Source organism: Myotis lucifugus, unplaced genomic scaffold, assembly GCF_000147115.1.
Source record: "Myotis lucifugus unplaced genomic scaffold, Myoluc2.0 scaffold_81, whole genome shotgun sequence".
NCBI lineage: Eukaryota > Metazoa > Chordata > Mammalia > Chiroptera > Vespertilionidae > Myotis > Myotis lucifugus.
In genome coordinates this window covers 4,587,573-4,659,661 of record NW_005871129.1, presented here as the reverse complement: position 1 = coordinate 4,659,661, position 72,089 = coordinate 4,587,573, and the positions used below count along the sequence as shown (strand labels likewise).

General features: G+C 40.7%; 2 pseudogenes; one reads left to right on the top strand and one right to left on the bottom strand.

Moving 5' to 3' along the window:
* Positions 1-21,102: 21,102 nt before the first annotated feature.
* Positions 21,103-21,936, bottom strand: LOC102425870 (annotated as a pseudogene).
* A 40,606-nt stretch (positions 21,937-62,542) lies between these two features.
* The window catches only part of LOC106697542, a 10,878-nt pseudogene continuing 1,331 nt past the window's right edge, over positions 62,543-72,089 (top strand).

Below are 72,089 nucleotides of genomic sequence, written 5' to 3'. Positions count from 1 at the left end.
AATCTCCTAATTGCTTCTAGCATAATTTATTAAATTGCACTAAAATTTACAAGGGTTCAATTAAAAAATATCTTAATTCTAAATGATATAATAGAAAATATATAATAGTGCAGTTACAAGCACTTATCTGAAAATACAAATTTAAAGAAGTGAATTTAAAGAAGGGATTAGCCAAAGAAAATATATGCACAACCCATGGACACAGACAACAATATGGTGATGGCCAGAGAGAAGTGGGGGGCAAGAGCTGGGTAGAGGGGGCAAAAGGGGGGAAATAGGGACATCCTATATCCTATCTAATAAAAGAGAAACATGGTAATTAGCTATACGGCCATTACCCTTCCCATTGGCTAATCAGTGAGATATGCAAATTAACTGCCAACCAAGATGGCGGCCAGAAGCCAGGCAGCTGAAGCGAACAGGGAGGCTTGCTTGCTTCAGTGACGGAGGAAGCCAAGCTTCCCCGCCTGCCTTGCCGGCCTCTCAGCTGCACTCTAAGCAACATTGTAACAAATATAGAAGCTAAACAAAACCCCGGGCTTCAGCCAGCAGGATCGCAACATTGTTTCAAATACAGAAGGTAAACAAAGGCCAGAAACCTGCTTTCAGCAGCAGAGGTTTCAAAGCTGGAGCCGAGCCTCAGAGCTAAAGCTGGCCCAGAATTAAAAAAAAGGAAAAAAGAACAGGTTGGGAGCTTCAGTCACCCGCCAGCCTGAAAACAGCCCTCAGCCCCTCACCCAGGCTGGCCAGGCACACCAGTGGGGACCCCCACCCTAAAGGGGGTGTGACCAGATGCAAACAGCCATCATCCCCTCACCCAGGCTGGCCAGGCACCCAAGTGGGACCCCCACCCTGAAGGGGGTGTGACCAGATGCAAACAGCCATCATCCCCTCACCCAGGCTGGCCAGGCACCCAAGCGGGACCCCCACCCTGATCCAGGACACCCTCAGGGCAAACCAGCCAGCCCCCACCCGTGCACCGGGCTTCTATCCTATATAGTAAAAGGGTAATATGCCTCCCAGCACCAGGATCAGCGGAGCAGTGAGGCCTCCCGGCACAGGGATCAGCGTGACAGGGGGCAGCGACCAAACCCCCTGATCGCCCTGCGGCTCTGTGTGTGACAGGGGGCGGGGCCACAACCTCTCTATCCACCCTGCTCTGTTCGTGACGGGGGGAGCTCCTCAACCCCCTGATCGGCCCTGCTCTGTGTGTGACGGGGGGGAGCTCCCCAACCCCCTGATTGCCCTGCGGCTCTGTATGTGACAGGGTGTGGTGCCCCAACGCCCCTCCCCCCATCGGCCCTGCCCTGAGTGTGACAGTGGCGGCGCCCCAACCCCCTGATCCGCCCTGCTCTGTGTGTGACAGGGGGGAGCTCCTCAACCCCCTGATCAGCCCTGCTCTGTGCATGACAGGGGGGAGCTCCCCAACACCCTGATGAGCCCTGCTCTGTGCGTGACAGGGGGGGAGCTCCTCAACCCCCTGATGGGCCCTGGTCTGTGTGTGACAGGGTACGGAGCCCCAACCCCCCTGATGGGCCCTGCTCTGTGCGTGATAGGGGGCAGCGCCCCAACCCCCTGATCAGCCCTGTTCTGTGCGTGACGGGGTGGTGCTGCAACCTCCCTATCGACCCTGCCTTGAGTGTGACAGGGGGCGGTGCCCCAACCACCCAATTGGCCCTACGCTGAGCATGACTAGGGGTGGCATCACAACCTCCTGATCCGCCCTGCTCTGTGCATGACAGGGGGTGGCGCCCCAACTCCCGAATCGGCCCTGCTCTGAGCCCGACCAGGGCTGCACCTAAGGATTGGGCCTGCCCTCTGCCACCCGGGAGCAGGCCTAGGCCAGCAGGTCATTATCTCCGGGGTCCCAGACTGCGAGAGGGCACAGGCCGGGCTGAGAGACCCCCTCTCCTCCCCCCCCCCCCGAGGGCACAAATTTTTGTGCACCCGGGCCTCTAGTAATAATAATAAAAGGCTAATATGCACATTGACTGAATGGCAGAATGACTGGTTGCTATGATGCGCACTGGCCACCAGGGCCATATGTTCAATGCAGGAGCTGCCCCCTGGTGGTCAGTGCGCTTCCATATGGGTAGTGCCACTCAGCCAGAAGCTGGCTCATGGCTGGCCAGCACAGTGGTGTGCCAGGAGCCTCTCCCACCTCCATGGCAGCACTAAGAATGTCCAACTAACGCTTTAGACCTGATCCCTTGGGGGCCTAAGCCTTTAGTCGGACATCCCCAAGGGCTCCTTGGCTGCTAGAAGGATGTCTGACTGCAAGCTTAGGCCTGATCCCCTGGGGAGTGTGCCTAAGTCTACAGGTGGACATCTCCAAGGGGTCCTGGACTGTGAATGGGCATGGGCTGGGCTGCACCAGGCCTCTAGTACTATATAATAAAAGGCTAATATGCAAATTACCCCCTCAGGAGTTTGACCACTCGCTATGATGTGCGTTGACCACCAGGGGGTGGTGCGGAACAAAGGAAGGCCCCGGCCGGCAGCTGGGAGGCCCTAATCAGCTCTGATTGCTGGCCAGGCCTAGGGACCCTACCCGTGCACGAATTTCGTGCATTAGGCCTCTGGGTTTAGAACAAAAGCCATAATGAATACATTCTGATGACTGGAAGAAAAACGAGACTATAGTAAGTGGTGAAAGTTTGGAAACCAACTAAAAGGGTGTTGGCTTTGCCCATTTTTTTCTTTTTTTAAAAAATTTTAAATTCTTTATTGTTTAAAGTATTACATAAGTCTCCTTTTCCCCCCATTGACCACTCCATGGCCACTCCTAACCCCCTAGCACATGCCCTCCCCCCTTCCCTTTTGTCTGTGTCCATTGGTTATGCTCATATGCATGCATATAAGTCTTTTGGTTGATCTCTTACCTCCTCACCCCACCTGCCTTCCCTCATAGGTTGGACAGTGTTCAATGTTTCTATGACTCTGGTTCTATTTTTGTTCATCAGTTGATGTTATTCATTATATTCCACAAATGAGTGAGATCATGTGATATTTATCTTTCTCTGACTGACTTATTTCGCTTAGCATAATGCTCTTCAGGTCCATCCATGCTGTTGCAAATGGTAAAAATTCCTTCTTTTTTACAGCAGCGTAGTATTCCATTGTGTAAATGTACCACAGTTTTATAATTCACTCATCTGCTGATGGGCACTTAGGCTGTTTCCAAATCTTAGCTATTGTAAATTGTGCTGCTATGAACATAGGGATGCATATATCCTTTCTAATTGGTGTTTCTGGTTTCTTGGGATATATTCCTAGAAGTGGGATCACTGGGTCAAATGGGAGTTCCATTTTTAGTTTTTTGAGGAAACTCCATACTGTTTTCCACAGTGGATGCACCAGTCTGCATTCCCACCAGCAGTGCAAGAGGATTCCTTTTTCTTCGCATCCTTGCCAACACTTGTCATTTGTTGATCTGTTCATGATAGCCATTCTGACAGGTGTGAGATGGTACCTCATTGCTTTGATTTGCATCTCTCAAATGATTAGTGACTTTGAGCATGTTTTCATATGTCTCTTGGCCTTCTGCATGTCCTCTTTCGAAAAGTGTCTATTAACGTCCTTTGCCCATTTTTGATTGGATTGTTTACCTATAGAAGTTGTATGAGTTCCCTATAAATTTTGGAGATTAAACCCTTATTGGAGATAACATTGGCAAATATGTTTTCCCATGCAGTGGGCTTTCTTGTTGTTTTGTTGATGGTTTCTTTTGATGTGCAGAAGTTTTATATTTTGATGAAGTCCAATTTGTTTATTTGCCAGGGCTGACCGGCAGACCTTGAGTGATGGATGAATAAATTGCTTTGACATATGTTTCTGTGAAAGAGAAGGCTAAGGGACTCTTTTACTTTAGTTATCCTCCTTATAGACATTCCAACCAAGTTCCCTGCTTCCCCACACCTCTCCCTGTTTTGTTTTGCTGGCTGCAGAAGACAGAGGGAGGCAGCGAATATTCTGCTTTGGAAGGTTGGGGTCTGTGAAATGTGTTCATTGTTTGAGTTCTGATTTTGTAGACTATAAGAAAAACAAAGAGAATTATAATGACAGCAATGGTTAGTCTAATTAAGAAGACAGGGTGTTTATAAGTATTAAATCTTGCCTTCTAGCAAGGTGTAGAGGACAGGGTTATAAAGGGGAAGGGGCTGGGGTGAGGAATGTAGTTACGTGCAGGCCTGGGGTCTGTAGACATTAGTTGTTGTCAGGCGGTGAGATGATGTTGACGAGATAATGTTGATTCTGGTGGGTCGGTCTGACCATGTTTATTAGTTTTGCTTGTTGGATTTACAGCTGAGTTATCTTTTTAATTATGTCGTATAGGCCTTGAAAAGAAAATTTTAAGAAAAACTTAACCCCTTATTCATATATAAGTATATATGTTCTAAGATTTAAAATATGATTATTTTTCAGATTAACTCAGGTGTTTTATTTATTAGATTTATTATTTAGTATATTTATAATTTTTAAAAGATTTTTCTTTATAAATTTAAACATTTTTATAATTATTTTTATTTAAAAATTTTTATGTATTTTTTATAATTTTAATTTTTTAAATTTTAGTTTTTTTATTTGTATAGCCTTTTTGTAATTTATATATATATATTTTACAATTTATATATACTTTTTGTAATTTATGTGTATTTTTGTAATTTATATATATTTTCTGTAATTTATATATATTTTTTCAGTTTGTCTATTTTATTTTATTTTTTAATATATTTTTATTATATGAAAATTATAATTTTTTAAATTAATTATCATTATAGCCTAGTTCTATACAGGTTTCTTTATTTCTAGTTTTAGAGTAGGCCAATTGTTTTTGTTTTGTTCATGTTTGTCTAATTGTCTATTATATTTCTCTTAAGGATCTTGGCTTTGAATTCTTTCAGGGAAAGGGGATGTTGGATGTTTTTAGTAATTATTTCCTGCTGAGGAGGGTCGAAGGTTTCTTTTAGAGCCGAGATCCTTGGTCTCTGTCAGAGGGACTATGAGGCCTGGGTACAGGAGGAGGTGGTGATGGTGCCTAGAGGTGCTATTCCCCTAGGTATAAGTAGGGCTTGTAATCTGGTGGAGAGAAACTGTGTTATAAAATTTAGTATTATTGGGCAAAAGTTAGAACAGTTTCTAATAATTTCCTGTTGAAATAATCTTTCTTCCTAAAATTATTCTCATTTTTATTAAAGATTAATTTATTTATTGCATTAAGTCTAGCTATAATTTGGTCTGACTGTATAAACACAACAAGAATAACAGTTGATTATATAGGCTATTAAAAAATATGCTTTGCTGGAATTTCATGAGAAAGTTTTCTCCCAGGGCCAAGAAGCCAAGACATACAGTTGCTATCAGGCTTTGCCTGCAATACCTACAGAAATGGATGCATTCTTCAAGTTGAGGTCCCCACAGGTGTCTTGAGGTTTCTTTCATGCCATCTCTCAGGAAAGCAGCCTTCGTTCCTTACCTGTAAAGACTGTCATGAACCATGCAAGCAAGGTACCAGGCTATTTATCCAAGGGGCTTATCAGCTTTAAAGTTTTATTTCTTAGAATTTTTTGGTGACATCCAGAGTCCTGGCATGTCTCTTTTTCAGATATGACATTCCAGTAAAGTTTTGGTTAATGAAACTGCAATTGGAAACTGACTTATGTCCTGTTATGAAGAAATCAGATTTTTATTGGATCCATGCAAACAAACATATTGCCAGGAGAACAATCATTACGAAAACTATAATTATTTCTAGTTTATTTAGTCCTATAATTAAATTCTTTTTCTTCTGATTTTTCTTGCCAGTATTTCTATAAATTCAGATACTCTATAGAGTAATATAAATGACATGGAATCTTGTTCTTTTTGCAAAACACAATATTCCACAATATTATAACTTATAACCAGTAGTTATAAATAAAAGCATATCAGAATCTATTTAATATACATTTATAAGTAAAATAGAATTATTATTTCCTTAATTGACAGAGCTTCTTCCCATATACCTTAAGTATAAACTTTTCTTCATAAGGAGAGAAAGCAATTCTTAAAATTCAAACCATGGGAAGGTAGTCAAATATATTATATTATTATATACTAGAGGCCCGATGCATGAAATTCATGAAGGGGGGGGGGCGGTGTCCATCAGCCCAGCCTGCACCCTCTTCAATCTGGGACCCCTTGAGGGATGTCCGACTGCCCGTTTAGGCCTGATCCCACCAGGCCTAAATGGGCAGTTGGACATCCCTCTCACAATCCAGGACTGCTGGCTCCCAACTGCTCGCCTGACTGCCTGCCTGATTGCCCCTAACTGCTTCTGCCTGCCAGCCTGATCACCCCCTAACCACTCCCCTGTCAGCCTGATCAATGCGTAACTGCTCCCCTGCTGGCCCGATTGCCCCTAACTGCCCTCCCCTGCTGGCCTGGTCAACCCCAACTGCCCTCCATTGCAGGCCATCTGTGGCGGCCATCTTGTGTCCACATGGGGGCGGCCATCTTTGATCACATGGGGTGGCCATCTTGTGTGTTGGAGTGATGGTCAATTTGCATATTACCGCTTTTTTATATAGGACTAGAGGCCCAGTGCACAAAAATTTGTGCACTTGGGGGGGGGGTCCCTCAGCCTGGCCTGTGTCCTCTCGCAGTCTGGGACCCCTTGGAGGATGGCCACCTGCTGGCTTAGGCCCACTCCCTGGGGGATTGGGCCTAAGCTGGCAGTCAGACATCCCTCTGGCTGCGCGGGAGCCCTCAGGGGATGTCCACTTGCCAGCGGGGAGCAGGCCTAAGCTGCAGTCGGACATCCTTAGCACTGCTGAGGAGGTGGGAGAGGCTCCCACCACCACCACTGTACTGGCAGCTGTCAGCCTGGCTTGTGGCTGAGCAGAGCTCCCCCTGTGGGAGTGCACTGACCACCAGGGGGCAGCTCCTGCATTAAGCCTCTGCCCCCCTGGTGGTCAGTGTGTGTCATAGTGATCAGTAATTCCCAGTCATTCTACTGTTAGGGTCAATTTGCATATTACCTTTTTATTACATAGGATAGAGGCCTGGTGCTTGGGTGGGGCTGGCTGGTTTGCCCTGAAGGGTGTCCTGGATCAGGGTGTGGGTCCCACTGGGGTGCCTGGATAGCCTGGGTGAGGGGCTGATGGCTGTTTGCAGCTGGCCACACCCCCTTCAGGGTGGGGGTCCCCACTGGAGTACCTGGCCAGTCTGGGTGAGGGGCTGATGGCTGTTTGCAGGCTGGCCAAGTCCCCCAGTGGGGACCCTGACCCCATGAGTGTGTGGCCATCCTGGGTGAGGGGCTGATGGCTGTTTACAGGCTGGCCCCGGCCCCCAGCCACCCAAGCTCCCAGTGGACGCTGGCGGGAAGCAGGTATCTGGGACTTATTTATCTTCTATAATTGAAACTTTGTTGCCTTGAGTGGAGGCTACAGCCGGCCAGAGCAGGCGGGAAGCTTGGCTTCCTCCATCGCCGGGGCAACCAAGCCTCCTGCTTGCTCCAGCTCCATGGCTGCCGGCCGCCATCTTGGTTGGTTTAATTTGTATATAGTCGCTCTGATTGGCTGGTGGGCATAGCTTGTGGGCATGGCTTGTGAGTGTAGTGGAGGTATGGTCAATTTGCATGTTTCACTTTAATTAGATAAGACTAGAGTCCTGGTGCACTAAATTTGTGTACGGGAGTTGGGGCCCCTCGGCCCAGCCTGCACCCTCTCCAATCTGAGACTTCTTGGGGGATGTCCGACTGCCCGCAGGGATCGGGCCTAAACCGGGAGTTGGACATCCCTCTTACAATCCGGAACCGCTGGCTCCTAACTGCTTGCCTGATTGCCCCTAACTGCTTCTGCCTGCTAGCCTGATTGCCCCCTAACTGCTCCCCTGTCAGCCTGATCGCCCCCAACTGCCCTCCCCTGCCGCAACCTGCCTCCTCCGCCAGGACCCACCTCCTTCGCGTGAGGTGGCAGAGATGCCTGGACTGGCTGCCTCCACGCTGTGCAGAGCTGTGGGACTTCTAGGTCTTACTGCACAGAGCGGCTGCCGGGCCCTGCCTCCACTGTGCATGCAGCCATCTTGTGGTGGCCATCTTTGTGGCAGCCATCTTGTGGCAACCATCTTGTGGTGGCCATCTTGTGATGACATCACGTGTTAGGACCATCTAGGCTTATATTAGTATAGATTATTATTATTATGAAATAGTATTAAGTAATCTATTCATTTAAAGTAATCAAGTTCCTGATTAACATAACATAATTATTTTAATAGTATATATAAAATCTTTGCTTCCTAGGCAAATAAAGGAAAAACCTTTTTTTTCCTTACTTTCAGAAATAGGCTTATTTTTCTAATGGAAAACATAACCATATTCTTATCCTATATAATAAAAGGCTAATATGCAAATAGACTGAATGGCAGAACAACTGGTCACTATGACGTGTGCTGACCACCAGGGGGCACACCTGAAACATGTTGGGCATTGGCAGCAGGCAGCAGAGCATGGAACATGGTGGGCATCGGCCGCGGTGGGATGGTGGAGCAGGTGAGTGAGGGTGCCAGACCAAGGCAGGGCGCCAGTCACTGTCATCGGGGCAAACCTCTGGTGGTTACTGAAAATTCTTTGCTCCCATGCACTGCGGCTCTGCCTGGCTCTTGCACCTACTGTCGGCACTGACCCTGCTCCCACCCACTGCCGGCACCGGAGCCGCTGCTCACACTGCTGGCAGCACCCACCCGCTGCCGGCACCCGGCGCCGGCCCTGATCACTCGGTGCTGCCAGCGGGTGCAAGCGGCAGCTGCCAGCCCCGATTGCCCCTCAGGCTTCTCCACCTCTCCCTGCTCCTGAGGGGCGATTGGGGCCGGCAGCTGCCGCTCGCACTCACTGCTGGCAATGGCTCCACTGGCACCTGCAGCCGGTACCTGGCGCCATCAGTGGGTGTGAGCGGCGGCTGCCAGCCCAGATCACCCCTGAGGGCTTCCCCACCTCCCGCTGCTCCTCAGGGGCAATTGGGGCTGCAACATCCGCTTGCACCCACTGACAGTGCCAGCCCTGCTTGCACCCGCTGCTGGCGCCAGCCCCAATCGCTCCATGCTGTCAGTGGGTGCAAGTGGGGCTGGTGCTGTCAGTGTGTGGGCTGCTGGCAGACAGGGCACCAGGGCTGCCACAGGAGGGGCTAGGTGGGGGTGTGAAGGATGGGCTGAGACCTGCCCCTGTGCCCACCTCAGTTTCATGGCCCACAGTTCCTTTCAAGGTGTATGAATTTGTGCCGTGGGCCCCTAGTTAAGTTTAACAGAGATAGTGAATTCTTTAGCTGAGAAACAATTCCCTCAAACTTGGAAATCCCAAGCTGGCTCCAATGACTTACTGCACAGTTCCTTTCATTTTCTTACTGTTAGTTTTCAAGGGTTCCATCACTTTTCGTTGCATTCCTGGTTTCTCCTCACATGAGGCACCACTTCTTCGGGGCTGACAGGCAGACCCTGAGCAACAGATGAACAGATTGCTCTGAAACATGTTTCTGTGAAGGAGAGGGCTAAGGGACTCCTTTACTTTAGAAGTAAAAAGCAGTCCTGTTTGTCTGCTTCTTAGGCTTTTATTGTCACAACAGCTGGAACTAAAATTAGCGATTAGACACAATCAGTAGGGTAAGTATTCTTGAGAAAGTATATGCTTCTATAAGGTTGGGTCTTTAAAGACTAAACATAGAGATTCTAGCAAAACACTCTGGGGGATTAGACTTGTTTGGAAAAGTGAAGGTAGGGGTTGCCGCCTTTGGCAAGGTCCCCTCAGAGGCCCCTGACCTTACGGAGAATTCTCCTTACAGACATTCCAACCAAGCCCCATGCTTCCCCACATTTATTTTCTCCTTAGTTTCGATTGCCCTAGGAGCTGTATCAGAAAAGATATTGCTACGACAAATGTCTGCTATTTTGCTGCCTATGGATTCTTCTAATATTTTTATCATTTCCTGTCTTAGGCTTAAGTCCTTTATGCATTTTGAGTTTATTTTTGTGTATGGTGTAAGCTGGTGGTCTAGTTTCAATTTTTTGCATGTATCTGTCCAATTTTACCAATACCATTTATTGAAGAGACTATCTTGACTCCATTGTATAGTCTTGCCTCCTTTGTCAAATATTAATTAAGCATAATGGCTTGGGTCGATTTCTGGGTTCTCTGTTCAGTTCCATTAGTCTATATGTCTGTTCTTGTATCAGTACCAGGCAATTTTGAGAACAGTGGCTTTGTAGTATAGCTTGATAACTGATATTGTGATCCTCCAACTTTGTTCTTCTTTCTTAAGATTGCTGCAGCTATTTGGGGTATTTTTTATTCCAGATGAAGTTTTAGAGAGTTTATTCTAGGTCAGTGACGGTGAACCTTTTGAGCTCGGTGTGTCAGCATTTTGAAAAACCCTAACTTAACTTTGGTGCCGTGTCACATATAGAAATTTTTTGATATTTGCAACCATAATAAAACAAAGACTTATATTTTTGATATTTATTTTATATATTTAAATGCCATATAACAAAGAAAAATCAACCAAAAAAATGAGTTCGCGTGTCACCTCTGACACGTGTGTCATAGGTTCGCCATCACTGTTCTAGGTCTTTGAAGTATGCTGTTGGTATTTTAATGGGGATTTCACTGGTGGACACTTTAATGGTGTTGGTTCTACCAATCCATGAACACAGTATAGTTTTCCATTTGTTTATGTTTTCCTCTATCTCTTTTTTCAGTGTCCTGTAATTTTCTGACTACAGGTGCTTTACCTCCTTAGTTAAGTTTATTCCTAGGTATCTTATTTTTTGTTTTGTTTTGTTGCAATGGTAAATGGGATTTTTTTTTAATTTCTCTTTCTGTGAGTTCATTATTGGTGTAGAAAAAAGCCATAAATTTCTGGGGGTTAATTTTGTATCCTGCTACATTGCTGAATTCATTTATTAGTTCTAGTAGGTTTTTTGATGGGGTCTTTAGGATTTTCTATTTAAAATATCATGTCATCTGCAAATTATGACAATTTTACTTTTTCTTTTCCAATTTGGATGCCTTTTATTTCTTTTTCTTGTCTGATCGCTATGGCTAGCACTTCCAGTACTATGTCAAACAGGAGTAGTGAAAGTGGGCATCCCTGTCTTGTTCCTGTTCTTAGGGGAAATGGTTTTAGGTTTTGCCCATTGAGTATGATGTTGGCTGTAGGTTTGTCATATAAGGCTTTTATTATGTTGAGGTATGATCCCTCAATTCCCACTTTGCTGAAAGTTTTTTTCAGGAAAGTGTGTTGGATTTTGTCAAATGTCTTTTCTGCATCAATTGGTATGATTATGTGATTTTTGTCTCTCGGTTTGTTTATGTGATATATCACGTTCATTGATTTGTGGATATTGTACCAACCTTTCATCTCTGGAATAAATCCCACTTGATCATGGTGTATGATCTTTCTAATGTATTGCTGGATCTGATTTGCTAGAATTTTGTTGAGGATTTTAGCATCTATGTTCATCAGGGATATTGGCTTGTAATTCTCTTTCTTTGTGGTGTCCTTATCTGGTTTTGGGATTAGAGTAATGCTGGCTTCATAGAAAGAGCTTGGAAGTGTGCCTTCCTCTTGAATTTTTTGGAATAGTTTGAGAAGGATAGGTTTTAGTTCTTCTTTGAATATTTGGTAAAATGCCCCTGTCTGGCTCCTGGCTTTTGTTTGTTGAAAGTTTTTTGATGACTGCTTCAATTTCCTCCTTGGTTATCAGCCTGTTGTGATTTTTTGACTCTGCTTGTTTGAGTTTTGGAAGGTCCTATTTTTCTAGGAATATGTCCATTTCCTGTAGGTTGTTTAGTTTGTTGGAATAGAGTTGTTCATGGTATTTTTTTTTTTACAATGCTTTGTATTTCTGTGGGGTCTGTTGTTATTTTGCCTCTTTCATTTTTTATTTTGTTTTTTTTGGGGGGTCCTCTCTCTTTGCTTCTTGGTGAGCCTGGCTAGAGGCTCATCAATCTTGTTTATCCTTTCAAAGAACCAGCTCTTGATTTCATTAATCTTTTGTATTGTTTTTTTTTTAATCTCTATGTCATTTATTTCTTCTCTGATCTTTATTATCTCCTTTCTTCTGCTCACTGTGGGCTTCTCTGGTTGCTCTCTTTCTAATTCTTTAAGCTGTAGAGTTGGACAATTTATTACCATTTTTTCTTGTTTTTTGAGGTAGGCTTGTTATGCTATGAGCTTCCCTCTCACGACTGGTTTCACTGTGTCCCATAGGTTTTGGATTGTTGTGTTTTCATTGCCATTCATTTCCAGGATGTTTTTAATTTCTCCTTTGATCTCTTCATTAACCAATCATTGTTTAATAGCATTCTATTCAGCCTCCAAGTGTTTGAGTTTTTTGGATTGTTTTTATTGTAGTTTATTTCTAATATTATGCCGTTGTGGTCTGAGGAGATACTTGATATGATTTCAGTCTTCTGGAGAGACTTTGACTGTGACCTGATATATGATCTGTCTTTGAAAATGTTCCATGTGCATTTGAGAAGAATGTATATTCTGTAGCTTTGGGGTGAAATATTCTGAAGATGTCAATTAAGTCCATCTTTTCTAGTGAGTCATTTAGGATTGCTGTTTCTTTGCTGATTTTTTTTTGTCTAGAGGATGTCAGTGGAGTATTAAAGTCACCTACTATGATCATATTGGTATTAATATTTCCATTGATATCTTCCAGAATTTTTTTTTATATTTGGGTTCTCCTGCATTGGGTGCATAGATGTTTACCAGGATTATATTCTCTTGTTGTATTGATCTCTTTAGTATTATGAAGTGGCCTTCCTTATCTCTTGTTATGGCCTTCACTTTGAGGTTTATTTTGTCAGATATAAGTATTGCTACCCCATCCAGTTTTTTTTTCATTTCCTTTTGCCTGAAAGATATTTTTCCATTTCTTCACTTTCAGTCTGTATGGGTCTCTTGTAGACAGAATATATATGGGTCATATTTTCTTATCCATTCAGCCACTCAATGTCTTTTGATTGGGGCATTTAGTCCATTTACATTTAAAGTTATTATTGATAGGTACTTGTTTGTAGTCATTTATATTTTTGGTGCCTGTGTTCCTTCTCCCCCACCTTCCCTTCTTTTTTTTTCTTCTTACAGAAGTCCTTTTAGCATTTCTTGCATTGCTGGCTTGGTAGTGATAAACTCCCTTAGCCCTTTTTTGTCTGTGAAGCTCCTGATTGCCCCTTCAATTTTGAATGATAGCCTTGCTGGATAGAGTATTCTTAGATTCAGTCCCTTGCTTTGCATCCCGTTGTATACTTCATTCCATTCCCTCTGGCCTGATGTGTTTTTGTTGAGAAATCATTTGATAATCTAATGGGAGATCCTTTGTAGGTTACTCTCTGTCTCTCTTGTAGCCTTTAAGATTCTCTCTTTATTGTTAACATTTGCCATTGTGATTATGAAATGTCTTGGGGTGTGTCTTTTGGGGTTCATCTTGTTTGGTACTCTCTGTGCTTGGGTGACTTTTTTCTTCCCCATATCAGGGAAGTTTTCTGTTATTATTTCTTCAAATTAGTTCTCTAATCCTTGCTTCTCTTTTTGTCCTTCTGGCACCCCTATTATATGTATGTTACTTCATTTCAGGTTGTCCCAAAGCTCCCTTAGGATCTCCTCCTGCTTTCTATTTTTTTTCTCCAGTTGCTGTTCAGATTGGGCTTGTTTTTCTGCCCTATTTTCTAGTTCACTAATTCTTATTCTACTGTTGAAGCCTTCCATCGTGTTTCTTGTTGTAGCTATATCACTTTTGATTTCTTCTTGGTTCTTACATAGGTTGTTGATTTTCTCATCCATCTGGTTTATGAACTGCATGCCTCTGTTTCATTTAGTTCTGTTTTCTGGGCGGGGGTGGGGGTGGCTGATTCCTCCTTTTCTTTCATTTGGGTGTTGCTTTTTTGTCTCCCCATTTCAGCTGTTGTTGAAGGGTCCAGGCGCCCAGTTGCGTGGGGCCTGAGCGGCGGGCTTGGTGGAAGCGTTGTGCACACTGATAGTCAGGTGGCTGGCTGGGTGCCTGGGAGATGTGATGGCTGTGGTCAGGGTGTGGTCTGCGCATGCTGACAGTCAGGGTTTTGGCTTTGGTGTCCAGGAGATGTGGCCACTGCGGTCCAGGTGGGGTCCGTGTGTGCCAACAGTCAGGGGTTGGCTTGGGATGCATGGGACCTGTGCTGCTAGGGCACATAGGCAGGAGGGGAACACACTCTGGGACTCACATGAGCCTGAGACCAGTATGGGTGGAGTCAGTGCCTGTGAGTCTACAGCTGTGGTAGCAGGTCTTTGTCCAGATTGGCTGTAGGGTCTTAGTTTTCATTGAGGCCTGTTTGGGTGGTGGTGAGGCTGGGATCCTAGTCATAGCAGTTCTGCCCTTCAAGATGGCTTAGTTTCTGTGCCAGCACCGGCCACCCGGGAGTGCCTGCAGTGGTATCAGGAGTTCCCTGTCCAAGATAGCCCAGTCTGCCAGCCCCTGAGAGTCTTGCAGGATCTTACTGTCCCTCGCTCACACACACACGCACACCACACATGTCCACACACTCCCCTTTCACTCCCTCACTTCCAGCCGCCATCTTCTGAGACATCTTTGCCTATTCTTTCACACAGCCCTTGAGTGTTAGGCAAATTGGAAATGGGGAAATATATGATTAATAATTTAGGACATTTGGTAAGACTTCTTAAAACAGAGATTATTATTTATTCAATGCATTATTTATAAGGTACTTATTATTTGCAGAGAATTATAACATGTATGCATGATTTTTGCTATCAAGAAACTTACAACCAGCAGGACAGATGGATTCCATTTCCACATGTATAGTTAAGTTTGGTATGTGCAAAGCACCATGGCAGATATAGTCTGAGTGATGTGGCCATTCAGTGGAGAAAGAATTCATCTCTGGCTCTGTTGACCTGGAAATTTCATAGAGGAGGGGGCATTGAACTGGGAATTGGAGGATGGATAGGTTTGAATAGATGAAGGAAGCCAGTCCAGACAAAGGTGACAGCATTAGTAGAGTATAAGATGAGAAAGAGTGAGAGGTATGTTTAGGAAATGGGTAGTAGCTAAAGTCAGTTTTATTGTAATGTCTATATAAGGACGATGTGGAGGATGAAATGAGCCAGATGTGGGAAACCTTAACTTCCACATGTAAGAATCTGTCTTTAATTTAGTAGTCATCACCTGGGTTTCCAACTGGTTTGGATCATGACAAAAATGGCCTTTAATAAGGACAAGTCTGTACTTGCTTTTTGTCCCAAGTCTGGCTTGGTCATGAAGAGAGTGAAAAGTAGTTTGTAAAAAATATTGAATTACTCATTGATTTACTCTAAATAAAAGTACATTAAGTTTGATTAAACATTTAACTCTGAAATGGTATTCTTTTCACTCACAGCATTTTGTATGCTTTCTGGAGGGAAATGTTTCAAAATCTGGGATTAACCCAATGTCTATCACTGATTGTGTGGCTGGAAGAGCAAGGGAGATGAGTATTGTCTTAGAATATGTCTTCCTCTAAAGATCTGAGAGATTTATTTCAGAGCATTCCAACTGATCCTTAGATTTAGATAAATGGTCAGTAGTTCAAAATCTAAGATAGTGGACAAGGAAGCAGAATACAGGCTCACTAATTTCCAAATCATTGAATGAAATGAAACTTTAAAAAATATTTCCTATGATGTTAAAACCTTATTTAAAAAAACCAGTTGTTTAACTGTGGTTCTGAAATTGAACATGAAGAAGTGGGAAAATCCCATTGGTTCTTCTTGTGTTAAGGAGGATATTAATGACAAAATCTTGTGTGTGTGTGTGTGTGTGTGTGTGTGTGTGTGTGTATGGAATTATACTAGAGGGTACTAGACCTGGTTCTTTTCTAGAGAATTTGAAATGATAGGGTCATGGACTGCCTGTTTTATTCATTCATCTGTCAGGTAATAATCACTGGTGTGATTTCAGAATTTCTCTAACTCCTTCAGAATATGTTTATATAATAACTTGCTTGGTTACTGGATGTCTTATAATTTTCACATAGATTCTTTTTGCTGAGAGAGTAAGTGCTATCACACACCTCCTATCCATGCCATTTAACGCATACTTAAAGGACATTTTTGATTAAAGAATAAGAAGGATCAGAAACCTCTTATAGGGAAAAATATTTTTTGAGAATCTATAACTATTACGTGCCCAACAGCTCACTGAGCACTTTCCATCCTAAGCATTATTTCATTTAATTTTCACCCCAAACTATAAGAGAGAGATCAGACCCTTTCTTTGGCTGAGGAAATTGAAGCTCACCCTGTGGCAGTGATTTTCCCAAGAACATACAATAGTGAGTCGGCACCAGAATTAAATCCAGGCATATCTGAGATCAGCTTCTTTTTCCCCCACCATGGTGTCTTTTGAGGTTTTAAAACCTATGAAAACTCTATATTTTCTGACTACAGACAATCTGCTAAGAATCTTAGAAATGAGTTGACAAGCTGCCCTTTAGTTCCCAAACCCAGTGATTAAGTTTTATTCCATCTTTCTTTCTTTATCATTTATGTCTCACTGGCCTGTCCATGGCCATTTTCCCCCTCAGTGGTTCCAAATGTAGGAAAATAGGGAATAATGAAGATCACCACAGGCCAGGAGTATACTTACATGTGTGTACTTGTATAGACTAGAAGTTTCTTAGCAACAGAAGGGTGTTTTAGGAAAATCTTCTGACCACAGTGCCAATTCTTATACAATTGGGAGTTTCTCAAAAAGGAAGTACCTTTTTTTTTTTCAATCCTCACTTGAAGACATGCTTGGAGAGAGGAGGGAAGAGGAGAGAGACAGAGAGAGAGAACATTGATTGCTTTCTGTAAGTGTCCTAACCAGGGATTGAACCCACAACCCAGGTATATGCCCTGACCAGGAATCAAACTGGCAACCTTTTGGTGAATGGGACAATGCTTCAACCAAATGAGCTACTCTTTTGATGACAAACAATCACCTCATAATATTTAGTTTCCTTCCCCACTGTGGGTATTATGTTTGGCTTTAGCTATAGGCAGACCTTTTGTGGATAGCTATAACTATGCATGTGTCAATGCTGATTTTATGGTGGGTCTGACATTTACAGAGGCATGATCACAGAGAATGGAGGATGGAGGTGAGGCTTCTGCCTTGACTCTTACTTTACTGTCATAACCAGATTGTTCAGAGTTGTTCATATATTCTGCCTGAATTTTCTGACTCAGTTGTCCCCACCACTCCATTGAAACTGCTCTTACAAAGTTGTCTTGTTTATAAGCCCAGTGTACAATTCTTAGTGATTATCTTACTCGATTTTTTATGAGCTTTTCACATAGTCCCCACTCATTTCTTTCTAGAACAAACTCTTGTTTTCCCTGTCCTGTTGCTGTTCTCTATTTTTGTCTTCTGACTTCCCTGAACACTTCTCTGTCACCTTGGGGTTTTCTTCACTACTCAGTCTTTATGTGAAGATTCTCAGGATTCATCCCTTGATTATTTCCACAGGTGATTTCACTTGTTCCTGAGGCTTCAGATTTTCCTGCCAAAGTCCCCTAAAGTTAAACTTTTAGCTTAAATCTATTTCCAGGTCCAACTCTAAATGATATTCCTTCTTGGATATATTATAGGCACCTCAAAATGAACGTGTTCAAAATAGAACTCATACTCTTCTATCTCCAATTTGCTCTTCCATTACGTATTCAGCTCATCAAATGGCCCTACTGTTTTCTTGGTTGCTCATGCCAACCTAGGTGACATCCCTTTCCCTCACTACTCACATCCACCTGAGTATCACGTCCTATTGAATCTACATCCCAGATATTAAATGATAGTAGCTAAACTAAAAAGAGATAAATAAAAATTACTTTAAAGAGAAAACAATACAGATGTTCTGCCGTGGTTGGGGCTTTCACCCCAGCTGCTGTGGAAACTGAGTCAAACCTGCAATTGACTCTGGGTTCTTGAGTTCTTTCTTGTATGACCCTCCTCTTTCCTGGGGGGTCTGATGACCAAGGGGATCCACTGACACTTTCGGGCGTCTGTGAAGCAGCAGGAGTAAAAGGGCTGCTAGGAAATGCTGGAACTTGGGACTCCACCTTGGCCTGCATTTACCTGTTGCAATAATTTTCTTTTCTTAGCTCCCCGAGCTTTCTCTCCGTCAGCACGGCTGCCATTCAGGTTCCTTGATCCCTTTTCACATGGAAGGTGGTCTTTGTTCAATAGTAGGAAGTGCTTCTCTCCAATTTATTGCCCATGTCTTCAGCCATCTTCCCGTAGAAGTTGCGAATCTGATGTGTGGAGTTCATGTTTCTACACAAGTTGAGAAGCCACGCCCCCCATCCCTACCCCACACACATTCTAAGCAGCTTATTTCCTCCTCAAATAGTTTTTTCTGATGTTGTTCAGGCAGAATTCGAAGTTTCAGTTTCAGCTGCTGAATCTCACTTTCTAGGTGTGAATTTTCAGAAGTGGACCATATCCTGAAGTGATGACCTGTTCAGGTATATATTCAATGCCAACTAGAACAAGGTCTGTAATGTGGGAGGACTGGCCTCCACCCCAGATGTCCTGACAGTCATTGGCTTTTATCACTGGCCCAACATTCTCACTACATTTTCCATAGACTTCATCATGGAAGAACACCTTTTGCCTAGTGTCTTCACACTTCTTAGAGTGTGTCATCTCTTCACTATCAAAGACACTGTCACAACAGCACATACCAGGATCACCCAGGGGAACACAGGGAGACCTGGGATGTGTTTCAAGCTTTCAGAAATCACCAGCAAAGCACCACACAGTGCTCCAGGATTAGTTGGAAGGTGGATGCAGTGGGGGCAGCAGGCCCTTCATGTCTGGTTGGGTTCACAGCTCTGCCTCTTGCCTGTCAGTATTCTGTGGGCCACAACTAAACACTTAGAAACCTACAACAGGTACCTAGCAACCAGGGCAGATCAGTTGGGCTGGGGGAGGGGAGACCAGCAGGTTATAAAAACAGTTTTCCCTAACTTTGCTCTGAAATATGAAAGTAATCTCATGTATACAGGCACTGGGGCAGGTGGATAGGGCTGATTGCAGTCTAGAGTACAGAGAGTTCATATATATGCCTTTGCCTCCCTCATAAAGTGTTCCTCACTATTAATAGCTTGCATTAGTGTGGTGCATTTGCTACACTTGATTATCATTACATTATTATTAACTAAAGTCCATACTTTACATTAGGGTTCGCTCTTTTTGTTGTGTAGTTCTATGAGCTTTGACAAATGTATGATGTTATGTATACACATGACAGTATCATACAGAATAGTGTCACAGCCCAAAAAGTCCCCCATGCTTCACCTATTCACCCCTCCTTTCCTCTTGAACATATGGAAAACACTGATGACTTTTTTTGTTCTGAGGCTATTTTGTCTGAAATTGATATAATTACTCTCACAATCTTTATATTAATGTTAGAATGGTACATATTTTTCCATCTTTAGTTTTCAAAAAGTTATGCCTTTAAAATAGGTTTGTTATACACAATATACACTTGGGTATTGTTTTTGATTCCTTATGGCAGTCTTTGTTCTTTAACTTTTGTAGTTAGACCTTGACATTTAAAGTTATTTTTTTATATATTTGGATAATATCTATCTTGTTATTGTTCTCTGTTCATTGTCTGTTGTTCTTTTTTTGTCTTCCTCTCTCTTTAGTGTTCTTTGGCTTTAGTTGAGCATTTTATATGATTCCATTTTGCCTCCTCTTATAACATATCAATTCTACTTCTTAAAATTTTTGAGTACTTACCATTGGGTTTGCAATATACATTTACAACTAATTCAGGCCTACTTTCAAATAACATTATACCACTTACCGGTTGTAAAATATCTTATAACTGAGTATTCCCAATTCCTCCTTCCCATCTCTTAGAACACTGCTTTCATTTATATCACTTATCCATAAGCTATAATCACACAATACATTGTTGCTATTATTATTTTGAACAAACTTTTATCTATTGATCAATTAAAAATAAGTAAAATGAAATATTTTATTTTACCTTTATCCCTTCTCTAATGCTCTTTCTTTTTCATGTAGACCTGTGATTCTACCTGTATTATTTTTCTTCCATCTAAATAAATCTTCTAAATTCTTGCAAGACATGTCTACTGATGTGTAATTTTCTCAAATTTTGTTTGTTTGAGAAAGTATTTGTTTCCCCATCTTTTTTAAAGGATAATTTTACAGAACACAGTTTTCTAGGTTGGTGATTTTTTTTCTTTCAGCACTATAAACAATTCATTCCACTATATTTTTGCCTGCATGGCTTCTGAACAGAAATCCAAAATAATCTTATCCTTACTCCTCTCCAAGTAATGCTTCTTTCCCTCCCTGGCTTCTTTCAGGATTTTCTCTGTGCCTTTGATTTTCTGCAGTTTGAATATTACATGCCTAGGTGCAAAGTGCCTACCATGTGCATTCAGCTTTATCTATCTATCTATTGATTATCTATCTATCTATCTATCTATCTATCATCATCATCATCTATCTATCTATCATCTATTTTTTCAATTACAGTTGACATTTAACATTATTTTATTCTAGTTTCATGTGTAAGACATATTAATATAATATGACAATTAATATAATTTATGAAGTGATCCCCGATAATTTAAGTACCCTTCTGGCACCATACATAGATTGTATTTCCTGTGCTGTATTTACATCCTCATGACAATTTTGTAACTGCCAATTTGTACATGTTAGTCCCTTATCCGTTTTCACCTAGCTTCCCAAATGCACCAATCCCCAATCTGGCAACCCTCAGTTTTTTCTCTTATCTATGAGTCTGTTTCTGTTTGTTTATTATGTTCTTTAGATTCTACATTTGTCTTTGTCTGGTTTTGGAATCAGGATAATGCTAGCCTCGTAAAATGAGCTTGGGAGTCATCCCTCCTTTTGAATTTTTGGGAACAGTTTAAGAAGGATAGGTGCTAGCTCCTCTCTGAATGTTTGGTAAAATTCACCTGTGAAGCCATCTGGTCCAGGGCTTTTGTTTGCTGGGAATTTTTTTTCTTTCAGCTATTTAATCGGGTTCTTATAAGAAATTCAGAACACCAGTTTGTGAGGATAAAGCCCATTGGTGAGAGTGAACGGAGAGCGGAGATAGCCCTGGAGCTGAGGAACAGCTTTGATTTTTGGCAGAATTTGTGAGTCCACAGCCTCTGGTCAACTTGTGCTGTTCTGTAATCTCGTATTTCTCTTTCTCTGTGTTGAAGATCTCACCCTCCTGGTGTCTGGGCTTGCACAGCTTCTTCTTGAAGTAAGCATCAGTGAGATCTTTGGGGATTTTCACACCACTGATATCAATTTTGGTGGAGGTGGTGATGACAAATTTCTGGTGCAGAGGCACTCGATTGAGGGACAGAGGTCCAGTCACAAGTAGCAAGCCACTGTTCAGCTGCTTCAGGAAAACCACGCTCTTGCCTCTGTGGCGCCCAGTGAGGATGATCAGAGTGGTCCCAGGAGTGATGCTGGCCCGCAATCTCCTTGCATGCTCACTGAAGGGTTTCTTGCCATGGCTCAACAGCTTTCGAGGCACATCTTCAGTAGGATGATATCTAGGCATTTTGCGGAGATTAACCACTCGGGACCAACATTCTTGTCGCCACCAACTGGTTTTGTGACAGTAGCAAGAACTTCCTCCTTCTTTTTCTTTTCAATCCTGGATTTAGCTGCCGAATACTTCCTCTTGTACATGGCCTTTCGGGAATACATAGCCGACCGGGAATATCTGCCAATTCCTCTGACAAGGATGGGGTTTCGGCTGCAGTGGGGCTTCCCCTTCTTAGGTGCCTTAACCTTGCTGCCAGCATCAGCCTTCTTGGCTTTAGGCTTCTTCTCCTTAGTATCCGGCTTCTCAGTTTTCCTTTCACCCGCCATCTTGCAAGATGGGAAAGAGTGGGAATTTTTTGATTAATGCTTCAATTTTGTTCGTTGTAATTGGTGTGTTCAGATTTTCTGTTTCTCCTTAACTCGTTCTTGGAAGATTAAATGTTTCTAGGAATTTATCCATTTCATCCAGATTGTCCAATATGTTGTCATATTGTATGTATTTTCTTATAATCCTTTGTGTTCCTATGGTGTCAGTGGTCATTTCTCTCTTTCATTTCTAATTTTATTTATTTGAGTCCTCTCCTTTTTGAAAAATTCTTTATTGTTGAAAGTATTACATTCTCCCCCCCCCTTTTTCTTGAGGCTTATTAAAGGTTTGTCAATATTGTTCATCTTTTCAAAGAACCAGCTCTTGGTTTTATTGATCTTTTGTAATGTTTTTAGACTTTATTTTGTTTATTTCTGCTTAATCTTTATTATTTTCTCCCTTCTACTCCTTTTTGCTTTGTATATTGTTCTTTTCCTAGTTCCTTTACATGTTATGTTAGATTATTTACTTGAGATTTTCCTTGCTTCTCGAGGTAGGTCTACATTAATATGAATTTCTTTCTTTTCTTTTATTTTTTTGTTAATCCTCACCTGAGGATATTTTTTCCATTAACTTCTAGAAAATGGAAGGGAGAGGGAAAGACAGAGAGAGAGAGAAACATCTATGTGAGAGAGACACATCAATTGGTTGTCTTTCCCACATGCCCCAACTGGGCTGGGGATTGAGCCTGCAACTGAAATACATGTCCTTGACTGGAATCGAACCCAAGACTTTTCAGTGCGAAGGCCAATGCTATAACCACTGAGCTAAACAGGCTGGGGCTGAATTTTTTTCTTAGGATGCTTTTGCTGTGTCCCATAACTTTTGGGTTGTGTGTTCATTTATTTTTATTTTTATTTTTTTAATTTCTTTATTGGTTAAGGTATTACAAATGTGTCCTCATCCCCCCATTAACCCCCAACCCACCTCCCCACCCCCCACTCATGTTCTCATCCCCCTGTTGTCCATGTCCATTTGTTTGGCTTATATGCATGCATACAAGTCCTTTGGTTGATCTCTTCCCCTTACCCCCACCCTCCCCTACTTTCCCTCTGGGGATAGATAGTCTGATCGCTGTTTCTCTGTCTTTGGATCTGTTCCTGTTCATCAGTCTATGTAGTTCTCTATATTCCACAAATGAGTGAGATCATGTGGTATTTATCTTTCTCTGACTGGCTAATTTCACTTAGCATAATGCTCTCCAGTTCCATCCATGCTGTTGCAAATGGCAAGAGTTCCTTCTTTTTTACCGCAGCGTAGTATTCCATTGTGTAGATGTACCACAGTTTTTTTTAATCCACACATCTGCTGATGGACACTTAGGCTGTTTCCAGATCTTAGCTATGGTGAATTGTACTGCTATGAACATAGGGATGCATATATACTTTCTGATTGGTGTTTCTGGTTTCTTGGGATATATTCCTAGAAGTAGGATCACTGGGTCAAATGGGAGTTCCATTTTTAGTTTTTTGAGGAAGCTCCATACTGTTCTCCACAGTGGCTGCACCAGTCTGCATTCCCACCAGCAGTGCACGAGTGTTCCTTTTTCTCCACATCCTCTCCAGCACTTGTTGTTTGTTGATTTGTTGATGATAGCCATTCTGGCAGGTGTGAGATGATACCGCATTGTCATTTTGATTTGCATCTCTTGTATAATTAGTGACTTTGAGCATGTTTTCATATGTCTTTCGGCCTTCTGTATGTCCTCTTTCTAAAGTGTCTATCTAGGTCCGTTGCCCATTTTTTTGATTGGATTGTTTATCTTCCTATTGTTCAGTTGCATGAGTTCCCTGTAAATGTTGGAGATTAAACCCTTATCGGAGATATCGTTGGCAAATATGTTCTCCCATGCAGTGGGCCTTCTTGTTGTTTTGTTGATGGTTTCCTTTGCTGTGCAAAAGCTTTTTATTTTGATGTAGTCCCATTTGTTTATTTTCTCTTTAGTTTCCATTGCCCTAGGAGCAGTGCCAGAGAAGAAATTCTTTCAGCATATGTTTGAGATTTCGCTGCCTGTGAATTCCTCTAGTATTTTTATGGTTTCCCGTCTTACGTTTAAGTCTTTTATCCATTTTGAGTTTATTTTTGTGTATGGTGTGAGTTGGTGGTCTAGTTTCATCTTTTTGCATGTATCTGTCCAATTTACCCAACACCATTTATTGAAGAGACTGTCTTGACTCCACTGTATGTTCTTTCCTCCTTTGTCAAATATTAATTGGGCATAGTGGTTTGGGTTGATTTCTGGGTTCTCTATTCTATTCCATTGATCTATATGTCTGTCCTTGTGCCAGTACCATGCTGTTTTAAGAACAGTGGCTTTGTAATACAGCTTGATATCTGATATTGAGATTCCACCTACTTTGTTCTTTTTTCTCAGGATTGCTGCAGCTATTTGAGGTCTTTTTTTATTCCAGATGAATTTTTGGAGCGTTCATTCTAGATCTGTGAAATATGCTGTTGGTAATTTAATGGGGATTGCATTGAATCTATAGATTGCTTTGGATAGTATGAACATTTTGATGATGTTGATTCTACCAATCCATGAACACGGTATGTTCTTCCATCTGTTTATGTCTTCCTCTATCCCTTTTTTCAGTGTCCTGTAGTTTTTCCCATATAAGTCTTTTACCTTCTTAGTTAAATTTATTCCTAGGTATCTTAATTTTTTTGGTGCGATGGTAAATGGGATTGCTTTTTTAGTCTCACTTTCTGTAAGTTCACTATTGGTGTAAAAAAATGCCATAGATTTCTTGGCATTAATTTTGTATCCTGCTACATTGCCGAATTCATTTATTAAGTCTAATAATTTTTTGATGGAGTCTTTAGGGTTCTCTATGTACAGTATCATGTCATATGCAAATAAGGACAGTTTTACTTCTTTTCCAATTTGGATGCCTTTTATTTCTTTTTCTTGTCTGATCACAATGGCTAGTACTTCCAGTACTATGTTGAACAGGAGTGGTGAGAGGAGGAATCCCTGTCTTGTTCCTGTTTTTAGGGGAAATGGTTTTAGTTTTCCCATTGGTTATGATGTTGGCTGTGAGTTTGTCATATATGGCTTTTATAATGTTGAGGTATGATCCTTCTATTCCTACCTTGCTGAGAGTTTTTATCAAGAAAGGGTGTTGGATTTTGTCAAATGCTTTTTCTGCATAAATTGATATGACTATGTGGTTTTTATCTCTCAATTTGTTTATGTGATGTATTACATTTATTGATTTGCAGATATTGTACCACCCTTGCATCCCTGGGATAAATCCTACTTGGTCATTGTGTATGATCTTTCTGATGTACTGCTGGATCCGATTTGCTAGGATTTTGTTGAGGATTTTGGCATCTATGTTCATGAGGAATATTGGCCTGTAATTCTCTTTCATTGTGTTGTCTTTGTCTGGTTTTGGTATTAGGGTGATGCTGGCTTCATAGAATGAGCTTGGAAGTGTTCCTTCCTCTTGAATTTTTTGGAATAGTCTGAGGAGGATAGGTTTTAGTTCTTCCTTGAATGTTTGGTAAAACTCCCCCGTGAAGCCGTCTGGCCCGGGCTTTTGTTTCCTGGAAGCTTTTTGATTACTGCTTCCATTTCTTCCATAGTTATTGGCCTATTGAGATTTTTAGATTCTTCCTGATTAATTTTGGAAGGTTGTATTTTTCTAGGAATATGTCCATTTCCTCCAGGTTGTCTAGTTTGTTGGAGTAGACTTGTTCATAGTATTTTTTAACAATCCTTTGTATTTCTGTGGGATCTGTTGTTATTTCTCCTCTTTCATTTCTGATTTTATTTGGGTCCTCTCTCTTTGTTTCTTGGTGAGCCTGGCTAGAGGTTCTTCAATCTTGTTTATCTTTTCAAAGAACCAGCTCTTGGTTTTGTTGATCTTTTGCATTGTTTTTTTGGTCTCTATGTCATTTATCTCCGCTCTGATCTTTATTTCTTTCCTTCTGCTTACAATGGGCTTTTCTTGTTGCTCTCTTTCTAACTCTTTGAGTTGTAGGGTTAGGTAATTTATAATTATTGTTTTTTGTTTTTTGCAGTAGGCTTGTAGAGCTATGAACTTCCCTCTCAAGACTGCTTTCGCTGTATCCCATAGGTTTTGGATTGTTGTGTTTTCATTGTCGTTTGTTGCCATGATGTTTTTTATTCTTTGATCTCTCTGGTAACCCAGTCATTGTTTAATAGCATGCTATTTAGTCTCCATGTGTTTGCTTTTTTTGGATTGTTTTTATTGTGGTTGATTTCCATTTTTATGCCATTGTGATCTGAGAAGATGCTTGATATGATTTCTATCTTCTTGAATTTGAAGAGATTTTACCTGTGACCCAATATATGATCTATCTTTAAAAATGACCCATGTGGACTTGAGAAGAATGAATATTCTGTGGCTTTGGGATGAAATGTTCTGAAGATGTCAGTTAAGTCCATCTGATCTAGTGAGTCATTTAGGATTGATGTTTCTTTGCTGATTTTTTGTTTAGAGGATTTGTCCAATGGTGATAGTGGGGTGTTAAAGTCCCCTACTATGATTGTATTGCTGTCAATCTCTCCCTTGATCCCCTCCAGAAGTTTTCTTATGTATTTGGGTGCTCCCATATTGGGTGCGTATATGTTTACCAGAGTTATTTCTTCTTGTTGGATTGTTCCCTTTAGTATTATGAAGCGGCCTTCCTTATCTCTTTTTATGTCCTTCACTTTGAGATCTAATTTGTCAGATATAAGTATTGCTACCCCAGCTTTTTTTTCATTTCCATTCGCCTGAAAAAACTTTTTCCATCCCTTCACCATCAGTCTGTGTACGTCTTTTTTTCTGAGGTGAGTTTCCCATAGACAGCAGATAAATGGATCATGTTTTCTTATCCACTCAGTTACTCTATGTCTTTTGATTGGGGCATTTAATCCATTTACATTTAAAGTTATTATTGATAGATACTTGTTTGTCGCCATTTTTATTCTTTACCCCTGTGTTCCTTCTTTGTTTCCTATTTTTTCTTTTTACAGCAGACCCTTTAGCATTTCTTGCATTGCTGGTTTGGTGGTAATAAACTCCCGTAGACCTTTTTTGTCTGTGAAGCTCTTGATTTCACCCTCAATTTTGATTGATAGCCTTGGTATAGTATTCTTGGATTCAGACCCTTCCTTTGTATGACTTTGTATATTTCATTCCAGTCCCTTCTTGCATGATGTGTTTCTGTTGAGAAATCCGTCGCTAGTCTGATGGGGGATCCTTTGTAAGTAACTTTCTGTCTCTCTCTGGCCGCTTTTAAGATTCTTGCTTTGTCGTTGGTGTTTGCCAATTTAATTATAATGTGCCTTGGCGTCGGTCTTTTGGGGTTCATTTTATTTGGGACTCTGTGAGCTTCTTGGATTTGTGTGAGTTTTTTCTTCCCTATATCAGGGAAGTTTTCTGTCATTATTTTTTCAAACAGGTTTTCTATTCCTTGCTCAGTTTCCTCTCCTTCTGGCACCCCTATTATTCAGATGTTGTTTCGTTTTGTGTTGTCCCAAAGTTCTCTTAGGCTCTCCTCCTGCTTTTTAATTTTTTTTCTCTAGAAGCTGCTCTGCTTGGGTATTTTTTCCTACCTTGTCTTCTAGCTCACTGATGTGGTTCTCTGCTTCTTCTAGTCTACTGTTGATGCTTTCTCTTGAGTTCTTTATAGCAGTGATGTCATTTTTCATTTCTTCTTGGTTCTTCTTCATTTCCTTTTGGTTCTTAGATATTGTTGAATTTGTCTTCCATTCTTTTCATCCACCTTATGACCATTTCTCTGAATTCTTTCTCTAACAGGTTGCTTGCCTCCATTGCCTCCATTTTGTTTACTTCCTTTTCTGGTGATGGCTGTTTTTCTTTCATATGTGGGCTGTTTCTTTGTCTCCCCATGATCTCTCTTCTCCAGGTGTTTGGTTATGTAGTTCTCTCTCTGCTGCGTTGATTTAAAGGCACAAAATACAACACAACAAGGCACTGAACACAAATGTATTCACGATACTAATAACCCCAAATAAAGGTGACCACCAGATCAAAGAGAATTAGGGGATAAAGAAGAAAGAAGAGAAAAAGAAAAAAGAGAGAAAGAAAAAAGGAGTACAAAAATGAAATTGGGAAAAGGAAAAAAAAAGTAAGAGAAAAGAAAGAGAATGAAATAGAAGAGGGGAAGAAACTATTTCTATGGGGAGAAAACTCCAATAGAACAGCCACTAATCTCAACAAATTCCAGCAACAGATCCCTGGAGATGAATGCAAACTACAAACAACATATGTGTTCTCATCCCCACACTGCCCTCCCCCCCATGCCCTCATCCCCCTGGTGTCTGTGTGCATTGGTTAGGCTTATATGCATGCATACAAGTCCTTTGGTTGATCTCTCCCCCTTACCCCCACCCTCCCCTACTTTCTCTCTGAGGTTTGAGCATCTGATCAATGCTTCTCTGTCTCTGGATCTGTTTTGTTTTACAGTTGTTTTTTTTTTTATCTTGTAATTGATTTCTAGTTTCATCCCACTATGGTCAGAGAAGATGCTTGATATGATTTCAATTTTCTTATATTTATTGGGACTTGCTTTGTGGCCTAACATGTATTCTATCCTGGAAAATGTTTCCTATGCACTTGAAAAGAATGTATATTCTGAAGTTTGGGGATGAAATGCTCTAAAATTATAAATTCAATCCTTCTGCTGTATTGTTTCACTTAAAGCTGCTGTTTTCTTGTTGATTTTCTGTCTGGAAGATATATCCATTGATGTCAATGCAAGTTAAAGTCTTCTAGTATGACTGTATTGCTGTCAATTTCTCCCTTTATGTCCATAAAGATTTGCTTTATATATTTAGATGTTCCTCTTTTAGATGCAAAATGTTTACAGGGTTTCTATCCTCTTGTTGGATTGACTCCTTTATCATTATGTAATGTCCTTCTTTGTCTCTTACTATATATATTGTTTTAAAGTCTATTTTGTATGATTTTTGTAAGTCTATTTTGTAAAGTATTGCTACCCCAGCTTCTTTTTGTTTCAATTTGCATAAAATATCTTTTTTCATCTTTTTACTTTTAGTATGTGTGTGTATTTCAATCTGAAGTGAGTCTCTTGTAAACAGTATATATGAGTCTTGTTTCCTTATCCATTAAGCTACTCGATGTCTTTTTAAAATTTTATTTTATCTTTATTATTGATAGTATTACAGATGTTTCCTTTGTTTTTTTGCTCTCCATTGATCCTCTCCACCTTCACCTGCCCCTCCCAGGCCTTAACCACACTATTGTCTGTGTCCATGGGCTATGCCTATATGCATATAAGTTCCCTGGTTAATCTCTCCCCCACCTATCCCCCCACCTACACCTACCTTTGCAGTTTGTCTGTCTGTTCCATGCTTCTATGTTTCTGGATCTATTTTGTTCATTAGTTTATTTTGTTCATTAGATTCCACATATGAGTGAGATCATGTGATACTTATCTTTCTTTGACTGGCTTATTTCTCTTAGTATAATACTCTCCAGGTCTAGCTATGCTGTTGCAAATGGTAAGAGTCCCTTCTTTTTTACAGCTGTGCAGTATTCCATTGTGTAAATGTACCACAGCTTTTTTATCTACTCACCAGCTGATGGGCACTTGGGCTGTTTCCAAATGTTAGCTATTGTAAATTGTGCTGCTATGAACATAGGGGTGCATATATTCTTTCTGATTGGTGTACTCTATGTCTTTTGATTAGAGCATTTAATCCATTTACACTTAAAATGATCATGGGAAGGCATGTATTTATTGCTAATTTATTATTCATATTTATGTACCTCCCCCCATCTCTTCTCCTTCTTAAAGCAGTGCCTTTAACATTTATTGTAATATTGATTTGATGGTGATAAACTGCTTTTGCTGTTTTTTGTCTGAGAGACTCTTTATTGTCCTTCAATTTTAAATGATAGTCTTGCTAAGTAGGAGTAGTTTTCTTTGTAGGTCCTTGCTTTCTATCAGTTAAAATATTTCCTGCCAACCCCTCTGGCCTGCAAAGTTTCTGTTGGGAAACTTATTGACAGTCTATGTGAACTCCCTTGTAGGTAACTGTCTTTCTCTTTTTGCTTTTAAGATTGTCTCTTTGTCTTTATCTTTTACCATTTTAATTATGCGTCTTGATGTGAGCCTCTTTGGATTCATCTCGTTTGGAATTCTGTGTTTCCTGGACTTGTATGCCTTTATTTATTTACTTTTTTCAAGCTCTCCCATATCTCTCCTTTAAAAAAATTTTTTTATTGAATTTATTGGGGTGACATTGGTTAATAAAATTATATGTGTTTCAAGTGTACAGTTCTATAATACATCATCTGTATATTGTAGTGTGTGTTCAGCACCCAAAGTCAAGTCTCTGTATCTATGAGTCTGTTTCTATTTTGTTTTGTTTACTAGATTCCACATATAAGTGAAATCATATGGTGTTTCTCTGACTAACTTATTTCATTTAGCATAATATTCTCCAGGTCCATTCATGTTATTGCAAAAGGTAAGGTTCTTTCTTTTTTACATTCAAATAGTATGATCAACACTAATAAAAGAGAAACATGCAAATTGGCATCACTCCGCTATGCCCACCAGCCAATCAGAGGGACTATGCAAATTAACCCAACAAAGATGGCGGTTAATTTGCATACTCAGGCACAGAATGAAGACTGAAGACTGAAGAGGAGAAGCAACTGCAGTGGAGAAGCCAAGCTTCCTTGCGGCCAGACCAAAAACCTGGGTCCCGGGTGCCGGAGGAAAACCAGTGCCAGCAGCCAGGGGAAGGAAGGCCTATTGTGCGAACCTTCATGCAACGGGCCTCTAGTATTGTATAAATGTACATGCCTTTTTTTTAATCCACTCATTTACTGATAGGCGCTTGGGCTGCTTTCAAATTATGGCTGTTGTGCATAGCACTGCAGTGAACATGGGTTGCATATATTCTTTCAAATTAGTGTTTTGTGTTTCTTCAGATATATTCCCAGAAGTGAAATCACTGAGTCATAAAGCAATTCTATTTTTAATTTTTTGAGGAACCTCCATACTGTTTGTACAGTGGCTGTACCAACAATACACAACACTTTTCTTCACATCCTCGCCAACATGTTTTTGTTGATTTATTGATGGTAGCTATTTTGAAAGGTGTGCAGTGGTATTTCATTGTGGTTTTAATTTGAATTTCTCTGATGATTACTGATGTTGAACATCTTTTCATATGTCTATTGGCCATCTGTATGTCCTTTTTGGAGAAGCATCTATTCAAGTTCTCTGCCCATTTTAAAAATTGGATTGTTTGCTTTTTTGTTGTTAAGTTACATAGATTCTTTATAAATTTTGGATATTAACCCTTTATCAGATGTATCATTGGTGAATATGTTCTCTCATTGGGTTGGGTTGTCTTTTCATTTTGTTGATAGTTTTCTTTGCTGTGCAAAATCTTCTTAGATTTACATAGTTCCATTTGTTTATTTTTTCTTTTGTTTTCCTTGCCCAAGGTGATATATCAGAAAAAAATATTTCTAAAAGAAATGTCCAAGATTTTACTGTCTATGTGGTTATATGAGGAGGTGAGTGAAGCTTCCACTTACTTTGTCATCTTGACCAAATCCCCAAATTTATCTTCTTTTTAAAAAAATTTATTTTATTGATTTTTTACAGAGAAGAAGGGAGAGGAATAGAGAGTTAGAAACATCGATGAGAGAGAAATATTGATCAGCTGCCTCCTGCACGCCCCCTATTGGGTATGTGCCCACAACCAAGGTACATGCCCTTGACTGGAATTGAACCTGGGACCCTTGAGTCTGCAGGCCGATGCTCTATCCACTGAGCCAAACCGGTTAGGGCCAAATTTATCTTCTTAATATGCAATCTGATTATGTTGCACCTCTCTCTAACATTATTTCTAAAGCTGCCATTGACTCTTATGATAGAAGCCATCCTTGATGGACTTGATTCCTCCTGCCTCTTTGACCTCATTGTTTGCTACTCTTCTCCTTACACATTGTACTCTCAGCTTATGGATATTCATTCAGTTCCTTGTCCTCAACTGGTCCTCAAGGACTGCCTGGACCACTTTTCCACCCTTCTTCCATCCCCCAAACTTGATGAACATCTATTCATCTTTCTAATCTCAAATTATATTTTTCCTTCTTCATGAAAATTCCCTTGACAACCACTCCCTCACTGTTTGGCTCACACTGTTATATACTCTTGTAGCACTTTATACATTTCCCTTATCACACTTTATTATAAGCACTAGAGACCCGGTGCATGAATTTGTGCATGGGTGGGGTCCCTCGGGGTGACCTGTGGGGATTGGGCCGAACTCACACTCCAATGCCCCCTGCTGCTCCTGCTTGCTGCTCCTGTTCAACCCGGCCCTGCTGTGCCTGCCGTGGGCTAGCACCAGTCATTCCCGATTGGGAGAGGCTCACACTGCTGTAGCAGCGCTCGCCAGCCATGAGCCCTGCATCTGGCACCCATCCTGAGGGGGGTGGCAGGGGGTTGGGATGTGATTGGCCCTCTGGGCAGGTGGGTGGTGGGATGTCCTTGCCAGCCCAGGATCAAGATCTGTCCCGCTGACATTCCTGCTGGTTGTCGAGAGCCACCTGGTGGCCGCTTTTATATAATTTCTTCCTTGTGGAGCATCTAGGGAGGATTGTGGCACTGTCAGGATTGTGCCTGTGGTGCCGTTCATCAGTGCCTGGACTGTTCGAAGATTGGGCCTGCAGGACTACTGAGGAGTGAGTGGCTGTCACTGGACTGGTGGTGGGCTGCCACTGGGACAGGTCAGTCAGTTGAGTAGCGTTCCCACTGTGGTAATGCATTGACCACCAGGGGACAGCTCCTGTGTTGAGTGTCTGCCTCCTGGTGGACAGTGCACATCATAGCGACTGGTTGACTGGTCATCCGGTCACTTAGGATTTTATGTATATAGAAGATTTGGATAATCACTTGTTTACTATATATGTTCCTGCCAAGATGACAAATACCAAGCTCTATTTGACCAGAGATGAGTTAATTCTTTTCACTGCTATATCCTTAATGCCTGGCACAGTGTTCAGCTCAAAGTAATCATTCATTATATATTTACTGAGTGAATGAATAAATGTCATGGTGATGGCTATAGAACTATACTCTCTAATGCAGTGGCCACTAGCCACATGTAGCTGGTGAGAACTTGAAATTTGACTAGCACAAGTTTAGATGTGCTATAAGTATAAAATACACACTAGATTTCAAAAAGACTTAGTGTGAAAAAAATCCCTCATTAATAAAGTTTTGTATTTACTGCATGTTTAAATAATATGTTGGACATACTAGATTAAATAAAATGTAATATCAAAATTAATTTCATCTGTTTATTTTTACCTCTTTTAATGTGACTTCTAGAAAACTTAAATTATATGTGTGGCTTGCATTATATTTCTGTTTGACAGCACTGTTTGTATCACTTTGAACTAAAATGGAATGCCAAAGCTTTTAAGTTTTCTCATATTAAAATGGTAAAAGCCTTCATTTAAAAACGTTTGCATTGTTCATACTGCAACCTCATTCTTTCTTTTGCCAGTATGCTTGGTTACTAGGCTTGTGGGGTCATCAGTCTCCCTGTCTTGCACCTCCCCACTCAGTTTCTAATTTCTCAGTGGTCACAAGGGTGCTTGAGGAAGATCTGTAATTGGCAGTCACCTTAACAGTGCCTGTGAGGACTGCTTGCCCTTGGTGCAGTAATAGTGCGCATAAGTCAAGGGATCACTAGACTCATAAGTCTAAAAACTACATAATTGGTATGTGAATCAGAAAGAAGAATTGGTTTTTGTCCTTGAAATGTTTTTTTCTCTGAGTCTGACAAAGCCATGTAGGAATGGTTTTTGGTATCTGATAATGAATGCTCCCTCCCCTATCCCTCTGTCTCATTGCTTAGATTTTAAAAAGAGTTATTTTGGAAATATCTGTTTCATTTTATCTACTTTTCCTTAGAAATGTGAAAAATCTCTGTTGGGGTGCCTTAAGTTTATTAAATATGTCCTACCATTTTGTCTTTGCAGCATCTGTGCTGTTGATCTATTGTTTAAAAAAACTGCATCTTCTTTATTTTGCATACTTAATTTCAGAACAACAACCACAACAAGAACACTGTAATATACAACATCCAAATCCAATGTCAAATATGAGAAGAGAAGGCTTGAGGTGCTTGTAATATGCCTTAGGCAAAGACAGGAGAGGAACACAACTACTAAACATCAGCAGAGGAAGCCAGGTGGGCTAGGGCCATGCAGGGCTGCTGGGGGAGACATGAAGACACTACACAGAGGACACAGAAATTGCCCAATTCAAGTCTCATATCATCAATACTGTCTACTCCAACAAGGAAATTTTCCTTCAGAATTTGATCAGTAACACTGCTGGTACCTTGGACAAGATACACTATGAGAGCCTGACTGATCCTTCCAAGTTGGACATTGGTAAAGAGCTGTAAATTGACATCATCCTCAGCCACTAGGAATTCACCCTGACTCTAGTGTACACAGGTATTGGCATGACCAAAGCTGATCTCAAAAATAATCGGGGAACCATTGCCAAGTCTGGTACAAAATCATTTATGGAGGTTCTTCAGACATCTCTTTTTGCTCTTCTGATTGGGTGTTTTTTGCTTCCTCACCTTCCAAATCGTTGATTTGATTCTCAGAATTCTCTACTCTACTGTTGAATCTCTGTAAATTATTTTTTATTTCAGTTAGTGTTTAATTTCTGACTGGTTCTTTTTTATGTCCTTGAAAGTCTCAGTAAGTCCCCTGAAGCTCTCCTTAAGATCCTTGAGCAACCTTGTAACCATTGTTTTAAACTCTGTATTCAGTAGTTTGCTGGCTTCCATTTCTTTCATTTGTGACATGTTTCTTTGTCTCTGCATTTTGACTGCTTTCCTGTGTGTCTTTCTATGTATTAGGCAGAGCTGCTGTGTCTCCTGGAATTGGTAGAATGGCCTTGTATACTAGTTGTCCTGTAGGGACCAGTGGCTCAGGTGCCCAACTCACCTGAGCTGGGCCCTCTAGGTGACCTCTGTGTGGGCTGTGTGGACAGTCTTGTTGTAGTTGAGCCTTGATTGCTGTTGGTGTCACTGGGAGGAATTGACCTCCAGGCTAGTTGGCTGTGAGGACCAGCTGCTACTACAGTGGGAGAGCTGCTGTGTAGGAAATACCCTTATGAAGCAGGACTTTCTTCAATGGGGCTTTTTGGTGCTCACTGAGTCTGCCCCTTGAGTGTGTCACTTGTGGATGTTTAGAGTTGTTATCTGGTATGGTCTGAAGCTATTCACTGGATCACTGGGTCTGGGGATTCCTGGGACGTACAAAGTCAGCCACTGCCTGGGGCCACTCAGCAGGAGCTACAGAGAGATCGGCAGATGGCTGCTACTTATATTGGGCTTGGAAGTCCCAGGCAAAGCCAAGCTGTGAAGCAAGGCAGGCGGGTGCTAGTGCCGGCTCTTATTGATAGCAATGGGGCACGCTGATGTCAGATGCTGCTTGTTTAAGAGATTTTAGGAAAGTCTGAAGCCTGAGCCAGGACAGTTCATTCCTATGGAAAAGCCAACAGCTTGCGTGGGGCAGCAAATTGGATGGGGTAGGGTCGCAGGGGACCACCAGGGCAGTGCACACAATGTGATCCAAGCTGATGGAAACTCAGATATGGCTGCCAGTCAGCTCTGTGACTGGGGAGGTCCAAGAACGGAACAATGACCCCTGCTAGCACCCCCATCTTGGAGAAAGCTGCTCCCAAGTTCCTGCCCCAATGCCAGACAATCCAGTTCCTCCCTGAAAGTTCCAGGTTCCTTTCAAACCACTGTCCCAGTGTTGGAGCGCAGATGGATGGAGTCTGAGTAAGTTCATGCACCACCCCTTTAAGAGGGACACCTGAGGCTCCAGCAGCCTAGTGTCACTCAGCCACAATATCCACTGGTTTTTACAGCCTGTAGTTACAGGGACTTCTCTTTCCAGCTCTGGAACCCTGGGCTGGGGGCACTGGTGTGGGGCTGGGGCCCCTTTCTCCTCACAGGAGGCCTCCGTAGCCACAATATCCCTCCCAATTATAAAAACACTACACTTGGGTGTCGTTCCAGCCTGTTCTGCATCTAGGACCCTCCTACTATTCTCTATGTGCTTTCTTCTTCTCAAGTTGTAGGACTTCCATTCATCCAGCTTTCAGGTGCTTCTGATGGTGGTTCTGTATTTTAGTTGTAATTTTTGATGTGATTGTGGGAGGTGGCGAGTACAGTGCTTACTTATGCCACCATCTTGGGTCTCCTTCCTCAGACATCTTGAAGGTGAAGAGATCTAAGTGCTAGAGAGCTGGGACTGTATTTGGCTCACAAGCTGTGCGCTGCATGCATGGAGGTGACTCTGGTGATCTTTTTTGAATACTTGTCTTATATTTCTTCTTAATGAAACAGTCTAGGGAATTTATTTAATTTAAACATTACTGGAAAAAGGCATAATTTCTAAATTATTTGTTGCCCCAAAGTTACTTTATATATTTGAACTCTATGTGAATTAGCATTCTCCAGAGAAACAGAACCAATATATGTATCAATATGTATAAGGAAAATTTTTTATAGAAATTGGCTCATGGGATTACGGAACCTGAGAAGTTTCACAATTTGCTGACTACAGTTGGAAACCCAGGAAAACTGGTGGTGTAATTCCGTTTGAGGCTTAAGAACCAGGGGAGCCAACGCTGTAAATCCTAATCTGAGTCTGAGATTCAGGAGTGCTGATGTTAAGGGCAGATGATGGATGTTCCATTTCAAGCAAAGAGAGCAAATTCTCCCTTCTTCTGCCTTTTTGTTGTTCTGCCTTCAACAGATTGGATGATACACACCCACATTGGTGAGGGCATCTTCTTTACTCAGTTGCTGACTCAAATGCTAATCTCTTCCAGAAATACCCTCACAGATACACCCAGAAATAATATTTTACCAGCTACTTTGGCATCCCTTAGCCCAGTCAAATTGACAGCTAAAATTAATCATCATGCTATGAATGCTGCATACCATTCACAAAAGAAAAAAGAAAATATTTTGTTTCTGTCTTTAAGGAATTTATACTCGGTTCATTACACTATTTGCATATTGAATAAAATGCTGGGCAGGCTTTGCCTGGGATGGGAGGCTGTAATTATGTGTGGTTCATCTGGCTTTGTGTCCAACAATTTCTTGTTAGGCTCATCATTAATGTTTACATTTTAACCACCACTGTATTCAGAAAAAGTCATCCTTGTTCCCTATTAATTGCCCTATTAGAAGGGCTGCTTTTTAAGCCTTCAGTTGATCAATATCCAGGGAATAATCAAATTGTCTCCTTCCTGTGACTGTTGGCAACAAGAGGCAATCAGAATGAATGGTGGCTAGTGTGGGTTCTGAGCACCAAATGAGTAAAAAACCCTTATTTACAGGACCTTTTGGTCCCTGTGTGGTGTGAGAAATATTCGAGTAGCTTTTAACTTTGTGGGTGTTGTTTTGGCTGAGTGGGTTGTTTCCATGAGGAGTGACTATCAGCTCTCCCAAGCACAGCCCAGGTGAGGTGCAGGTCAGTGCTTTAGGTTTTTTTGTCATTTCTCGTTATGTCTCAGACTCACTGGCCCATCTAGGTTGTCACAATGTGAAAAGCCAACTGAAGGGGAATCTTGGGAGTCACTTTACCACACATCGCACTTGTCATTGAGGATGTCAATAAAATAAGTGCCACTTGCTATTTAGACACTGCAGGGTCAGTGGCACCTGTGCAGTGCTCAATATGCTATTGTGCTCCCCATCCCTGGGTGGAGAGGGAGCCATCTGGTAGCTTTTTTGTGGGTTGAGTTGTTGGTAGGCAAGTAACATCCAGCTCTTGAGGAGATAAAATGACCCTGAAGGAAAGGATTTCCTTCAACAGAAGTAAAAATTTATAGCTTACTACAAATTTTCAAAAACTTTTAAGACACAATATTCTGTCATGACATACAAACACACACATGTATATATACATTAAAAGCAGTGGTTCTCAACCTGTGGGTCACGACCCCTTTGGCAGTCGAATGACCCTTTCACAAGGGTCGCCTAAGACCATCCTGCATATCAGATATTTACATTATGATTCATAACAGTAGCAATATTACAGTTATGAAGTAGCAACAAAAATAATTTTATGGTTGGGTCACAACATGAGGAACTGTATTTAAAGGGCCAGAAGGTTGAGAACCACTGATTAAAAGCTTTGAAGTATAGTGTATGCCCTCTTTGAAGATCTATGCAGTGTGAGTTTGGGGAGAATGTACTAGATATCATTATTGATTGAGAAGTTATATACATACTAGAGGCCTGGTGCACAAAATGCCTTTCAGCTGCTGGCCGGGGCCTTCCTTTTTTCAGCGTTGCCCCCTGGTGGTCAGCATATGTCATAGCAAGCGATTGAACTCCTGGTCTCTCGGTTGAAATCCCGAGGAGACAATGTGCATATTAGCCTTTTATATATGTAGATGTATACACACACACACACACACACACACACACACGCATGTATAATGTATATAATAATTAAAAGTGAAGATATAGACAATCAATACAGGTGTATTTAACAAGTGAATGAGGAGAAGTCTTATCTATCCTAGTATGTTTTCTGAGTATTAATATTGTTGTAATAGAAAACATATTAAGGATTTCTAGTTGCAGAGATTTTTCTAGTATATGTGTTTATTTAGCCTGTCTAAGAAGAAGAAAGAGTGAGAGAACAAGTGAGAAAGAGAATAATTCAAGCCAGAACATGAGCCCACTGATATGTGAGCAAGTTGCTGTGGATTTTAGAGCATCTGTTGACCCATTTTGCCTTATAAACATTCCATGTAGAAATATGACTTATTTATCATGTATTTAAATTGTGCTTTTCTTTCTCTGATGCTTTATTTAAAAAATGTAAACCATGTCAGTTTCTGGAAGTAACTTCTTTGATTATTTTTCCCCTTAAAAAAAAACAATTTTTCTAATATACCAAACAAAGCAGGAATTGTGATTTCAAGTATGTGAAAATAAAATTTATCTTAAAAATGTCAATCATTAATTTGATTAAACCTGTTAAACAAAGGACAAAGAGATATCAAAGATTTGGATTCAGGTCTGAGAAAATTAAAGTAAAGCAATTAAAAAATATCATGAAGTTGAGAAAAATATTTTGAACTTTCCCTCAAAAGCTCTTTTGATCTTTATTATACAAACAGAATCAGACTATAGTGGAAGTGCATTTTTTAATCTCCTCTTTTCTCAGGACAGAATACTGTGGAAGGTGTGATATGCTTTCAAAATCCCTGGCAAGGCTTGGTCTCCTGACTCAAACTTGGCCATTCAGTCCTTCCTGGGATTTTTAGAGTTGTGAAATGAGAGCTGGTGAGGTGTTTTTTTCTCTGGTGGTTAAAGTCATAGGAAGTAATAAGAAGTGAACCATGAATGCTGCCAAGAACTTGCTATGTGGAGAAGTCAGTTGGCTGTGAGAAGGGATTCAGGAGAGAGAGAAATGAGAGAGAGAGAGAGAGAGAGAATTTCATGGGCCGGTGTACTTCACCTCCTTTGATTTTTTCCTCCTCTTGCATCCAAGAGAGTTCTAAATTATACACAGACTTTAAAGCTATCTTCAGAAGACAGTAGGGATTTGATAATATATCTTTCAAATTGCTTATATATCTATGTAAAAGGCTTGTTAATTTAGCTTTCTTTGGGAATAATTTCCAGTTAGAAGTACTTATGTGTTTCATTTTAACTAGCATGTTATAGCAAATATTGTTTTGTATACTTTGGTTCTGTGTTTAGAATACAGTGCCAACTAGGTAGGGTACATTGAAAATCTCTTTCATATAAAGTCCAATTTTATGACTTGCCTTAGACATTAAATTAAATTTAGACATTAAATCATTAAATCACTGGATCATCACATCACATGGATTCCATATTTTCTATTAAAATGGGAGAGTTTTCATTTCCTGAAGCTTTCTGTTGAAGCAGGGCAGGTCGGGTGAAGAAAGCTCTAGCATTGCCGTGGCTGAGGGTAGCTGGTGGAGTGTGATGCCCAAGTAAAGCCTCAGGGAAGAAGGGATTTCCACAAGAGGTTGTACTTATGGTTCCAAAAATCTCGGACTCACCATCCTGGTGACCTAATGGATAAGAATGTCCCTCTCTTCGATGGGGTCTCCAGTTTAGATGAATATGACCTGCAGTAGCTAGTGGAAAGTCAAGGTCTGGTTTGTTTCTTGATTTGATTTCTTTTGAAAGAATAAAGGCTCTGATCTCAAATTAAAAATGGTGTCTTTATTTCAATTGAAGCAAACAGTCACTTTGAGTTCAGGATGACCAGTATGCAATTTATAACATCTGAAGCAATTTTTTCCTGCAACCTCCTGAGGGTAGAGGACAGTACTATTTAAAGTCACCTTTTTCATTAACTTTCAGACCTCCATCAGAGCAAGAATATAAGCATAGTCATTGTCATGTATCACCAACACATTGAACCACTGTCATGTTAAATGCTTGTGTACTGGTTTTTTTATTTATACCTACTATTTATTTGCTGAAAGTTATTTTTCTAGGTGTAAGTATAATGTTGTAATCCAGACAACATTCTTTGTGCCTAAGACAGGGGTCCTTAAGGGTTCTCCCTCACTGGGTTTGCCAGCCTGCAGAGAGAGTGCACAAGGCCCATCTACTGTCAGACTCGGTGGATCATCATATCTGGAAGATTTTCTTCAAATCAGATGATAAAACATTTGTCAATATGGACTGAATTAATGTTATCTATAAACAGTCTACCATGTACATTTACACATGACACAGTATAAAGTGTCAAATTCCCAGCTTCTTCATAAAGAGGAGGTGATAATCCAAACCATATAGTTACAAATATAGTTTCTTGTATGTTGTGCCTCAATGCATGTGTCCTGGACTGTCTGCCCTGGCAATCCACCTCTAGCTTCAGGGCCCTTATCACCATTTCCCGGGATTTCCTTAAACACTAACAAAACATTTATTAATCACTTCATTCCTGCAGAAGATTTTACTTTCCTCAGATTGGCTATTAAAAGTGAGCTGCTTTATTTGTAAATGAAAACAACTCACTGAGATTCAGCACACTGTTATCTCACTGTTATTTCAATTGAAGCAAATGTAATCACTGTAGCAAAGTGTTATTGTATTCTTTCCCAGGTCTTAGTGGAAAGTAAGAGTGTTCTGTGCCGAGGACTGAGAAGGACAATTAAAAAACTTCATTGACAAGAGAAGTCATTTTCTTTCTTGAGTCTGGCCATTTTGCACAACACTCTGTCAGCAACACTTCGAAATCATTGCTTAATCCCTTCAGGATGGAGTGCACAAGAGGGAACTGTGCAGGCTTAACGAGTAACTTTTTTTTTCCAGTGAAAAAAAGCAGTACCCAGCATTTTTTTTTCTGTTTAGTATATGATGACAGTTGGCTTATGCCAGTTATGTTTAGGTATTTAAAATTAATTTTTTTATTCATTAGGAGCCAAATATGCCTTTTGAGAAAGTTTTGCTTTTTGTATTCATAACTTTTTTGGGAGGATGCCTCAGGTAGCTCCTACAGGCCTGACTAAAGTGTAGCAGAGGTAGAGACAGTTAAGAAGGTTTCATAGCACATACACTGTGTAAGTTGGTACAACTATTATGGAAAACAATATGGAGTTTTCTCAAATTTAAAAATACCACAACCATATAATCCAGAAATCCCACTTCTGGGTTTATATCCAAAGGAAATGAAATCTATACTTTGAAGAGATGTCTGCACTTCCATGTTTATTACAGCATTATTCACAATAGCTAAGACATAAAACAATGTAAATTTTTATTGATGGATGAATGGATAAAGAAAATGTGATATACACATACCTATATAATATTATGTTATTCAGTCATAAAAATAAGAAAATCCTTTCATTTGCAATGGTATGAATGAATGTAGAGGACATTATGTTAAGTGAAAAAAGTCAGATACAGAAAGACAAATACTGTATGATCTCAAATATATAGAGATCTAAAAAAGTTGAATTCATAGAAACAAAGTAGAATGGTGGTTACCAAGAGGTAGGGGATAGGAGAAATAGGGAGATGTTGGTCAAAGGGTACAGACTTTCAGTTATGAGATGAGTGAATTCTGGTGATCTAATGTATAGAATGATGACAATAGTTAACAATACTGTATTGTGTACTTGAAATTGGCGAAGGGAGTAGATCTTAATTGTTCTCACCACACATACAACAAGGTAACAATGTGAGGTGATGGATCTGTTTATCAACTTGATTGTGTTATTTCACAATGTACAATACATTAGATCATCACACTGTATACCATACATCAAGAACAGTATAAAAAATAAGCTACCAAGCTACAATTGTTAATATACAATTTTTTATTTGTCAATCATAATTCAATAAAGCTAGAAAAAAATAAGAAATGGCAGTGACTGTGTTGCAGGTTCAGCTCTTTCAAAGCTGGCAACAGAAGTGATGGCAGCACCGTAACTACATGATGGTGTGGACAGTGATGCGGAACAATTGATCCTTTCTGAGGCCCATGGCACATGCTGCTGCCCTTAGGGTATTGGGAAGACATGTGAAGGTAAGGCTGAGTGCCTTTCTGTGTCTTTTTGAATTTGTTTAAGCAGTAAGATGACCTGCCTGAAGAGTATGAAGAACTGAGGGAAATGGAAAACTCAGAGGAATTTGATGGATATAAATTTAGATGGTAATAAGTTATCCTTTTGGACAGGTCCTTGTATGACAGCAGATGACTAATGACTTAGTGGGTAAATTGATGGCGAGCTTGGATATCGAGTATTAGAGTGATCTTGGAGAGTGTCCCAAACTATACTAAGTTGGGATTTTGTTAGTTAAGAAACGGATTTTTAAAATATTCATTGTTTAGGAAGAACATGATATCAATGGGAAGATTAGAAAGCAATGAAGGTAAGGAATACTGAGATGTTACTGAGGACAATATCATGGAAGGTCATTACTATGTTTTCTAGAGAACAGTTCCAGAAAATATAAAGTTTCGTTGCCAGGATGATCAGTCTATTGGACAAACCTCATGTAGACGTTGGTTCTTAGGTACTTGAGTCTTTTTGTATTGTTCTTTGTACTGAGGTGATCTAGTAACCTGCTCTTTTTTCATAATACTTACATGAAACCCAGTATAAATTAATATTAATTTTTGTATATTGGTTATTTTGATTCTCATGTTAATAGTTACATTGTGAGAGGAGCAGTGGTTAAACAAGACAATCTGTTAGGGTTCATGTGGAATGAACATTGGAAAGCTTTATTAATAGTTAATATGCAGATTGGCAGTGGCTCCTTTCCTTAGCAGATGTGTCACATGTCAAGAGTCACAAACGATGAGATGAGAGACGTGGGGGCTCTTCAGTCCAGTGAGTCCTCACTCTCAGCATGTTGCGATGTTTTGCAATTCATATGCATTGCTTATGTAGACCAATGGATTATAGTCCGGATGTAAATAAGAACCCCCACAAAACAGACATGTGGTTTAACAAGAATCTTACCGAAGAATTTTGGCTTGAAGATAAACTAGTTATACTGGGAATAACAAGGAAATCACAAAGCTGACACTCCTAGTCATAATTTTAACTCTTTATCAATCACATCATAAAACAATCACAAAGTTTGAAACCATCAAGAACAGTATAAAAAATGAACTACTAATCTACAATTGTTAATGTAGATTAACAATCTCATTAACAATTAACCAATCTCATTCACAGTACATATTATGCCAAATAATAATAGGGAAGGACAGTAGTACATGTATATATTATAAATAAATAAGTATACATGGATTAGGAGTGGGTACTCCAAATTTTTTTCCAAGGGGATGCATATGTGGCTAAAAAGTTTGGAGATCACTGCTCTCCATTATTTCTGTAGTGTTAATACTCAAGTGTGCTTTTCAGCCTTCCAACACCTATTTAAAGTTATTAAGGTACTTAGATTACAACTCTCAGTTCTATTAGAGAAAATTACACGTATGTTATGAAGCCTCGACTACAATAAGGCTGGGGTGCTTATTGCTCCTCTGAGCTTCCAGGCACCGAATCACTTACAATTTACTTCTCTAACTGTTTATATTGTTCAGCTGTGTGTGCCTGTTCTTCCCAAGAGGCTCCCTTGCCACAACAGCCCCCTCTTTTTTCTATTATTAGGAAGACTATAATTTTCAGTCTAAAAGGCAAGACAAAGTATGTAATAGCGTAACTCTTAGAACGTATTTTGAAAATCTAGAATGTATGATTGCTATGGCTAAAGTGTTATGTATGGTGAATCCTAGGCAAATAAAAGCTCAAAATTACTCTGTTGATTGAGACAGAGTCTTTTCAAGTGTTACTCTACTATGCAAAGGGATCAGTATCTATGTTGCCTTTGTTAAACACGCCATGTACTCAAACTTCAGAGGAGTTTTTTAGCGCTTGTGTTCAGTCATAATATGACTCACAATATGTAAATGAGGAAGTAATCATGTCTGCACTTTAAAAGGAGCTGGATCTGAGATGGAGACAAATTTTGCATGTTTTATGTCCTATGTTCCTAATTATTTGATTAGAGTTGATTACTCTTCAGTTCCACTGGGAAATGTAATTGGGTAGGCATCTGTAATTTGGTTTTGTGTGTTTGTTTTGGTGCGTGCGTTTGTGTGTTTTCAGTTTTCCTCCCAATACTTACTTGAATAAGCAGACACTAAAAGAGAAGATAACTTCCATCCTACCATGACAGCTCATGGATTTTTCCCATTTATCAACTGATTTATTGTAGTCCTTTCAATAGCTTTTTAGTTGCTTATTTTATAACCAGTCATCCATATCCATCTTTAAGTTATACTTTGCTTTTATAATGGCTTAGAAAAATATTATTTAAAAATATTTTATCCAGAGATCATTGCATACAAGTATTTTTTGCTAAATAAGTGTTGTATAATAATAAATTCTCCAATAAAAAAGTATAATGAATTATACCAGATAGGTAATAAGCCCAAGGCATACCTTTGAAAGAACTCAGAATCCATAGTACAAAGAGAAGTGTCAATTTTTATTTAATAAGGACTTTTATCTTATTACCAAGAGATTTTATTTGTTATGAATGATATTACAGAGTCACTAAATAGTTTTTTTCCCTAGAGAAATGAGCTGAATTAACAAATGTCAATTATAGTAGGTTCAGATTGACCAGACATAGATCACATTTGGGTAAATCAAACAAGGTTGATTTTTCTGGATGTTACAGAAACAGATCATAGCAACATTATCCAATGACAGATGGAGGTACAAGTTTCCAGGTCACCTAAAAAGGACCTCCCCAGCAGCTACACTGTTGTGGATGAGAAGTTGGAGTGACTGTTGGTTACATCAAAACTTCTAGAAGCTCAGTGCTTCCTCCCATGCCCAGCCTTTTATACCTGAAGCTGGAGCAGCAGGCAAATGTAGTTTGGACGTAAGCTGGGAATGCTCATCTCAGCCAGATGCATCTCATTCATGATGGTGTTAAAACAGTGGTTCTCAACCTTCTGGCCCTTTAAATACAGTTCCTCATGTTGTGACCCAACCATAAAATTATTTTCGTTGCTACTTCATAACTGTAATGTTGCTACTGTTATGAATCGTAATGTAAATATCTGATATGCAGGATGTTCTTAGGCGACCCCTGTGAAAGGGTCATTTGACCGCCCAAGGGGTCATGACCCACAGGTTGAGAACCGCTGTGTTAAAAAGTATACAAATGATGTTCTGTGTATGTTTCAGTAAAGCACACTTAGGCTTGAACACAATGCTCATTTATCACCTTAGGCTACCTGAGCTCTTACTAGTACAACCTGTGCTTCCTGGTTTCCTGAAGAAAGAGTACAAAACAAGGATGGGGTCAGTTACTCAGACAATTCCAGACTGAGGCTAAAGGTCTTGAGATAATTAGTAGGATTACCCATACATGTCTACCATAAACCAAGAGGAAAATCTAAATTAACTGTAATCAATCAACCAAGAGATATCCAGAACCTACATTTGGTACATATTTTTCTCAGGTATTTCCAAAATAAAATCATACTAGGATACTATTTAATAACTTGCTTTTATCTTAATAAAATATTATTGACTTCTTTTCACATTAATAAATATTGGTCTACAATTATGTAATTATTTTAATGACTGCATAATGCTCTATGATATGTTTTAGCATTTATGTTTTTAATCCTTTTGTTATTATAAAACTAGAGGCCCAGTGCACAAAATTTGTGCACGGGGGTGTGTGTCCCTCAGCCCAGCCTGCACCCTCCCCAATCTGGGACCCCTCAGGGGACATCCCTCTCACAATCCGGGACTGCTGGCTCCCAACCACTCGCCTGCCTGCCTACCAGATTGATGCCTAACTGCTCCCCTGCCAGCCTGGTTGCCCCCAACTGCCCTCCCCTGCAGGCCTGGATGCCCCCAACTGCCCTCCCCTGACGGTCATCTTGTGACCACATGGGGGCAGCCATCTTGTGTGAGGGTGTGATGGTCAATTTGCATATTACCTCTTTATTTTACAAGATTGCTATGTTGAATCTCCTTGTAGTTATACCTTTTAGCTAGGTATGTTGCCAAATTATTTTTTTCCTCTCTCCTATAAAGTTCTTTTACACATTTAGTATGAATACAACTCTTAACAATGTTAGATGCCTCATAAAGGGTGAATTTTAACTCTGGGCAGTCTGGTTAACAAATAATTATTAGAAGTTGTCTAAGGGGATTGGGTGGTCATAAATGAAACTAATTTAACCAAGAAAAATAATATTTAGAGCAGAGAGGATGTTTTTTCCTTTCAGGTCAATTTGTTGAGGTATACTTTATATGCAGTAAAACTTACCCTTTTTAAGTGTACGACTCCATGAATGTTGATACATTCACATAATCAGGTAACATCTTTTTAACCTTTCCCTCACCCTAATGTCCCTTCAGCCCTCTTTGTAGTCATTCCTCTATCCCAACCTCAGCCCCTGGCAACTACTAATCTAGTTTCCTATTATGTAGTGTTGCCTTTTCAGAACTATCATAAAAATGGAACCATGCAGTATATAGCCTTTTGAGTCTGTATCCTCTTATGTAGCAGGATACACTTGAAATTAATCCACATCACTGCATGTATCAGTAGTTTGCTACTTTTTATATTACTCACCAGTTGATGGGCATTGAGTTGTATCCAGTTTTTGGCAGTTATGAATAAAGCTGTTAAAATATTTGCATATAGATTTTTATGTGGACATATATTTTTATTTCATTTGGGTAAAATTTTAGGATTAAGTTTGCTGGATTGTATGGAAGTGTATTTTTAACTTTATAAGGAATTGCCAAACTTCCACACACGCTGCATCATTCTGCATAACCATCAACAATGTATGAGAGTTCCAGTTGTTCTCTGTCCTCACCCGCACTTGGCATTGTCAGTTTTTAATTTATCTTTTCTCTTTAAATTTTAGATATTCTAATAGTTGTGTAATAGTATTTCCTTGTGGTTTAAATTTGACTAAGCACTGTAATGACTAAAGATGTTAAACACCTTTCAGGTAATTTTTCTTGCCATCTACATATATTTCTTGATGAAGTGTCTGTTCAAATCCTTTCCCATGTTTAAAAATTGGATTTTTTTTATTATTATTGAGTTTTGAGTGTTATTTATGTATCTTCAAATATAAGTTATTTTAACCACTCTTTTTTGAAAAGGCTATTAGAAAGATATACTTTGGGGACAGTGTAATAAGACCTTCAAAAATCTTCTTGTTCATAAAGCAACAAAAACACCAGTGACAAGTGTGAAAATCAACTTTTTTAAGAACTCTGAAAATTAGCCAAAGACATGCAACAATTTGAGGGTCATTTACTCAAGAAAAATGACAACTATCTATAAGAACAAGCATTATGACATTTTAACTTGCTCTATTCCAATCCCCTTTTCCAAGCTCTGCAATAGCCTTGAAAATCAGCAGCCTCACAAGCCTGGTAGTTAGTGAAACTAGCAGTCTGGCAGCCACTGAAGAGGAAGAATGTATTGGAGGTCCCCTAAAAGCTCCACCTCCAGGGAATTGTCAGTATTGGATGTGTGTGGGAGCTTATGTGAAACTAGAGGCCTGGTGCATGAAATTCATGCATGGAGGGGGGTGTCCCTCAGCCCGGCCTGCACCCTCTCCAATCCCAGGACCATGAGGCATGCCGCTTGTCCTTCTCCCGGGCCACAGCCTGGCTGGTCCTTATTCCTCTCTCGCGAGCTCATTTGCGCCTGCCTGGTCCCCATTCCTCTCTCGTGAGCTCATTTGTGCCTGGATGGTCCCCATTTCTCTCTCCCCAGTGTTGAGTGTCTGAGCAGTTCTGGAGCAAGGGCGTGAGGGCATGATGACCATTTGCATATTAGCTCTATTATATAGGATACTGGAAAAGACCACTTCTCAGGAGTTGTCTCTGTTTGACTTAATTTTGAGCTCACTCATAGACAAAAGCCCTTTTCCTCGGATGTTTGTCAAAAATAAAATAATCAGCAGCACTTATTTAATGTGCAGCTGCCTGAGATAATAATACCAAGCAGTGTCAACAAGAGGCTGGCCAAAAATCTGAATACTAAAATAGTATGGGGAAGGAGATGTACAGAGGGGGCTTAGGAAGGCTTTGACATATTTCTGGAGTTGTAGCAGGCTATGTGCATGTGCTTGGCTTTGTAATAACCAGGAAAAACCTGAGAACATCCTAATTTATTGCCATTGGTTGACCTTGAGGCTGTGCCCAAGCAGGAAGTAAAGGTTGAGGCAGATTTTCAAACTGTCAGAGCATTGAAATCATGCTCCAACACATATACAGAGCCCCTCAGCAAAGGTGGGGATACCCTGGTTCAAGGCATTCAAAGAAATTTCTGTTCAGTCATTAGCTGATCACTAACTGAGTTACATGAGCTGAGATGCCAGCTGCTGCACCTGACGAAGGTCACAGACATTACAGAATGTACAACCCAGAAAAGTCACCATCAAACAGCAGCAGCAACAATAAACAGCAAAAACAAAATATCCTGATGAGGTTGTAGCAATCTTATTTTCAGAATTGCCACATTATATTATTTAAAGTGTCTAGTTTTCAACAAAAATGATAAGACATGTAAAAAACAGGGAATTATGGCCCATTCATAGAAAAAAGTGCTCAGTAGAAACTGTCCCTGAAGAAGACTTCAGCACTATATATAAATGAACTAGACCTAAAAGAGATATACAAAATACTCCATCCAAAAAAGCAAGTTCTTCTCAAGTGCACAATGAACATTTGCAGAAAGCCCATATGTTAGGCCATAAAGCATGTCTCAATAAGACCCAGAAGGCTTCACTGGTGAATTCTATGAATGTTAAAGAGCAATACATGCAAATCACAATTTCTTCCAAAATTGTAGAAGAGAATCACTTCCCAACTCATTCTATGAGGCTGGTTTGGGTATCTGTTAATCAGATATCATAAGACAAAGACATTAGAGATAATGAGAACCATAGATCCATAGCCCTTATAAATATAGATGTAAAAATTTCAACCAAATATTAGCAAACCAAATCCAATAATATATAAAAAGAATAACACCATGACTAAGTGGGATTTATTCCGGGGTTGTGAAATTATTTAGCATATGAAAGGAAACAACAGAGTGAAAGGCAACCTATAGAATGGGAGAATATATTTGCAAACCATTTATCTGGCAGAAAGTATATTTCCAACATATGTAAGGAAGTCCTAAAACTCAATATCATAAAGCTCCAAATAACCTGGCCAGAAATGTGCAAAGAATTTGAATATCCAAAGAAGACATACAAATGGCTGACAGGTGTGTGAAGAGCTGCTCAACATCACTAATCATCAAGAAAATGCAAATCAAAATTACAGTGAGATATCACATCGCATTTTTTTAGGATGGCTAATTTTTTTTAATAAAAGATAAGTGTTGGCAAGGTTGTGGAGAAGTTGGAACACATGTACACTGTTGATGGGAATGTAAAATGGTACAGCATTTAAGGAAAACAGCATAAACATTCCATAAAAAATTTAAAATATAGCTGCTATATGATCCAGCAATCCCTCTTCTGGGACTATATATCCAAAATAATTGAAATTGAGATTTCAAAGAGATATCTGCAGTCCCATGTTCATTTCAGCATTATTCACAATAACTAAAATATGGAAACCCCATGTCCATCGACAGATGAATGGATAAAGAAAATTTGATACATACATACAATGGAATATTATTCAGCCTTAAAATAGAAGGAAATATTACCACTTGCAACAACATAGATGGATGTGGAACACACTATGTTAAGTGAAATAATTAGTCACAGGAGGACAAATACTGAAAAAACATACACTTCTATAAAGTATCTGAAACAGTCAAGCTTATGGAAGGAGAATAATGTTTTCCAACCGGCGGGGAGAAAGAAATAGAAAATTGTTCAATGAGTATAAAGTTATAGTTATACAAAATAAGTTCTAGAGATTCACTGTGCAACATAGTGCCTATAGTTAACCATATGGTGTTTTATACTTAAATATTTGTGAAGAGGGTACATTTCACATTGTGTTCTTACCACAGACAAAAACTTCCCCCCAAAATCCAACCCTCCAACAAGAAACCACAAAGGGACAGAAGAAGACTTTTGGAGGTGATGGATAAGTTTATGATCTTGATTGTGGTGACAGTATCACAGGTGTATGCATATGTCCAATTCATCAAATTGTATACATTAAATGTGTGCAGTATTTTGTATATCGATTATACCGCAGCAAAGCAGTAAATAGACATCCAGTCAATGTCATATAATAGTAGAATAAAAAACCAAAAAAACCACCGATATTCTCAGGAGACACAGGAAACACATTGACAGAATTCAACATTCTGTCATGATATAAACATTCAACAAATCAAGAATAGAAGGGAACTTCTTTAGCCTCATAAAGGAATACATGAAAAAACTCACAGATAACACTCCAGTCAATGGTGAAAAACTGAAAGATTTCCCCTTACCTAAGATAAGGAGCAATTCATAAATGTCCACTCTCATCACTCTATTTCACATTGTATTGGAGGTTCTAGCCAAGACAATTAGGCAAGTAAAAGAAATAAAATACATACAGATTGGAAAGGAAGAATTAAAACTATATATTTGCAGATGACATAGATGAAATAATCTTGTATATAGAAAATTCTAAGGAACACCCACACAAATGTAATAATGACTGACATTTCTTGGGGTACTCAGCTTGTACTTTCTACAAATTATTCAATATAATCTTTACATCAAGATTCCATTTAATAGATGGGAAAGTGGAGGCATGGGGATTAACTAAGTATCTCAAGGTCATGTAGCTAGTAAATGCTAGAGCTGGGATGTGATTCTAGGGGCTCATTTTTAACTCTTAATCTATATGTGTTTATGTTACATGTTTCTATAGTATTGTTTAGTATCTGTAATTCAAAAAGGTCATCTTATAGAGAGGTAAGCATGCACATCAAAACAGCAATATAGTAACACAGCAATAGATGTATCCACTTGCTATGGTGATGCTACAAAAAAGGGGCATGAATGAAGCTAAGAGGAAATTCGAAGGATGAATGGGGTTTGAACACAAACACAGGTATAGGGCAGTCTGCACTAAGGGAACTCTGGGAATAAAAACACGATGGTGGAAAAGTGCAGAAAAAGTTCTGTAATGACACTTTGCATGATTTCGGCGTAGAATATGCAAGAAGCAATAATGGGGACAATGGCTGGAAGGATGTGTGTAGACCAGATGTGGAGGGCCTTAAATGCCAAGCCAGGAATTTGGACTTGATTTTACCAGCAGTGGATGCCGTGGGAAATTTTGATCAAGGGCTGTGAATTAATTCAATCTGGTAGTACTGAGTAAACTTTGTCTGATTGGAGGAATCATCTGAAAATATAAAAATACTAGAGGCCCGGTGCACAAAAATTTGTGCACTGGCGAGGGGGGGGGGGTAATCCCTCAGCCCCACTTGTACCCTCTCACAGTCTGGGACCCCTCAGGAGATAATGACCTGCTGGCTTAGGCCCGCTCCCGGGTGGCAGTGGGCAGGCCCAATCCCTAGGTGCCTGCCCCACAGCCCCTGGTTGGGCTCAGAGCAGGGCTGATTGGGGAGTTGGGGCACCGCCCCCTGTCACACACAGAGCAGGGCCAATCAGGGGGTTGGGGAGCTCCCCCCGTCACCCACAGAGCAGGGCGGATCAGGGGGTTGCGATGCCACCCTCAGTCACGCTCAGAGTAGGCCAGGAGGCCTCGTGGCTCTGCCGCCCCCTGTCACTCTCAAGGCATCGCTGCTCCGCTGATCCCGGTGCTGGGAGGCATATTACCCTTTTACTATATAGGATAGAGGCCTGATGCATGGATGGGGGCTGGCTGGTTTGCCCTGAAGGGTGTCCTGGATCAGGGTGGGGGTCCCGCTTGGGTGCCTGGCCAGCCTGGATGAGGGGATGATGGCTGTTTGCAGCTGGTCACACCCCCTTCAGGGTGGGGGTCCCCACTGGGGTGCCTGGCCAGCCTGGGTGAGGCGATGATGGCTGTTTGCAGCTGGTCACACCCTCTTCAGGGTGGGGGTCCCCATTGGGGTGCCTGGCCAGCCTGGGTGAGGGGCTAAGGGTCGTTTTTAGGCTGGCGGGTGACTGAAGCTCCCAACCTCTCCTTTTTTTCTTTCTTTTTTATTCTGGGATTTATTTACCTTCTATGGCTGTCACTGGAGCTGAGAGCCGGCTTTAGCTCTGAGGCTTGGCTCCAGCTCTGTGACTTCAGCTGCTGAAAGCAGGTTTCTGGGCTTTGTTTACCTTCTGTATTTGAAACTTTGTTGCGACTCCAGCTCTGAGATCCCGGCTGACTGAAAGCAGGTTTCTGGGTTTTGTTTAGCTTCTATATTTGCAACATAGTTGCTTAGACTGCAGCTCAGAGGCCGGCAGCGGCAGGCGGGGAACCTTGGCTTCCTCTGTCACTGGAGCAAGCAAGCCTCCTGTTCGCTTCAGCTGCCTGGCTGCTGGCCGCCATCTTGGTTGGCAGTTAATTTGCGTATCTCGCTGATTAGCCAATGGGAAGGGTAGCAAAGTTATGGTTAATTACCATGTTTTTCTATTATTAGATAGGATAAGATCATAAGTCCTTCTGCCATTTATTCTGATTCAGTAGGTCTTGGGCAAGTCCGGGACACCTGTGTTAAAAACAAACAAACAATGCATGTGATCCTTATGATCAGGATTGTATGGGCAACCCTAGCATAAGGAAAGCCTGAAAGCAGGAGAGAAGTTGGGAGCCCATTGCTATAGTTTGAATGAGAGGTAGTGGACAGTTGCAGACTTGGCGGTGCCCTTCCTGATGGCATGGGAGCAGATAGACTCACTAGCTGTGATAGAGGTAGAATTAATAAGGCTTCGTCCCTGAATATGAAAGAGAAGGGAAACACAATGACTAAAAAGAGTTTGGCCTGGATTTCTGGAAGATGTGAGTGCCGTTAACCTCATTGGAGAATCCAAGAGTGGGAGAAACATCTTTAAGCTTGAAGATAGCAGTGCTAATTTTGAGATGCAAGTGGAGACTTCTCCGTGCTGTTGGAATGTGGGGTCTGCATCCCTGGAAAGAGTTTGGGAGCCGAGGTATAGATTTGAGAGTCATCAGACAAGAGTTAACAATTCAGGACATGTGACTAGATACCAAAGGGATGAAAACTGTCTATAAAACTTCGGGGAAACAAGTAAGAGAAAGGGAGGAACAATCTGAGAACAAAGAAGGTTGTAAATGAGTGCAGTATTAAGAAATCAAGGGATAGAAAACTTTAAGTCTTAAATGATGAATGCACACACTTCTGTTTCATGCTATTGGCCTTGTAATTTAGTTGTTATTTAATTCTTAGAGTCATGGCAGACATGGGAATATTTAACATAAATGCAGCTGGATAGTCAGATCAACAAGTAACTTTAGAGAGGTGCCAGAATTCTGAGTAATTCTTCCTCTTTCTCATAGTCTCTTGAAGATTAAAATTGTATATATAAATCTTTTATTGCCTGGTTAATTCAAAGTGGTTTATTTGTATAATATACCTTATTCTTTCAATTGGCCAATCATTTTTATTTAGGGTGGGGCAAAGGAGGTTTACAGTTGTTCGTATAGAAAATAAAAACCCTACTTTTGTCCCACCCTATATATGTGTTTTTTAAGTTTCTTGTAATTCAAATTTATGTAATTTTGAAAGCTTGTTCTATGCATTGCTGTGCCATTTTATATCATGCTGTTGTCATAGCAACTGGTTATATCCACTTCCTTTTCACCTGAATCTCTCAGTCCCGTCACTGAAAATTACATGCAAATGTGAGCTTCCACGTGGTATAGGAAGGGTAGGATGAATGGGGAACTTTTGATTTGCTTTTTCTGTGATAAGAAGGTTAAAATTCAGAAGACTCAACACCAGCATGTATTTTGCAGAAAGTTAGAGAAGGGACAAAACCTTGATTGGAAGCAACAAACAATGGTAGTGGGAAGAAGGGAGGTGGGCTAATCTCTGGGGCCTGAGGAGGAAAAAAGTAAGAGGGTGACAGGAGAGCATCCCAGACTGAGGAGTGACCTGAGGCTGTAATGTGGCAGGAGGCTGTGGACTCCCAGGCTCACCCACTCGGAGCCCTGCAAGTGTCCGTGACTAACTGTCTCAGCTTACGAGAACAACCAGCACCAACTAGGAGCTGGAGGCATCCCCTTTCTGTCTTGGAGATAGGAAACCTTGATGTGCCGGGAGAGGCTCCACCCCTTACCCAGGCAGGGCTGTAGAGGGGAGAAGAGAGCTTTTGCAGTGGCTTTTGCAAAGGGCTTTTCCCATTGTAGCATTTCTGAAATCTGTAGGGAAAACTACAATATTGTAGTCAGCTACCTTCTGAGTTTAACAGGCTTCTGTAGACCAGTCTGAGAGGTACAATACAAGAATTTCAAGTATGGCCCCTGGAACTCATGTGGATCTGAGTTTAAATTCCTGCAAGAACACTTATTCCTTGTGTGACTGGGCAAATTACTTAACCTTTCAATGCCTCAGTTCTCTCCTTTATAAAATGGGTATAATTACATCTTCCTCATTCATTTTAATGATTTGCTGACATTTTATGTATACAAAGCACTAAGCATCGTGTGTAGCATAAATAAATGGTTAAATTGGTAGTTAATATGGTAAATGTATTCTAATTTCTAACAAGGACCTGGAAGAGACTTTCCTTATAGCTGCATCTACGTGCTGCTGTGAAAAGCCCAGCTTGAATAACATGGCTTTGCTGTACTGGCTCATTCTTAGCAGCAATTTAAATGGGCATTCTTTAGTAGGGACAAGAAAAAACTGACTTTCTGTTAGCAAAAATTGGCTTTCTCTTAGCAAAAGTTATATACCTTGTTTTTCATGTTCAAAATATGAAGCTTTTTATATGTATTGAATATTATACAACACTTAAAACGTATTTAAAATAGTCTCTCAGTGTTCCATCATTTATTATTGGCTAGCATTAGCCATACTCATGAAGGACAGAGATACCTTACTGGGGGTTAGTTACAAAATCTTCATGAAAATGAACAGGGTGGGGCAAAAGTAGGTTTACAGTTGTGTATATGTGAAAGTTATTCTTATATTATTATTAATTATTGTATTATTTTCCACTTGAACAGCTATAAACCTACTTTTGGCCTACTCTGTATAGAGCAAATAAAAATCATTTCTTATTTCATATCTCTCTGAGATGTGTGGAGGAAAATATATGCCCTTTGTTTTGTCTCCAACTAATCTGGTCCTTAACAGTTAAAAAAATAACTGTTAACTCTATATGATTTTATGCTTCCCTCAAGATTTAAAGAGTGTGTTTAAGTAAAGTTCAATTTCTAGAGGTAAAAATGGTTAATTTTCAAATTTTCGTCCCTTTCTCTTCCCATGTCTCTTGTAGAGATTGTTTTTGATGTTTGGGGAGAGGAAAGTGAGGTGTGACCGTGTGGTGGGCAGTGTCTGCGGCTTCTGTGTTATCTGGGACTATGATCGCCATTATTAGCCTGCAGGCTGTCTGCCTCACATGACTCAGAGTTGGCTTTTCCCTCTCTGTGAGGAAGAGGGACTTCCACGCTAGTTCCCATAGTGCGGAGAAATGACCCAAGGTTGACCCCCAATAATTCCAGTGTTCATATGTTAGTGCAATTCTCTCCCCTTGATTTGGGGTGAGACCTGTGAATTGCTTCTAACCAACTGAATGTAGCAAAGGTTATGGGATGTTATGCCTGTGGGTCTGAGTTTAAATTCCTGCAAGACCACTTACATTATATGGCAAAGGTGAAGGGATATTACAGATATAATCAAGATCTTGAATCAGTTAGATTTAGTAAATACAAGGAAGGTTATCAGGCGAGCCCGATTTAACCAGGTGAAAGTCCTTAAAAGAAGGACCAGCACTCCCTGAGGTCAGAGACTCCAAGCAGCAGAGACTCTCCTTGTGGATCTGATGACATAAGCAGCATGTCGTTGATACCCATGTGGCAAGGAACCGTGGGTGGCCCTGGATCTGAAGGTGGCCTCAAGCTAGCAGCCAGCAAAAATTCAGGGCCATGACGAAATGAATGCTACCAACAACGTGAATGAAGGGGGAAGATGATCCTTTGAGGCCTTAAAAGAAAAACGCAGCCTGCCAACACCTTGATTGCAGCCTTGTGAGACCCTGAGCAGAGGGCCCAGGTAACCAATGCCTGAACACCTGACCACAGAAACTGTGAGACAAAACGTGTATTATCTTAAGCTGCTAAATTTGTGGTAATTTATTACATGGCAACAGAAATCTAATACACCTGCAATATCTACCTTCCCACAAGCAGTTTCCTGTCTCTGAAATTAGCTCTGTCTCTCATTCAGCTGGAACCTGACCTGCTCTGTGCTCTTGCCTCAGGACCCCTTTGCCCCCACAATAGCGCACCTTCTGCCAGTCTCCTTGGCTGTTCTTCAGCTACTTCTGTGTCTCATCTGTGCCACAGGAGAACTAGGTGTGTTGTTGACTCAAAAGTGGGGCTGGTTTGCCCAGTATCTAGACAGCCAAATAAACTGACACTGGGTTACACTGAAAGAAAAGAGAGGATATATTTCAAAGGTACTGCTGAAAGGAGAACAGAAAGCTGATGGTCAAAGACCTGAACTTCCCAATGGTTTATATTCTGAGTCTTTTAAGAGAAAAAGAAGGGGAGAGGGAAAAAATTATGAGTAAGGGGTTCGGGATCATGGGCTGTGTGTATTGGTCAGTTATGATGTAAGTTTCCATGATCTTCTTAATCTGATTTATTTCTCCCTTGGTGTCATCCTGTCTAAGGACTTCATTACTGGGGTCAAGAGGTCTGTATGCTTACAGGCAGCCCAAAGTTCTGCAACCCGCTTTGGGATTGTGTGTCAGAGATGTTACTTTAAGAGAAGGAAAACAGATCTATATATCTTGTGCTTAGTGGGCTACATCCTTTTCTTATCTCAAGCAATATACTGCCTGAAACCCTGTTTCACAGGCAGGTTTCAAGACTTCTGGACATGGCTGCATTCTTTCCTAATCTTTAATTGGAAATCATGACAGTCAGCCAACCAGGGCCAAAGGTATTGTTTTTAAGTTCCTCTGGCCGGGCAAATCATCAAATGAACAGCAACAGATTAATAGGAGAAAATGTATAGTCTATTTTATGAATTCATACTTGGGGGGCCATAAGAATAGAGACCCAAAGAAATATTGAGTTGTTGAGGTTTATGTTCCATTCTGAAGCTAGGGATAAAAGGGTTGTGATCTGAAATTTTATAAAGGATAGAGCCCCGGTGCATGAATTCGTGCACGGGTGGGGTCCCTCAGAGTGGCCTGCGGGGATTGGGCCAAAACTGGCAGTCCAACACTGCCTGCCTCTCCTGTGTGCCGCTCCCGCTCATCCTGGTCCCACTGCGCCTGCCACGAGCTCGCGCCCAGTCAGTCCTGACTGGGAGAGGCTTGCACCACCATAGTGGTGCTTACCAGCCATGAGCCCTGTGCCTGGCATCTGTCCCGAGGCGGGTGGGGTGGGGGGGACGTGATCGGCCCTCCCAGCAGGTGGTGGGACGCCCTTGCTGGCCTGGGATCTGGATCCCTCCTGCTGACATTCTCGCTGGTTGTTGGGAGCCATCTGGTTGTGATTTCAGATCACAACCCTTTTATCCCTTCTTCCTTGCGGAGTGTCTAGGGAGGGGAAGCGGCTAAGGTGCCCGAGGCCGACTTCCAGGAGGCTGGCAGCACTGTCAGGATCATGCCAGTGGTGCTGGTCTGTCAGTGCCTGGCTAATTCTCCAGAGATTGGACCTGCAGGACTACTGAGGGAGTGAGTGGCTGCCAGCCAGTAGGACAGGTCGGTCAACTGAGTGGTGCTCCCACTGTGGGAGTACACTGACTGCCAGAGGGAAGCTCCTGCACTGAGCATCTGCCCCCTGGTGGTCAGTGTGCATTATCGCGACCAGTCGACTAGTCTTTTGGTCATTCAGCCTCTTAGGCTTTTATAGGAAAGGCATCACATAGACGTGGAAAAGCAAATGTTTGGTAGATAAATGTTTGCTGGGCTATCTCCATGTAAATGACCCAAAGCAGGTCCATGAAAAAGGTGAAGGGATTAAGCAAAAAATAAAAAATAAATAAAACAAAAAATTCCTTTGAGTCAGTTAAAAGTTTTTCCCTGAATCTTTTGTTTCTTAATAATCATCTTAAAATTAATATCCCAAAAGGCATATGTTGGGGTGGCAAACTATGCTTCCCTTCACAGAGGAGCCATGCCTCTTCCTGATACTGATGTAGTTAGCTAGTCGTTAGTAACAGGAAAGGAGCAAAAAGGAGGCCACTCAGTATAAGCATGGCCATCTGGGCAGCTTCTCAGGAAGCTGCAACTTCACACTCCCCAGGGAACCACTGGCCCATTCCCTACAGATCACTGGAGGAAAGGGTCCAACAAAGGGGGAGATGGGTGCATGCTCAGTGAGTGGGGTGACACAGGGAAAGTGCCTGACAGTCAAACCTGGGTAACTTGGATTGGATATAGTAGGCAGGGCCATTGCAAGCCCACAAAATGTTGGAGGTACATAATCCCCTAAAAAAGGCGCTTGCTCTCTTGGCTCTCTCTCTTGACTCTCTGATTCCTTTGACTTTGCACCTGCTGGTGTTGCCATGTGGCCACATGGACCACACGCAATGGACTGATGGACGACAGCGGGTAACAGAAACTAAGCTGTTCTGATGCTGGACTGGTCACTGCTCCAAAGGGAAGTGAACACTCGGCACTGGCTTTGATTTTAGTCCTGCTGAAGGCAAAATGGGACTTCCTCCTTGGCAGGACAAAGGGAAACGGGACCTTGGAAACTCAGCGGTTTGATTCCACAGAAATAAAGCTTTTGACAATATCTCATTCTCCCGTGCGAGTGTCAGAAAATTCCTTTTCTCAGGATATCACAAGAAGATACTCCCACTAGCAACCGGTGGAAACTAGGACCTCTCCCACTGATAACATGATGAGGGCTAATTTAACAAGTCTAACTAAAAGCTAACTTCGAGTATACCTAGTCTTTTGAGAAAATCAAGTTCCTAAGTAATTACCAAACAAGGTCAAATACATCTAAGTGTATCTACTTTTGACTTCTTATTACAGAAAAACTAAAAGAGACATTTGAATCTGTTAAAAAAATGTTCTGTGCTTTGTTGTTGACAGCTCCCCCTTTTTTTCTGAAGAGCAACTCCAGACATGTGTTATGACATTATCCATAGCTATTAAGGAGGAAGCATGAGTCCTGTGACCCTGTGCCATGTCTCAGATTAGTGGATGGGCTATCACTACTTACTGCTTAATCGGGACCTTGTTGTGTTTGGCACATCCCTAATTTTTAATTAGTACCTGCCAAGACTGTTGCCTGCCTTAGGACTCAAGTCACCCGTCTATTGTTGAGGAGCTGGAGGTGGAGTAGGAGGCGGAGGCTCACAGAGGGGTGCTTGCTGGGTTTCAGGTAGAGCTGCTCAGAAATGCTAAATTGTAGCACATCTCTTTACCTGACCAAACTGTACTGACAAATTGATGTGGCAGCTCCTCAGGTTGGTGTGAGCCCCACACGAGGAACCTTTCTTCAGGAGTCCTAAACAGAAAATGGGTTTTTCAGTGTTATCGTCTGATGCACAGAAATCAGGGCACACTTCTGCTTATCTCACTGCCTCTCATCTCTTCTTCCACAATCTCTTTGGGAGGCCATGGTGAAGCCTCCTTCCTGCCTCCCAGCATACATTCTCTTTCTTTGATAGAACAGCCAGCTACATGCCTTCATTATCACAAATGTGTTTTCTACTCTAGGGGAGAATTCTGAATTTGGCAGTTCCAGGCTGAATTGCAAACTCCAGGCTTGGTTGCTGTTAAAAGAGAAGAGAAAGGAATTTACAAACTCCTTCATCCATCCATCCATCCATCCATCCATCCATCCATCCATCCAATATTTGTTGAATGTCTACTGTGTACTGGGCTGTTTATGGGAGATGCAACAGTAAACAAAACAGAAAATACTTGTTACCTGGGAGATTATAGTCTTTCAAAATGAATACCTGACATTCGAGGCTATTTCTTGCTGCATAATTTTATTTTGCATATAAGAAGCTTTCTCTTTTCAATCTTTCCATGAAAAAAATCCCCAGTCAGATGCCAATGAAAGTGATGTTCTCTCACTAAAAAAGGCAGAAGAAAAGCACATTAACAATGTTCAAAATATTACCATCATTGAAAATATTTAAAAATGATGTTTTTCTGCATTTAGTGTTAGAAGTTTTGTTTTCTTTTTCATATTTTTTTCTGAAATCCTTTTTACCTTCTAAGTTTATTTAGTAGTTTTTCAAAGAAGACAATGTATTAGGAGACATATTAGATAGAACTTTAGAATTTGAATAAAATGAGTGAAGTATTTCCAGGAATCTGTACTATGCCATTTAGTGTTTCCTCAGAGTTTCAGGTGATTGAGAGTATTGACCTGAAGTAACTATCAGCCGGCATGTCTCAGGTACTGATGTGGCCTGTGGTTGTACTGTGAATTTGTACATGTACTCTGCAAAATACTCAATAGAGGTCAGTTGGTACCAATGAGAAGTGTTTTCTAAAAAATCAATTTTACTGAAAAAATTTCACTTAATGTCATTGTTTTTGCAAGAGGAGGCCACTTTCAATTTTATTAGTTATAGAAGGAGTTATGTGTGGAAACTTGATATAATTGGTACAATATTTTCAGTATGTTCCAGTGATATTTTAGTACCTGCTATGGACTGAATGTTTGTGTCCCCCTCCCTTCCCCATTCATATGTTGAAACCCTGCTCAACAATGTGATGGTGTTTGGAGATGGGACCTTTGAGAGCAATTAGGTGATGAGTGTGGAGCCCCCATCATGGGTTAGTGTTCTTATAAGAAGAGACATTAGAAAGCTTGCTTCCCGTGTCTCTCTGCCATGTGAGGACTCAGTCGGAAGGCAGCCCTATGCAATCCAGGAAGAGAGCTCTCATCAGAACCTGACCCTGCTGCACACGGATCGCAGACTTCCCAGCCCCTAGGACTATGAGAGATAAATTTTTGTTGTTTAAGCTCCCATGTATGGCAATTGGTTACAGCAACCTGAGATAAGATATATTAACTTCTAAAAAATTGGTTCTGGACTGAGCCACCCTTAAATTTTCGTGGTGTGTGTGTGTGTGTGTGTGTGTGTGTGTGTGTGTGTGTGTGAAGTGCCATTATACAAGTACATGACAGTTTTAGCTGGTTTGGTTCAGTGGATAGAGCATAGACCTGCAGACCAAAGGGTCCCAGGTTTGATTCCAGGCAAGGGCACATGCCCGGGTTTTGGGCTCAATCCCCAGTAGAGGTCATGCAGGAAGCAGCCAATCAATGATTCTCTCTCATCACTGATGTTTTTATCTCTCCCTTCCTCTCTGAAAAAAAATATTTTTTAAAAAAGTAAGTGACAGAGCTCTGGGTAGAGGTGTTTGGGGACTCATGTGGCAATTCCATTACTGCATTTCCTCTATTTAGTGGCTAACAGAGAATATGGTGTCAGCATATAGTTATGATTTTGTTTGTGTCATTTACTGCAAATGTGGATACTGCAAAATAATAACCTTTATAACTAGGCTAGTGCAACAGCTTATAAGATTAGGATATACTTAATGAGGGAAAGAAATGCCAAAAGGAAAAACTGATAAAGACACTAGGAAGTGCAACCTCTTTTCTTTATACCACAAGATGTGTGCTGAGTACTTTTTTCATGTAAAGACAGTATGGCAGACTCAGACCAGAGTTAAAAAAAAGTAAAATAGCAAAGTGCAACCAATGTCATTCAGAAAATTTGGAACACTGTAATTCAATTATATTGTCTGCCACTGGTAGAAAGTTTTAATTTTCATGTACTTCACTGGTACAGCAACTATTCACAGAAGGTAACCAATTGATACGCCAATGTGTAGCTCCATCTGGGGTAATATGGCAGATAAAAGAGAGACTTAGTTGGTTTTCTACATCAACATTTTACCACTTGGGATGAAACCTGGCTAGAGAACCTGGCTATGATGATCAACTGAATGCTGTCTCTGTGTCATTCCTTCTTTGCCGACTCCATCCACACCTTTGGGAACCCCTGGACCTGCTGGGGCTGGACCCCAACATCTGGCACCCGTGTCCTTCATTCTTTGCCGACTCTGTCCACACCTTTGGGAACCCCTGGACCTGCTGGGGCTGGACCCCAACAGAACTGCACTTCAAATGGGATCTTGTTCTCCTTTCTGAGCTCAGAGGACCAGAAGGAGCTACCGTACCACCTACAATGGCAGGAGGACTATTTGCCATGAATAGAAGCTACTTCAGTGAACTCGGGCAGTATGACAGCAGCATGGATATCTGGGGAGGAGGAAACTTGGAAAGATCATTTCAGATTTGGATGTGTGGGGGTAAGCTCTTCATCATCCCTTACTCCAGAGTCGGACATATTTTCTGGAAAAGGCGGCCCTATGGTTCCCCTGAAGGCCAGGACACAATTCCTTGAGGCTGGCACACATTTGGTTGGGTCAGGGGTCCTCAAACTACGGCCCGCGGGCCACATGCAAATACAAATATTGTATTTGTTCCCGTTTTGTTTTTTTACTTCAAAATAAGATATGTGCAGTGTGCATAGGAATTTGTTCATAGTTTTTTTTTAAACTAGAGTCTGGCCCTCCAACGGTCTGAGGGACAGTGAACTGACCCCCTGTTTAAAAAGTTTGAGGACCCCTGGGTTGGATGAATATAAAGAGCAGTATTTTTCCTTAAGACGATTTGAGGACAAGAAGCTATGGGAATGTCAGTGAGTGTGTTGAATTGAGGAAGAAGTTGGGTTGTAAATTATTTAAATGGCATTTGGATAGCATTTACCCAGAGATGCAGATATCTGGGCCCAATGCCAAAACCCAGCAACTCATTTTTATCAACAGAGGGCCAAAACACCCCAAAATTCTTCAGCATGGAAGGCTTTATCACCACCAAACTGGCAAATGTCTAGTGGCTCAGAGCTGCCCAAGTCAGAAGAGAGGCCTAGTAGTGCTTAAGGCATGTGACTACAGTGACCCAAATCAGATCTAGATTTATAATGAAGAGCATGAATTGGTTTTAACTAATCTCCTTTGCCTGGATATGTCAGAAACTCGATCATCTGACCCACCCCAACTCATGAAGTGCCATGGGTTGGGAGGATCTCAGCAGTGGACCTTTGGGAAGATACCAGGTGTCAGTTGGACAGTGCCTGAAAGCAGCTGATCTACTGAGTCACAAAGGCTATGTTGCTATGGCAATCTGTGAAGACTCTTCCAAACAGCAGTGGCATTTGGAATGTCAAGGTAGAAGCAACGCCTGGAATGAAATGCTGTCTTCCTGGGAAGATTAGCAGAGGTGAAACAGCAGATATTCTATATTGTCTACATCAGAGCACCAAGTGACCATCAGGAGGTGAAGAAGTATGTGACATTAAGGCCATTTCTAGGCCACTGGTAAGGAATTTCTTACTTAATGGTAGGAAACCAGAATACAGTTTTAATAGGTCTATTCAAATTAGCTTTTAATTCTTTTTAATCCCCTTTAATGGAATGGAACATGTCATGATTTTCTTTCTTAGAATACTTCATAGTATACAGTTAACTTTAAGCAAACTGAATCCACGCATTGTTTATATGATCATATTTAAGAGGTGGTTAACTACTGTAAATTTTTTGATGAATTATGGCACTATATACATTTAAAATAAAATAAAATAAAATAAAATAAAATAAAATAAAAAATCATTTTAATTAAAAAGAAAAAACATTTTACCACTTGGGTTCTATGAAATAGAAATACACATCTAAGGTATAGATGAAATGGGGAAAATAACTGAGTAAATAAAGCAGAGGCAAGAGGTCTTGATATTTTTAGGAAATTAATGTGTTTTTTAAAAAATAAAAATTTCAATTGTAGCTCAATATGTAAAATCTGCCATTACAAATAATTCATCTTCTCCCAATTTGAATCTTTCCTAAACTCATAGTTTACCAAATACAAGAGTTATTAGAAATGCAAATGGTGATAAGTACTATAAATAAGTGGTAACAAAACACCTCAAAGTTACATGAAAGAAAGATCCCTTGTGCTATTTAGTGCTTAGGGTGTTTTGTCTGTTGTTTTTATTACTCATTGTTTAGAGAGGTGTTGGGATCCTGACAGGTGGGTGGGGGGGGGCAGGAAACTTTGAGGACCAGGTGATGAGGGGTTGGGTCCTGGGCGAGGACAATGAAGGGATAGTGAGACAGGATGGCCAAGAGAGCTGCTACCAACAGAGAGAGGCTTCCCTACTCCTGGTGTGGAGAGGGTTTGGTTGTTGAGGTGCCTCAGGGGGAGAGCAGACACTAGTTCCAGCACTGCCTGTGGTTTTCCAGAAGGGAGGCATCACCTGCCAGGTTTTCATGTAGGAGAGCCAGCAACAAAACAAAGAAGAAATGGCTGCTTGAGGAGATGCTGAGAGAGAATTTCTGGCTGTTTTAAGACTTGGCGTCTAGAGTGGAGTCCTGGCAGAGCTGGGAGAAAGAACACAGAAGCAAACCTTACTGCTGGGTCTTACATAAATGTTAAGGAAAAGGACAGAGCATGTGGTCAGGGACAAAGATAATGACTTTTGCAGATTGCAGCCACTGGAATTTTCAGGGTCCAGAAGCAGTGTATCTATGTAATGTATGATATGTGGATGTGTAGCATTTTTGGCTATTTAAGTACTCATAACTTTCTAATTCCCCAGCCTGTTTTATTCTTTTTTTAAACATGGCATTTATCACTATCATATGATATATCTGTTTATTGTCAATTTCCTTCTACTGGCTTTATAAAGGGAGGGACTTTTTGGCTTCATTTATTTCTGTGTATAGAATGGTACCTGACACATAGTGGATACTGAAATAATTATACATAACTGTGGTTATATTCACAGTAGTCTGGGAAAGGACTGGGGGAGGGGCAGAAAATATGAGTGTTAGGGTATGGTGGTTTAAATCATGCCTATAACCTATTAAAAATACCAGAGTGAAATGGTGGGTACCAGAGGGTTGGGGAAGAGATAAGAGTATTTAAGTGTAAAAACTTATACTAACTAGTAAATAATGCACAGTATAATGAAATAACAATAATATTGAACTATACTAGCAATTATATAATGTGATAAGTATTCCTATATTGGCAATTGTATTATAATACTAGAGGCCTGATGCATGAAATTTGTGTAACAGTAGGCCTTCCTTCCCCTGGCTGTGGGCACTGGCTTCCCTCTAACCTGGGCCCTGAGATTCCCCCACAGACCCGGCTTCGTCCGGAAGGTTGTCCAGTCTAATTAGCATATTACACTTTTATTATTATAGATATAGATGTATCAAACTTACATGCTGTACACCTTAAACTTACACAATGTTACAAGTCAAATTTATTCAAATAAAAAATAATAAAAACGATGCCCACACATTCTTCCCTTCAAAATGTGGAGCCCTATTTCTCTCCTGTTGAGTGTGGGCTATACTTAATGACCCACTTCTGATGAACTGACAGTGGCAGAACTGGTTGGTATAACTTCTCAGTCTAGGCCAGGGGTGGGCAAACTTTTTGACTCGAGGGCCACAATGGGTTCTTAAACTGGACCGGAGGGCCGGAACAAAAGCATGGATGGAGTGTTTGTGTGAACTAATATAAATTCAAAGTAAACATCATTACATAAAAGGGTACGGTCTTTTTATTTTTTTTTTAGTTTTATTCATTTCAAACGGGCCAGATCCGGCCCGCGGGCCGTAGTTTGCCCACGGCTGGTCTAGGCTGTAAAAGACATTGTGGCTTTTTCCTTGTTCACTCACTCTTTGTTTCCTCACAGTGGGGGAAACCACCTGTCGCATCCTGAGGATACTCCAGCAGCCCTGTGGAGGGGCCCAGGTGGCAAGAGCTGTTGTTCTGGCCACAGCCAGAGAAGAACTGAAGATCCTGCCAACAACCACACATGTGAGCTTAGAAATGGATCCTCCAGCTCCAATCAAGCCACTGGCTGCCTGCAGCCCCTGTCATCATCGTGTCTGCAACTTCATAGGAGACCCTGAGTCAGATCACCCAGCTAAGGCACTGCTGAACTCTGACCCACAAAACGGAGGTAACACATATCATTGTTTTAAGCCACTAAGTTTGGGGATAATTTGTTATGCAGCAACAGATAGCTATAATAGGGAGAAATCTGGCACCCAGAAATGCTTCATAAATCTGTTAGCTGGGAAGCAATTAAAGAAAAATTGCATGGATGAAGATGCACACATCTATTCCCACATATTTTAATTTCTGTTTTCCATTTGGTCTCATTTTTTTTTTTGGAGAAGACCAGATTTTTACATTTTTATAACATCCTGTGATGCCTACTATCCTGCACATTATCAATGGTTAATGAATGATGATAACAAGTTCTGCATTTTTATGATAAAGTTCTCAGATAGGACAAGGCAGTTTCTATACCCAGATGTCTTTCCCTTTTTCTATTCGGTTCCATTGTGGAAGACAGGATTTGTCCTATCTGGGGAATGCAGAAACATGGCCCTGCGTGTGTGTATGTGAAAGAGAACAATATCTAACAACTGTGGCATAGCTTTTCAAACCACATCACATACATGCAGCTGGAAAATATGTACAAAAGAAGATTCAAACTGCTTCATCATCAATTAGTGCTTTTCCTTAAAATTTTGCTGAAATACAGTTTTTAGCTAAATAAGTTTTAATTAACTGCTGGCCAGAAAAAATTGGTGCAGAAATATGTTTTCTTTTAACTAAAAAAGATGATTTGTTGCAAAATGTTAATGCAGAATATTGAATGATATTAGATATTGGGAAAGGATTTCTCTTAGATTTAAAAAAAAATATATTTTATTGACCTTTTTACAGAAAGGAAGGGAGAGGGATAGAGAGCTAGAAACATTGATGAGAGAGAAACATCGATCAGCTGCCTCTTGCACACCCCCCACTGGGGATGTGCCCGCAACCAAGGTACATGCCCTTGACTGGAATCGAACCGGGACCCTTCATTCCACAGGCCAATGCTCTATCCACTGAGCCAGACTGGCCAGGGCTCTCTTAGATTTTTGAAGGAAAACTGTATAGTTTCTTTTTGAGATTTTATTGTGCCACAATCTCTTTCTCAGCATTCAGAAATGGAAAGTGCTGATGAAGCCATCTATCTTAAACCTTGGGTGGTGATATTGGCTTTGGGGTAAGAGTAATCTGAGTCTCACCATTTACAAGTTATATGACCTTGGACAAATAATTTAGCTTTACTGATGCTTAGCTTTCCCATCTGCAGCACCCCTCCCATTCATTCACTGTAACAATTCAGTGGATGATGACAATAGTGATCTATGAACTGCCAATTCACACGGAGATGGTGCTTAAAATGACCTTCAAATTGGAACAAGGATTGTACCCTCCTTCCCCAATGAGGTAATCTATAGGGGCAATAGGGCGTGGTTTCAATTACAGGCCAATAATTCAATAATACAAATATGATACAGAGAAAGGCTAAGTGGGATGAACACTCTTGGGGTTAAAATCGGCTGTTATCTGAGTGTGTCAGCAACATCATGATATAAAAGGGCACAGCCATGTTCCTTCCATCACTCTTTGCCTGTGTCAGGCATGTTTTAGAGTATGAATCCAATTTAGGTCATATAATTTCAAAGTTGTGAATAGATATACTGTATGTGATCCAGTAAAGGTGTGTGTGTGTGTGTGTGTGTGTGTGCGCGCGCCAGGATGGTATAACTCAGCAAAGGTTAGATGGGTGACTTAATTACATCTTGACAAACCTGGCAAATCCAGATTCTGTGCTTGAGACTTCCTCATTAGTGAAGAGGTAAGGATTTTCCTATTTTTTTGTAGGCTCATTCCTCTGACCAGATAGTAGTGTGATATAGACTTAGGAGTGATGAAGTTGCTTTAACCCTCATTGTCTTTGGATCAGAACAATGTGACAAATATGAAAAATAACACCAGCTGACAATTAGCATATAACTATGTGCCAGGCAACATTGTTTTTTCATATAGATCATGTAGCCTGACAACCTTCCCCCCACCTCTTTGTGGCCGTCTTAAGATGGAGGTAATATTTGTAGCTACTGTTGGCATGGTGGTAATTACCCTGCTTAATCATTTCACCTCTCCGATCCCAACTACCTCACTCTCCACTAGTGGTTAGCATTCTAGAGCCCCTCCTTCCTTTGAGTTTTTGTTACTGTTCACCCTGGAATATTTCCATCACCTATTTTTTCTTCTGCTCTTCTCCCTCAAATAACTTACTGCTATTAAAAAAACACATTTAGCCTTGATGACTCTCTCATATGGAGGCAGTCATTTATTCAACGTGCTTTGTTCTAGGCATGGGAGACAGAGTGGTGAATAAGCATGCACACACCCTTCCTTACATTCTGGTGAGGGGAGATAGGTAATAAATAGGATAATGAAGAGAAATATGTAGCACAACAGAGAATATAGGTACTAAGGAGGGAGCAGGAGTAGGGAGGTAGAGATGGGTGGAGAAGGAGTTGTTGTTTTAGCTAGAATGTTTAGGGAAAACCTTACTGCAAAAGTGGCTCTGAACAGGGCTGGAGGAGGTGAAGAGCTAACTGTTGCTATAACCTCAGCTGGGCCCCCATCAATGAGCAATGATTATTTTATCTCAGTGTCATGTCATCTCACTTTCCTAAATCTCTCTTTAAGCTCCTGCCATGTCCTTACCCTTTATGAGATCAAGATGCATCCTCCCTTACCTGGTAGGACTGAGAGCACAAAACATATTCTGCTGACATTTATTGAAAGCCAGCTAAACAGAATGATCAAATAATCCTGATCTCCTGGAGTTTATGTTCTAGTGACCTTATTTTCTAGCATTATATTACCCACTTCCTTCTTTTTGAAAATGTCTTCATCTTTATTTCTCCAGATTTTTTGAGATATAATTGACGAATAAAATTGTAAGATACTTAAAGTGCACAACATATATGTATACATTGTGAAAGGATTACTCCATCTAGTTAACGAACATATCCATCCGCTCACATCTTTAGCTATTCTTTACTTTCTACTATTTAAAAGAAGTGTCTTTTACCATCCATTTGTGCTATCGATCCCACCTTCTTCCACCTTCCTCTGAAACTTAGTGCTGCCAATAACTCCCCTTTCTTTTGTCAAATATCAAGCTTCCTACTGCTTACAAATGTGTTGAGAATGCCCTACTCCTAAAACCCCTTCTCTTGATTCTCCTTCCAATTATAAGTACTTGCTGCTCACTTTCCTTTCATTGAGAAACATCTTGAAAGTTTTAATTGCATTATTTCTCTCTTTATCATGATGCTACCCTAGTTTTAAATGGAAAGTCAAAACACATTGTGTATAATGAGACAGAATAAATTGAAATTGGCAGTGTTTCAGAAAATTTAGAATTTGAGTTAACCTGATTCCTGCCTGTGAACTAAATCCACCCACAATTTTACTGAAAATGCTCTCTTAATGGTTTCCAATACCATCAAATCCAAAATAATGTTCTTATCTTATTGACCTTGAACTCTTTGTAGAAATTTATAATTGTTGATGTTCTTTTTTGATATCCTTTCTCTTAGTATGTGTTAGAGAACTATTTTAACTGCCCCCATCTCTTTCAGAACATAGCAGAGACACATGACGAAGTGAGCACCCCACACTTCACAGAGGGGCCATGCACCTTTGCTATGTTCTGTTCTGACCCTTGGCTGCTGTTCTCCAAGCAACTCTCTCCCCTGTAGTCCTGTAGTTCACTAGTCAGTGTTCTGGATGGAGCAAGAAAGCAGTTGGTCTCTTTGACAGGGTCCTATACAGCTGGGGAAGCCAGGGGCTCACTCATGCGCTCTCACTTTCCCCCATGGGAGAAATTTTGGGCCAAGAAAAACCTTATTGGCAATGAGCTCTGCTGTCTTGAGGGAGGGGTAATGAAGTTAAAGTGAAACTGCCTTTCATTTTCTTTAGTGTTTCCAATCTCACATTTTGTTTCTGCACTGGAGGGCTGGAACGTCTCTGCTGACTCCTGGACGTCCACAAAAGCTCCCCTGTCCATGGGTGATTCTCTAAATTCATGTTGTGTGTGTGTGTGTGTGTGTGTGTGTGTGTGGGAGGGAGGGTTGGGGGGGGAGGGGGGAAGGGAAGGTGGAAAACAGTAAGAAACACTTTTTGCCATGATAATGACATTACCCCTTTAAGTTTTAATATAAATACAACTTCTAGCTCTCTGTATATTAAAGAATGAGGAACATTATAATGTTATTATTTAACAAAGCCATTTTTATTCCAATTGAAAGTGACATGGGGCCTTGACTCTAAACTCTAATTTAGTTTTTGTTCCCATTAATACTGAGCGATATGAAATTACATTAAATGAAAGAGTCTTGGATTTGTAGGAATCAAATTTAGTTTTGCAAAATTGCATAGGGACTAAGGCTATTCCTTTTGAAATTTAAAATTATTAAAATATCTTTGATGGATGAAAGTAGCTCCAACTAAGATCAACCATAAAAAGGTACCAACTCCTAAGGAAAAACTCATAATGTAAAGGTAGCTCTGGACTAGTGACCTGGGATCTCTACTAGGCCCTTGGGGATTAAGGAGGGGGAATGGTGTCAGGTATGATATAAGAATAAGAATGTCAACATTTCCCCTTACCGTGTGCCCTAAGAAAACTGAGTGCTTATTTGCAAGGAAAGATTATAACATTAAGAAATGGCCTCCTTTTGCAACCTGAGGAAACTTGACACCTGAGCAGAGTCTGAGGAGCAGCAAGTAGTAATAAGCAGGGCAAGAATCTTAGCTCAATTCATAAATCTTCAGCTTTCTAGGTTTGTCAAGTGAAGTCTCTAGAGCAATTGGCTTAACAGGAAGAAGTGGACTACCCCAATTTTGACTGTCTTTAACTTTTTGAGTGGTAGCAATAGCTTCCGGCAATATGTTCTAAACTTATAAAAAGCCAGTGCTTCTCAGACTCAATGTGTATATGAACCATCTGAGGATATGTTAAAATATAGACTTTGAATTTTACTGGAAATGGGGTAAATCCTGAAATTCTACATTCTAAAACCTTCCCAGGAAATGTTAATGCTGCTAGTCCAAGGACAACACTTGGTGTAGCAGAGTGTGGTAGACAGTCACGGCTTCCAAGAAGACCCTACTCCCTCATCTCTGGAACTACAAGTATGTTACTTTTCATGGCAAAAGAGACTTTGCAGGTGTTATTAGTTTACTAATCCATTGACTTTAAAATAGGAGGATTATCCTGGATTATCTGAGTGGGTCTATTATAATTACACTAGGGGCCCAGTGCACAAATTTGTGCACCTTGAAAGAAACTGTGGGCTGCAAGGCTGCGGTAGGCACAGGGGTGGATCTCGGCCCATCCTCTGCCCCCTCCCCGGCCCCTCCC